The sequence below is a fragment of the Tachyglossus aculeatus genome, chromosome 1, assembly GCF_015852505.1.
Source record: "Tachyglossus aculeatus isolate mTacAcu1 chromosome 1, mTacAcu1.pri, whole genome shotgun sequence".
Classification (NCBI taxonomy): domain Eukaryota; kingdom Metazoa; phylum Chordata; class Mammalia; order Monotremata; family Tachyglossidae; genus Tachyglossus; species Tachyglossus aculeatus.
In genome coordinates this window covers 31,150,544-31,201,762 of record NC_052066.1, presented here as the reverse complement: position 1 = coordinate 31,201,762, position 51,219 = coordinate 31,150,544, and the positions used below count along the sequence as shown (strand labels likewise).

Sequence of the window (51,219 nt, the reverse complement as noted above, 5' to 3'; positions counted from 1 at the left end):
CCCTTTTACAGATGAGGTAACTGAGGCCCAGGGAAGTTAAGTGACTTGCCCAAAGTCACACAACTGACAGTTGGCGGAGCCGGGATTTGAACCCCAGACCTCTGACTCCAAAGCCCGGGCTCTTTCCACTGAGCCAAGCTGCTTCACATGGTGAGGAGAGGATGATTTGGACACCTCTCTACATGTTTTGTTGTATTCTATTTATTTTATTTTGTTAATATGTGTTGTTTTGTTGTCTGTCTCCCCCTTCTAGACTGTGAGCCCGCTATTGGGTAGGGACCGTCTCTATATGTTACCAGTTTGTAGAGAAGCAGCGTGGCTCAGTGGAAAGAGCCCGGGCTTTGGAGTCAGAGGTCATGGGTTCAAATCCCAAATCCGCCAGTTGTCAGCTGTGTGACTTTGGGCAAGTCACTTCATTCATTCATTCATTCATTCATTCAATTGTATTTATTGAGCACTTACTGTGCGCAGAGCACTGTACTAAGCGCTTGGGAAGTACAAGTTGGCAACATATAGAGATGGTCCCTACCGAGCAGCAGGCTCACAGTCTAGAAGGGGGAGACAGAGAACAAAACCAAACATATTAACAAAATAAAATAAATAGAATAGATATGTACAAGTAAAAGAAGCAGCGTGGCTCAGTGGAAAAGAGCCTGGGCTTTGGAGTCAGAGGTCATGGGTTCAAATCCCGGCTCCGCCAATTGCCAGCCGTGTGACTTTGGGCAAGTCACTTCACTTCTCTGGGCCTCAGTTCCCTCATCTGTAAAATGGGGATTAAGACTGTGAGCCCTCCGGGGGACACCCTGATCACCTTGTAACCCCAGCGCTTAGAACAGTGCTTTGCAGATAGAAAGTGCTTAATAAATGGCATTATTATTATTATTATAAATAAATAGAGTAATAAATCCGTACAAACATATATACATATATACAGGTGCTGTGGGGAAAGGAAGGAGGTAAGACGGGGGGGGATGGAGAGGGGGACGAGGGGGAGAGGAAGGAAGGGGCTCAGTCTGGGAAGGCCTCCTGGAGGAGGGGAGCTCTCAGTAGGGCCTTGAAGGGAGGAAGAGAGCGAGCTTGGCGGAGGGGCAGAGGGAGGGCGTGGGCCGGGGGTCGACGGCGGGACAGGCGAGTCCAGTACTCAGCACACAGTAAGCTCTCAATAAATCCGACTGAATGAACGATCGAATGAATCCCCCCTCCCTTTTCACCCGTCCCCACAGACGCTGCCCCCCATCAAGAATCAGAGGCCCAGTTTCCAGCCAGCCAGCCAGCCGCAGCCGAGGAAAGGGCCGGCGGGAGCCCAAGAAGGAGGGATTCTGGCTCTGTCCTGAGCCCCCCGAACCGTTCCTGCTGCACCTGAGCCTCTGCCCCTCCGCCAAGCTAGCTCTCTTCCTCCCTTCAAGGCCCTGCTGAGAGCTCACCTCCTCCAGGAGGCCTTCCCAGACTGAGCCCCTTCCTTCCTCTCCCCCTCGTCCCCCTCTCCATCCCCCCATCTTGCCTCCTTCCCTTCCCCACAGCACCTGTATATATGTATATATGTTTGTACATATTTATTTATCTATCTATCTATTTATTTATTTATTTTACTTGTACATTTCTATCCTATTTATTTTATTTTGTTGGTATGTTTGGTTCTGTTCTCTGTCTCCCCCTTTTAGACTGTGAGCCCACTGTTGGGTAGGGACTGTCTCTATGTGTTGCCAATTTGTACTTCCCAAGCGCTTAGTACAGTGCTCTGCACATAGTAAGCGCTCAATAAATACGATTGATTGATTGATTGATTGATTGATTGATTGCCCGCTCCCATGCCACAGATGACTTCCTGGCAGCCTTTTATCCAGACCTGCAACGCCATTTCCTGTCCTGGTGAGGCCCAGCCCGGTCTGGGGCCGGGGGGACTCCCAAAGTTGGTCCTTGCCAACTTATACTTCCCAAGCGCTTCTCTGTGCCTCAGTGACCTCATCTGGAAAATGGGGATGAAGACTGTGAGCCCCCCGTGGGACAACCTGATCACCTTGGAACCTCCCCAGCGCTTAGAATGGTGCTTTGCACATTGAAAGTGCTTAACAAATGCCATCATTATTATTATCATTATTAGAACAGTGCTTTGCACAGACTAAGCACTTAACAAATACCATCATTATTATCATTATTAGAACAGTGCTTTGCACGTAGTAAGCGCTTAACAAATACCATCATTATTATTATCTTTATTAGAACAGTGCTTTGCACATAGTAAGCACTTAACAAATACCACCATTATTATTATTATTAGAACAGTGCTTTGCACATAGTAAGTGCTTAACAAATACCACCATTATTATTACTATTATTATATGGAGACGATCCCTACCCAACAGTCATTCAATTCATTCATTCAATCATATTTATTCAATTCATTCATTCAATCGTAACTTCCCTGGGCCTCAATTACCTCATCTGGAAAATGGGGATGAAGACTGCGAGACCCATGTGGGACAATCTGATCACCTTGTAACCTCCCCAGCACTTACAACAGTGCTTTGCACATAATAAGTGCTTAATAAATACCATTATTATTATTATTATTACTTCCCAAGTGCCTAGTACAGTGCTCTGCACACAGTAAGCACTCAATGAATACGATTAAGTGAATTAATGAGTAACCCTCCTCCCCATCCTGCCTGCCATACCTCCTTCCCCTCCCCACAGCACCTGTATATATGTATATATGTTTGTACGTATTTATTACTCTATTTATTTATTTTATTTGTACATATTTATTCTATTTATTTTATTTTGTTAATATGCTTTGTTCTCTGTCTCCCCCGTCTAGACTGTGAGCCCACTGTTGGGGAGGGACCGTCTCTATATGTTGCCAACTACAACGCCCCAAGCGCTTAGTACAGTGCTCTGCACACAATAAGCGCTCAATAAATACGATTGAATATATGAACGAATCTGGAAAATGGGGATGAAGACTGCGAGACCCATGTGGGACAATCTGATCACCTTGTAACCTCCCCAGAGCTTAGAACAGTGCTTTGCACATAGTAAGTGCTTAATAAATACCATTATTATTATTATTACTTCCCAAGCGCTTAGTACAGTGCTCTGCACACAGTAAGCACTCAATAAATACAATTTATTACTCTATTTATTTATTTTATTTGTACATATTTATTCTATTTTGTTAATGTGTTTTGTTTTGTTGTCAGTCTCCCCCTTCTAGACTGTGAGCCCGCTGTTGGGTAGGGACCGTCTCTAGATGTTGCCAACTTGGACTTCCCAAGTGCTTAGTACAGTGCTCTGCACACAGTAAGCGCTCAATCAATACGATTGAATGAATGAATGAATATATAGAGAGGGTCCCTACCCAACATGCATTCAATTCATTCATTCAATCGTAATCAATCAATCAATCAATCGTATTTATTGAGCGCTTACTATGTGCAGAGCACTGTACTAAGCACTTGGGAAGTACAAATTGGCAACACATAGAGACAGTCCCTACCCAACAGTGGGCTCACAGTCTAAAAGGGGCAGACAGAGAACAGAACCAAACATACCAACAAAATAAGATAAATAGGATAGAAATGTACAAGTAAAATCAATCAATCAATAAATAAATAGAGTAATAAATATGTACAACCATATATCCATATATACAGGTGCTGTGGGGAAGGGAAGGAGGTAAGATGGGGGGATGGAGAGGGGGACGAGGGGGAGAGGAGGGAAGGGGCTCAGTCTGGGAAGGCCTCCTGGAGGAGGTGAGCTCTCAGGTAACTTCTCTGGGCCTCAGTTACCTCATCTGGGTAGGGGCCGTCTCCATATGTTGCCAATTTGTACATCCCAAGCGCTTAGTCCAGTGCTCTGCACACAGTAAGCGCTCAATAAATGCGATTGAATGAATGAGTGAATCTGGAAAATGGGGATGAAGACTGCGAGACCCGTGTGGGACAATCTGATCACCTTGTAACCTCCCCAGCGCTTAGAACAGTGCTCTGCACATAGTAAGTGCTTAATAAATACCATTATTATTATTACTTCCCAAGCGCTTAGTACACTGCTCTGCACACAGTAAGCGCTCAATAAATACGATTGAATTGATGAATGAGTAACCCTCCTCCCCATGCCCCCCGCCTTACCTCCTTCCCCTCCCCAAAGCACCTGTAAATATGTGTATATGTTTGTAAGTATTTATTGCTCTATTTATTTATTTCATTTTTATTTTATTTTATTTTTTATTTTATTTATCTGTACATATTTATTCTATTTATTTTTATTTTATTTATCTGTACATATTTATTCCACTTATTTTTATTTTATTCAACTGTACATATTTATTCTATTTATTTCTATTCTATTTATCTGTACACATTTATTCAATTTATTTCTATTTTATTTATCTGTACACATTTATTCTATTTATTTCTATTTTATTTACCTGTACACATTTATTCTATTTATTTTTATTTTATTTATCTGTACACATTTATTCAATTTATTTCTATTTTATTTATCTGTACATATTTATTCTATTTATTTTTATTTTATTCATCTGTACATATTTATTCTATTTTTATTTTATTCATCTGTACATATTTATTCTATTTATTTGATTTTGTCAACATGCTTTGCGCATAGTAAGCGCTTAACCAATGCCATTATTATTATTATTATTATTACTATATTTTGTTCCCTGTCTCCCCCTTCTAGCCTGTGAGCCCGCTGTTGGGCAGGGCCCGCCTCTCTATGTTGCCAATTTGTATTTCCCAAGCGCTTAGTACAGCGCTCAGCACACAGTAAGCGCTCAATAAACATGATTGAATTGATGAATGAGTAACCCTCCTCCCCATCCCCCCGGCCTTACCTCCTTCCCCTCCCCACAGCACCTGTAAATATGTATTATATGTTTGTACGTATTTATTACTCTATTTATTTTTATTTTATTTTTTATTTATTTTTACATATTTATTCTATTTCTTTATATTTTATTGATCTGTACATATTTATTCTATTTATTTCTGTTTATCTGTACACATTTATTCTATTTATTTCTATTCTATTTATCTGTACATATTTATTCTATTTATTTCTATTTTATTTATCTGTACATATTTATCCTATTTATTTTTATTTTATTTATCTGTACATATTTATTCTATTTATTTTTATTTTATCTATCTGTACGTGTTTATTCTATTTATTTTTATTTTATTCATCTGTACATATTTATTCTATTTATTTTTATTTTATTTATCTGTCCATGTTTATTCTATTTATTTTTATTTTATTGATCTGTACACATTTATTCTATTTATTTTTATTTCATTTAGCTGTACATATTTATTCTATTCATTTTTATTTTAATCTGTACATGTGTATTCTATTTATTTTTATTTGATTGATCTGTACATATTTATTCTATTTATTTCTATTTTATTGATCTGTACACATTTATTCTATTTATTTCTATTTTATCCATCTGTACACATTTATTCTATTTATTTTTATTTCATTTATCTGTACATATTTATTCTATTCATTTTTATTTTAATCTGTACGTGTTTATTCTATTTATTTTTATTTTATTGATCTGTACACATTTATTCCATTTATTTTTATTTTATTTATCTGTACATATTCTATTTATTTCTATTTTATTGATCTGTACACATTTATTCTATGTATTTCTATTTTATCCATCTGTACACAAGCAGCGTGGCTCAGTGGAAAGAGCGCGGGCTTGGGAGCCAGAGGTCATGGGTTCGAATCCCGCCTCCCCCCCCCATGTCTGCTGTGTGACCTTGGGCAAGTCACTTCACTTCTCTGTGCCTCAGTTCCCTCATCTGTAAAATGGGGACTAAGACTGTGAGCTCAACATGGGACAACCTCATCTCCTTGTGTTCCCCCCAGCGCTTAGAACAGTGCTTTGCACATAGTAAGCGCTTAACAAATACCAACATTATTATTATTCTATTTATTTTTATTTGATTGATCTGTACATATTTATTCTATGCATTTTTATTTTAATCTGTACATGTTTATTCTATTTATTTTTATTTTATTGATCTGTACATATTTATTCTATTTATTTTTATTTGATTGATCTGTACATATTTATTCTATTTTTATTTTATTGATCTGTACATATATATTCTATTTATTTTCATTTTATTTATCTGTCCATATTTATTATATGCTTTGCACATAGTAAGCGCTTAACCAATGCCATCATTATTATTGTTATTACTATGTTTTGTTCCCTGTCTCCCCCTTCTAGCCTTTGAGCCCGCTGTTGGGTAGGGCCCGCCTCTCTATGTTGCCAACTTGGCCTTCCCAAGCGCTTAGTACAGCGCTCAGCACACAGTAAGCGCTCAATAAATATGATTGAATTGATGAATGAGTAACCTTCCTCTCCATCTCCCCCGCCTTACCTCCTTCCCCCTCCACAGCACCTGTAAATATGTACATATGTTTGTACGTATTTATTACTCTATTTATTTTTATTTTATTTTTATTTATTTTTACATATTTATTCTATTTCTTTATATTTTATTGATCTGTACATATTTATTCTATTTATTTCTATTTATCTGTACACATTTATTCTATTTATTTCTAGTCTATTTATCTGTACATATTTATTCTATTTATTTCTATTTTATTTATCTGTGCATATTTAGCCTATTTATTTTTATTTTATTTATCTGTACATATTTATTTTATTTATTTTTATTTTATTGATCTGTACACATTTATTCCATTTATTTTTATTTTATTGATCTGTACATATTTATTCTATTTATTTCTATTTTATTGATCTGTACACATTTATTCTATGTATTTCTATTTAATCCATCTGTACACATTTATTCTATTTATTCTTATTTCATCTATCTGTACATATTTATTCTATTCATTTTTATTTTAATCTGTACATGTTTATTCTATTTATTTTTATTTTATTGATCTGTACATATTTATTCTATTTATTTTTATTTGATTGATCTGTACATATTTATTCTATTTTTATTTTATTGATCTGTACATATATATTCTATTTATTTTCATTTTATTTATCTGTCCATATTTATTCTATGCTTTGCACATAGTAAGCGCTTAACCAATGCCATCATTATTATTGTTATTACTATGTTTTGTTCCCTGTCTCCCCCTTCTAGCCTGTGAGCCCGCCGTTGGGCAGGGCCCGCCTCTCTATGCTGCCAACTTGGCCTTCCCAAGCGCTTAGTACAGCACACAGTAGGCGCTCAGTAAATACGACTGAATGAATGAATGAGTAAAGACCGCGGTGAGCGCTGAGGCTGCTGGGAAGGCAGGCGGGGCCTGGCCGCAAGGCCTGCCGGGACTTGTAGTTTTCCCCCCCCGCGCTCTCTACCGCCCCCAGCGGCGCCATCCCCTCGCTCCGCCGGTCCAGCCTCGAGGCCGGCCGGGCGGGGGGACCGGAAGTGACGTAGGAGGGCAGGCCAAGGGGAAGGTTGGCCAAGAGGAAGGTTGGCCAAGGGGAGGCCTGACGTGCCCGCCCAGCAAGATGGCGGAGCGAGGGTGAAGGCCCTGCTGCCCCTGTGGAGGCCAACGGGTGAGTTGGGGGGAATTGGGGCGGGGAGGGGGTTTCCTGGCCTCCCTGCCGGCAGCTGGGTGAGGTGGGCGACGGCCACCTGGGGCTTCGTTCATTCATTCAATCCTATTTAATCAATAGGATTCAATCCTTCAATCCTCCCCCCATCTTACCTCCTTCCCTTCCCCACAGCACCTGTAGATATGTTTGTACATGTTTATTACTCTATTTCACTTGTACATATCTATTCTATTTATTTTATTTCGTTAGTATGTTTGGTTTTGTCCTCTGTCTCCCCCTTTTAGACTGTGAGCCCACTGTTGGGTAGGGACCGTCTCTATATGTTGCCAACTTGGACTTCCCAAGCGCTTAGTCCAGTGCTCTGCAATCAATCGTATTTATTGAACGCTTATTTATTTATTTATTTTACTTGTACATATCTATTCTGTTTATTTCATTTTGTTAGTATGTTTTGTTTTGTTCTCCGTCTCCTCCTTTTAGACTGTGAGCCCACTGCTGGGTAGGGACTGTCTCTATATGTTGCCAACTTGGACTTCCCAAGCGCTTAGTCCAGTGCTCTGCAATCAATCAGTCGTATTTATTGAGCGCTTATTTATTTATTTTACTTGTACATATCTATTCTATTTATTTTATTTCGTTACTATATTTGGTTTTGTTGTCTGTCTCCCCCTTCTAGACTGTGAGCCCACTGTTGGGTAGGGACCATCTCTATATGTTGCCAACTTGGACTTCCCAAGCGCATAGTACGGTGCTCTGCAATCAATCAGTCGTATTTATTGAGCGCTTATTTATTTATTTTACTTGTACATATCTATTCTATTTATTTTATTTTGTTAGTATGTTTGGTTTTGTTCTCTGTCTCCCCCGTTTAGACTGTGAGCCCACTGTTGGGTAGGGACTGTCTCTAGATGTTGCCAACTTGGACTTCCCAAGCGCTTAGTCCAGTGCTCTGCAATCAATCAATCGTATTTATGGAGCGCTTATTTATTTATTTATTTATTTTACTTGTACATATCTATTCTATTTTATTCTGTTAGTATGTTTGGTTTTGTTCTCTGTCTCCCCCTTTTAGACTGTGAGCCCACTTTTGGGTAGGGCCCATCTCTATATGTTGCCAACTTGGACTTCCCAAGCGCTTAGTACAGTGTTCTGCAATCAATCAGTCGTATTTACTGAGCGCTTATTTATTTATTTTACTTGTACATATCTATTCTATTTATTTTGTTAGTATGTTTGGTCTTGTTCTCTGTCTCCCCCTTTTAGACTGTGAGCCCACTGCTGGTTAGGGACTGCCTCTATATGTTGCCAACTTGGACTTCTCAAGCGCTTAGTCCAGTGCTCTGCAATCAATCAATCGTATTTATTGAGCGCTTATTTATTTATTTATTTTACTTGTACGTATCTATTCTATTTGTTTTATTTTGTTAGTATGTTTGGTCTTGTTCTCTGTCTCCCCCTTTTAGACTGTGAGCCCACTGTTGGGTAGGGAACGTCTCTATATGTTGCCAACTTGGACTTCCCAAGCGCTTAGTCCAGTGCTCTGCAATCAATCAATCATATTTATTGGAAGCTTATTTATTTTACTTGTACATATCTATTCTATTTATTTTATTTTGTTGGTATGTTTGGTTTTGTTCCCTGTCTCCCCCTTTTAGACCGTGAGCCCGCTGTTGGGTAGGGACTGTCTCTAGATGTTGCCAACTTGGACTTCCCAAGCGCTTAGTCCAGTGCTCTGTAATCAATCGTATTTATTGAGCGCTTGTTTATTTATTTATTTTACTTGTACATATCTATTCTATTTATTTTATTTTGTTAGTATGTTTGGTTTTGTCCTCTGTCTCCCCCTTTTAGACTGTGAGCCCACTGTTGGGTAGGGACCGTCTCTATATGTTGCCAACTTGGACTTCCCAAGCGCTTAGTACAGTGCTCTGCAATCAGTCAATCAATCGTATTTACTGAGCGCTTATTTATTTATTTATTTTACTTGCACATATCTATTCTATTTATTTTATTTTGTTAGTATGTCTGGTTTTGTTCTCTGTCTCCCCCTTTTAGACTGTGAGCCCACTGTTGGGTAGGGACCGTCTCTATACGTTGCCAACTTGGACTTCCCAAGCGCTTAGTACAGTGTTCTGCAATCAATCAATCAATCGTATTTATTGAGCACTTATTTATTTATTTTACTTGCACATATCTATTCTATTCATTTTATTTTGTTAGTATGTCTGGTTTTGTTCTCTGTCTCCCCAGTTTAGACTGTGAGCCCACTGTTGGGTAGGGACTGTCTCTATATGTTGCCAACTTGGACTTCCCAAGCGCTTAGTACAGTGCTCTGCAATCAATCAATCGTATTTATTGAGCGCTTACTGTGTGCAGAGCACTGGACTAAGCGCTTGGGAAGTACAAGTTGGCAACATATAGAGACAGTCTCTGCAATCAATCAATCAGTCGTATTTATTGAGCGCTTACTGTATGCCGAGCACTGTACTAAGCTCTTGGGAAGTACAAGTTGGCAACATATAGAGACAGTCAATCAATCAATCGTATTTATTGAGCGCTTACTGTGTGTAGAGCACTGGACTAAGCGCTTGGGAAGTCCAAGTTGGCAACATATAGAGACAGTCCCTACCCAACAGTGGGCTCACAGTCTAAAAGGGGGAGACAGAGAACAAAACCAAACATACCAACAAAATAAAATAAATAGAATAGATATGTACAAGTAAAATAAATAAATACATAGAGTAATAAATAAATAGAGTAATAGAGCCTTTGCTGTCCATGTAGCCAGCCAATTTTCAGGATTTCTGCTGGGTCTGTCCACCTGACAAACCACCCTATGTGATGCCAGTAATGTCGTGGCCCCAACGGGCAGATTTGACACTAGATCCCAGGCATCCTGATTCCCAAGGAAATGTTCTTCCCACTGGACCAAAAGCAGGGCTAAACAAATGGATAGGAAAACAATCAAGACCGAAATACTACAAACAGAACCCCACCTCCAGGGAATCTGGGGGCCTTGGGAAGAAAGGCAGAGGGATGGGGGTGGGGGGGGGAACTTTTATGGTTCAAGTGTTTCTGGGCCAAATTCATCAAACTTGGAGAAGCAGCGTGGCTCAGTGGAAAGAGCCCGGGCTTGGAAGTCAGAGGTCATGGGTTCAAGTCCTGGCTCCGCCAATTGTCAGCTGTGTGACTTTGGGCAAGTCACTTCACTTCTCTGGGCCTCAGTTACCTAATCTGTAAAATGGGGATTAAGACTGTGAGCCCCCCATTGGACAACCTGATCACCTTGTACCTCCCCAGCGCTTAGAACAGTGCTTTGCACATAGTAAGCGCTTAATAAATGCCATTATTATTATTATCATCATCCCCCCCGCCTTACCTCCTTCCCTTCCCCACAGCACCTGTATATATGTATATATGTTTGTACAGATTTATTTATTTATTTTACTTGTACATATCTATTCTATTTATTTTATTTTGTTAATACGAAGCAGCGTGGCTCAGTGGAAAGAGCACGGGCTTGGAAGTCAGAGGTCATGGGTTCAAGTTCCGGCTCCGCCAATTGTCAGCCGTGTGACTTTGGGCAAGTCACTTCACTTCTCTGGGCCTCAGTTACCTCATCTGTAAAATGGGGATTAAGACTGTGAGCCCCCCATGGGACAACCTGATCACCTTGTATCTCTCCAGCGCTTAGAACAGTGCTTTGCACATGTAAGCGCTTAATAAATGTCATTATTATTATTATTATTATCCCCCCCACCTTACCTCCTTCCCTTCCCCATCATCATCATCATCAATCGTATTTATTGAGCGCTTACTATGTGCAGAGCACTGTACTAAGCGCTTGGGAAGTACAAATTGACAACATATAGAGACAGTCACAGCACCGGTATATATGTATATATGTTTGTATGTATTTATTACTTGATTTATTTATTTATTTTACTTGTACAAATCTATTCTATTTATTTTATTTTGTTAATATGAAGCAGCGTGGCTCAGTGGAAGGAGCACGGGCTTGGAAGTCAGAGGTCATGGGTTCAAACCCTGGCTCCACCAACTGTCAGCTGTGTGACTTTGGGCAAGTCACTTCACTTCTCTGGGCCTCGGTAACCTCATCTGTAAAATGGGGATGAAGACTGTGAGCCCCACCGGGGACAACCTGATTACCTTGTATCCTTCCCAGCGCTTAGAGCAGTGATTGGCACATAGTAAGCGCTTAACAAATGCCATTATTATCTTGTAGACTGTGAGCCCACTGTTGGGTAGGGACCGTCTCTAGATGTTGCCAACTTGTACTTCCCGAGCGTTTAGTACAGTGCTCTGCACACAGTAAGCGCTCAATAAATACAATTGATTGACTGATTGATTTTGTTCTCTGTCTCCCCCTTCTAGACTGTGAGCCCACTGTTGGGTAGGGACCGTCTCTAGATGTTGCCAACTTGGACTTCCCAAGCGCTTAGTACAGTGCTCTGCACACAGTAAGCGCTCAATAAATATGATTGATTGATTGCAGAGCACTGTACTAAGCGCTTGGGAAGTCCAAGTTGGCAAACTATAGAGACAGTCCCCACCCAACAACGGGCTCACAGTCTATGTATGTAGCCGTACACTGGGTTGCTTCCCTTACCCTAACTTTATCTGAATATCTGTCTCCCTGGCTAGATTGTAAGCTCCTTGAGGACAGGAATCCTTGAGGACAGGGATCATGTGTCTCTGCTTCATTGTACTCGCCCAAATACTTAAAAGAGTGTTATGCACTTAATGAGCACTCAGTAAATACTACCGATTGAATATTTTTTTTATTCAGAGTGGCAAATACTCAGCCAAAAGGCTCTTTTAAACCTCGAGAAATTCTAGGCCTATAAAGCTAGCACTGTACAAAAACACAATGGGAATTTTTCCCACTTGAGTGAATGAAAAATGCTTTCTAATTTTCAGTTTTTCATTTCATTCTGTAAGAAAACCATATTTTAACAATACGTCCCCTCGGCCCTTCCAGGAGAGGCCTTCCCCTCCTCCAGCCCAGCCAGCACACTTCCTTCCTCTCATGCCTTCATTCAGTCCTATTTATTGAGCGCTTACTGTGTGCAGAGCACTGCACCAAGGGCTTGGAAACTACAGTTCGGCAGCAGAGACCGTCATTCATTCATTCAGTCGTATTTATTGAGCGCTTACTGTGTGCTGAGCACCTTACTAAGCGCTTGGGAAGTCCAAGTTGGCAACATCTAGAGACGGTCCCTACCCGACAGCATGTTCGCAGTCTGGAGGGGGAGACAGACAACAAAACAAAACATATTAACAAAATGAAATAGAGTAATAAATATGTACAAATATATATATGTATATATATTTGTACATATACAAATATATATATGTATATATATTTGTACATATACAAATATATATATGTATATATTTGTATGTATACAAATATATATATGTATATATTTGTATGTATACAAATATATATATGTATATATTTGTATGTATACAAATATATATATGTATATATTTGTAAGTATACAAATATATATGTATATATATATTTGTATGCATTTATTATGTGCATATACACGTATATATATACATACATATATATGTGTGTGTGTATATATATGTATATATGCATATAATAAATGCATACGAATATGTATATATTTGTACATATACAAATATATATACGTATATATTTGTATGTAGACAAATATATACGTATATATATTTGTATGCATTTATTATATGCATATATATATATATGTGTGTGTGTGTGTATATATATATATATATATATATATATATATATATATATAGTCATCTATACTGTGAGCCCACTGTTGGGTAGGGACCGTCTCTATGTGTTGCCAACTTTTCATTCATTCATTCATTCATTCATTCATTCAATCGTATTTATTGAGCGCTTACTGTGTGCAGAGCACTGTACTAAGCGCTTGGGAAGTCCAATTTGGCAACATCTAGAGACGGTCCCTACCCAACAGTGGGCTCACAGTCTAGAAGGGGGAGACAGAGAACAAAACCAAACATACTAACAAAATAAAATAAATAGAATATGTACAAGTAAAATAAATAAATAACTTGTACTTCCCAAGCGCTTAGTACAGTGCTCTGCACACAGTAAGTGCCCAATAAATACGATTGAATGAATGAATGAATAAATACAGGGAGGGGAAGGAGGTAAGGTGGGGGGAGAGGAAGGAGGTAAGGCGAGGGGGAGAGGAAGGAGGGGGCTCAGTGTGGGAAGGCCTCCTGGAGGAGGTGAGCTCTCAGTAGGGCCTTGAAGGGAGGAAGAGAGCGAGCTTGGCCGATGTGCGGAGGGATTGGGGGCATTCCGGGCCAGGGGGAGGACGTGGGCCATCCCTGCCCAACAACGGGCTCACAGTCTAGAAGGGGGAGACAGGCAACGAAACCCTCTCATTGTTGCCACCTTGTACTTCCCAAGCGCTTAGTACAGTGCTCTGCACACAGTAAGCGCTCAATAAGTACGATTGAATGAATGAATTGAATGAATGTTGGGTAGGGACCGTCTCTATAATAATAGTAATAATAATGGTGGTATTTGTTAAGTGCTTACTATGTGCAAAGCACTGTTATAATAATAATAATAATGGTGGTATTTGTTAAGTGCTTACTATGTCAAAGCACTGTTCTATTAATGATGATGGCATTTGTTAAGCGCTTACTATGTGCAAGGCACCGTTCTAAGCACTGGGGGGATACAGGGTGATCAGGTTGTCCCACGTGGGGCTCACAGTCTTAATCCCCATTTTACAGATGAGGGAACTGAGGCCCAGAGAAGTGAAGTGATTTGCCCCAAGTCCCACAGCTGACAATTGGCGGAGCCGGGATTTGAACCCATAACCTCTAACTCCAAAGCCCGGGCTCTTTCCACTGAGCCACGCTGCTTTCCTATAATAATAAAAATGGCGTTTGTTAAGCGCTTACTATGTGCGAAGCACTATTCCAAGCGCTAGGGAGGATACAGCGGGATTGCATTGTCCGATGTGGGGTTTACAGTCTTAATTCCCATTTTACAGATGAGGTAACAGGCCTAGAGAAGTTTAAGTGGCTTGCCCAAGGTCACACAGCTGACAAGTAGCAGAGCTGGGATTCGAACCCATGACCTCTGACTCCCAAGCTTGCACTCTTATCACCGAGCCACGCTGCTTCCCCTGTATGCTGCCCACTTGTACTTCATCATCATCAATCGTATTTATTGAGCGCTTACTGTGTGCAGAGCACTGGACTAAGCGCTTGGGAAGTACAAGTTGGCAACATATAGAGACAGTCAATCAATCAATCGTATTTATTGAGTGCTTACTGTGTGCAGAGCACTGTACTAAGCGCTTGGGAAGTCCAAGTTGGCAACATATAGAGACGGTCCCTACCCAACGGTGGGCTCACAGTCTAAAGCAAGCGCTTTACAAGCGCTTAGCACAGTGCTCTGCATACAGTAAGCGCTCGTTAAATATGATGAGCCCCCTTTTTCCTCTCCTCCTCCCCCCGCCCTACGTCCTTCCCCTCCCCACAGCACTTGTATATATATATATATATATATATATATATATATATATATATGTATGTATATATATATTTGTACAGATTTATTACTCTGTTTTACTTGTACATATTTACTATTCTGTTTATTTTGTTAATCATGTGCATATAGCCGGTGCTTCCTCATGATATAGCTGGTACTATTCTATTTATTTTATTTTGTTAGTATGTTTGGTTTTGTTCTCTGTCTCCCCCTTTTAGACTGTGAGCCCACTGTTGGGTAGGGACTGTCTCTATATGTTGCCAATTTGTACTTCCCAAGCGCTTAGTACAGTGCTCTGCACACAGTAAGCGCTCAATAAATACGATTGATGATGATGATGATGATATAGCTTTAATTCTATCTGTTCTGACGGTTTTGACACCTGTCTACATGTTTTGTTTTGTTGTCTTCCTCCCGCTTCTAGACTGTGAGCTTGTTGTTGGATAGGGACCGGCTCTGTATGTGGCCGACTTGGACTTCCCAAGCGCTTAGTACAGTGCTCTGCACACAGTAAGCGCTCAATAAATACGATGGAATTCATTCCATCGTATTTATTGAACGAACGAATCTCGTCTCCCTGGCCCAAATCCTACCACGGGCTTGCAATGCCCTCCCTCCTCCGAGCAGACAGGTAATTCTTCTCCCACTCCCCCACTTTACAAACCTTATTATCATCATCATCATCAGTCGTATTTATTGAGCGCTTACTGTGTGCAGAGCACTGTACTAAGCGCTTGGGAAGTACAAATTGGCAACATATCGAGACAGTCCCTACCCAGCAGTGGGCTCGCAGTCTAAAAGAGCGGGCTCACAGTCTAAATTTATCATTATTAGTAATGATAATAATTAATACTGATGGTATTTGTTAAGCGCTTACTATGTGCCAAGCACTGTTCGAAGGGGAATCTGGGGGATTCAAGGTGATCAGGTTGTCCCGCATGGGGCTCACAGTCTTAATCCCCTATTAATAATGATATTAATGATTAATGATTGATAATGACAGTATTTGTTAAGTGCTTATTGTGTGCCAAGATCTGTTCTAAGCCCTGGGGGAATACAAGGTGATCAGGTTGTCCCACATGGGGCTCACAGTCTTAATCCCCTGTTAATAATGATATTAATGATTAATAATGGTGGTATTTAAGTGCTTACTGTGTGCCAAGCACTGTTCTAAACTCTGGGGGAATACAAGGTGATCAGGTTGTCCCACATGGGGCTCACAGTCTTAATCCCCTATTAATAATGATATTAATAATTAATGATTAATAATGATGGTATTTAAGTGCTTCCTACGTGCCAAGCACTGTTCTAAGCTCTGGGGGAATACAAGGTGATCAGGTTGTCCCGTGTGGGGCTCACAGTCTTAATCCCCTATTAATAATGATATTAATAATTAATGATTAATAATGATGGTATTTAAGTGCTTACTACGTGCCAAGCACTGTTCTAAACTCTGGGGGAATACAAGGTGATCAGGTTGTCCCACATGGGGCTCACAGTCTTAATCCCCTATTAATAATGATACTAATAATTAATGATTAATAATGATGGTATTTAAGTGCTTACTACGTGCCCAGCACTGTTCTAAACTCGGGGGGAATACAAGGTGATCAGGTTGTGCCGCATGGGGCTCACAGTCTTAATCCCCTATTAATAATGATATTAATAATTAATGATTAATAATGATGGTATTTAAGTGCTTCCTACGTGCCAATCACTGTTCTAAGCTCCGGGGGAATACAAGGTGATCAGGTTGTCCCGCATGGGGCTCACAGTCTTAATCCCCTATTAATAATGATATTAATAATTAATGATTAATAATGATGGTATTTGTTAAGTGCTTACTATGTGCCAAGCACTGTTCTAAGCTCTGGGGGAATACAAGGTGATCAGGTTGTCCCACATGGGGCTCACAGTCTTAATCCCCTGTTAATAATGATATTAATAATTAATGATTAATAATGATGGTATTTAAGTGCTTACTACGTGCCAAGCACTGTTCTAAGCTCTGGGGGAATACAAGGTGATCAGGTTGTCCCGCGTGGGGCTCACAGTCTTAATCCCCTATTAATAATGATATTAATAATTAATGATTAATAATGATGGTATTTAAGTGCTTACTACGTGCCAAGCACTGTTTTAAGCTCTGGGGGAATACAAGGTGATCAGGTTGTCCCGCGTGGGACTCACAGTCTTAACCCCCATTTTACAGATGAGGGAACTGAGGCACAGAGAAGCGAAGTGACCTGCCCAGAGTCACACAGCTGGCAGGTGGTGGAGCTGGGATTAGAACCCAGGACCTCTGACTCCCAAGCCCGGGCTCTTTCCGCCGTGTCACGCTGCTTACTTTTTTATTGGGCCCGTATTCCAGCAGAGCACTGGACTTAGTGCTTAGAAGGGTATAATCTAACAAAGTTGATAGGAATATATCCTGCCCACAAAGAGCACACAGTCTGGACGGTGATGGAGGCTCCGGACGAAAATGACCAACGGGCCCAGATTCCGATGCTTTAGCACCAATAACCGCACGACAAAATTAATTGTACTGCTAGTGGTTTGTCAGTGCTGTTCACACTCATCATCAGTCGTATTTACTGAGCGCTTACTGTGTGCAGAGCACTGGACTAAGCGCTTGGGAAGTCCAAATCGGCAACATCTAGAGACACGGTCCCTACCCAACAGTGGGCTCACAGTCGAAAAGGGGGAGACAGAGAACAGAACCAGACAGACTAACGAAATAAAATAAATAGAATGGATATGGACGAATAAAAGAAATTAAGAAATAAATAGAGTAATAACTGACTCTTGTCAGTGTGGTCCCCCTCTGGGGCCCAGAATGCGGTTAAGTGAGCAGGGGTGCAGCACGTTGCAGATTGTGCGCAGGGATTGTTTGCGTGCCGACACCCTTTGTGGCTGAAATGTCCCAACGTGGCCTCCCTCCTCCTCAGGTGGTGAACCCCATGTGGGACGGGGACTGGGGCCAACCCGATTAACTTGAATCTATTCCGGCGCTTAGAACAGTGTCTGGCACATAGTAAGTACTTAACGTATCATAATAATAATGATGGCATTTATTAAGTGCTTACTATTCATCCATTCAGCTGTATTTATTGAGCGCTTACTGTTTGCAGAGCACTGGACTAAGCGCTTGGGAAGTACAAGTTGGCAACATAGAGAGACGCTCCCTCAGAATAAATAGAAAATGGCATTTATTAAGTGCTTACTATTCATTCATTCAGTTGTATTTATTGAGCGCTTACTGTGTGCAGAGCACTGGACTAAGCGCTTGGGAAGTACAAGTTGGCAACATAGAGAGACGCTCCCTGAGAATAAATAGAAAATGGCATTTATTAAGTGCTTACTATTCATCCATTCAGCTGTATTTATTGAGCGCTTACTGTGTGCAGAGCACTGGACTAAGCGCTTGGGAAGTCCAAGTTGGCAACATAGAGAGACGCTCCCTGAGAATAAATAGAAAATGGCATTTATTAAGTGCTTACTATTCATTCATTCAGCTGTATTTATTGAGCGCTTACTGTGTGCAGAGCACTGGACTAAGCGCTTGGGAAGTACAAGTTGGCAACATAGAGAGACGCTTCCTCAGAATAAATAGAAAGTGGCATTTATTAAGTGCTTACTATTCATTCATTCAGCTGTATTTATTGAGCGCTTACTGTGTGCAGAGCACTGGACTAAGTGCTTGGGAAGTACAAGTTGGCAACATAGAGAGACGCTTCCTCAGAATAAATAGAAAGTGGCATTTATTAAGTGCTTACTATTCATTCATTCAGCTGTATTTATTGAGCGCTTACTGTGTGCAGAGCACCGGACTAAGCGCTTGGGAAGTACAAGTTGGCAACATAGAGAGACGCTCCCTCAGAATAAATAGAACGAGCCCCGGGTGGGACAGGGATTATTTAAGTCCTGATTAACTTGTATCTACCCATTCATTCATTCACTCATTCATTCATTCTCATTCATAGAGAAGCAGCGTGGCTCAGTGGAAAGAGCCCGGGCTTTGGAGTCAGAGGTCATGGGTTCGAATCCCGGCTCCACCAATTGTCAGCTGGGTGACTTTGGGGAAGTCACTTCACTTCTCTGGGCCTCAGTTACCTCATCTGTAAAATGGGGATTGAGGCTGTGAGCCCCCCGTGGGACAACCTGATCCCCTTGTAACCTCCCCAGCGCTTAGAACAGTGCTTTGCACATAGGAAGCGCTTAATAAATGCCATCGTTATTATTATTAGTACAGTGCTCTAAGCGCTTAGTACAGTGCTCTGCACATAGTAAGCGCTCAATAAATACGATTGATTGATTATTGGACAGGGACTGTGTCCAACCTGATGACCTTGTATCGGCCCCAGCACTTAGACCACTCCTCCGTTCAGTAGTATTTATTAAGTGCTTAGTACAGTGCTCTGCACATAGTAAGCGCTCAATAAATACGATTGATGATGATGATGATTCATTCTGTCATATTTATTGAGCACTTACTGTGTGCAGAGCACTGTGCTAAGCACTTGGAAAGTACCATTCAGCAACAAATAGAGACAGTCCCTCCCTGACAACAGGCTCACATTCTAGAAGGCGGGAGACAGGCATCAAAACAAGTGAGCAGGCATCAGTAACATCAATATGAATAAATAGAATTCTATCATCATCAATCGTATTTATTGAGCGCTTACTATGTGCAGAGCACTGTACTAAGCGCTTCTAGATATATGCGCATCATTAGTATACATAAATAGAACTGTAAATACGTACATATATACACAAGTGTTATATATACCCAGCTCCACCGCTTGTCAGCCGTGTGACTTTGGGCAAGTCACTTAATCAGTCAATCAACCAATCAATAATATTTATTGAGCGCTTACTATGTGCAGAGCACTGTACTGCGCACAGTATGTGTGCTTACTATGTGCAAAGCACTGTTCTAGGCGCTGGGGAGGTTACAAGGTAATCAGGTTGTCCCACGGGGGGCTCAAAGTCTTCATCCCCATTTTACAGATGAGGTCATGATTATTAAGTTAAATATTTATAGTAATGTAATAATAATGATGGTATTTGTTAAGCGCTTACAATGCGCCAAGGACTGTTCCAAGCGCTGGAATGGATACAGAGTTATCAGGTTGTCCCACCTGGGGCTCACAGTCTTCATCCCCATTTTACAGATGAGGTACCTGAGGCCCAGGGAAGTGAAGTGACTTGCCCAAAGTCACACAGCTGACAAGTGGCGGGGTCGGGATTAGAACCCATGACCTGTGACTCCCCAAGCCGGGCTCTTGCCACTAAGCCACGCTGCTTTTCTAATCTGTCTCCCCCGCTGGACTGTAAGCTTGTTGTGGGCAGGGAATGCGTCTGCTTATTGTTGTATTATACTCTCCCAAGCACTTAGTACAGTGCTTTGCACCCAGAAAGTACTCAATAAATATCAATAAATGAGTGAAAATTTCAAAACAAAAACACACCGTGTTGTTACTGTGTCTGGCTCACCTCAGTCTCAAAAGAAGCAGCGTGGCTCAGTGGAAAGAGCCCGGGCTTTGGAGTCAGAGGTCGTGGATTCAAATCCCGGCTCCGCCACTTGTCAGCTGGGGGACTTTGGGCAAGTCACTTCACTTCTCTGGGCCTCAGTTCCCTCATCTGTAAAACGGAGATTAATCAATCAGTCGTACTTATTGAACGCTCACTGTGTGCAAAGCACTGTACTAAGCGCTTGGGAAGTACAAGTTGGCAACAGTACAAGTTGGCAACAGATTAAGACTGTGACCTCATCACCTTGTAACCTCCCCCTCATCATCATCATCATCAATCGTATTTATTGAGCGCTTCCTATGTGCAGAGCACTGTACTAAGCGCTTGGGAAGTACAAGTTGGCAACAGTACAAGTTGGCAACAGATTAAGACTGTGACCTCATCACCTCATCACCTTGTAACCTCCCCATCATCATCATCATCATCAATCGTATTTATTGAGTGCTTCCTATGTGCAGAGCACTGGACTAAGCGCTTGGGAAGTACAAATTGGCAACATGTAGAGACAGTCCCTACCCCCATAGAACAATAGTAAGCGCTTAACAAATGCCATCATTATTATTATTATTATTACCCGTCTGAACACGTGAACCAAATTCTTTGGTATGCCGGCTCTGTAGGCGGTGGCGGGGGAAAATGAACGAGTCTCTAGAGTGTGGACTTCTAGTATTCTTTTTGTTCATTACAATCATCACCTCAACTTTTGACAGCTTTTATTGAAAGTGTAATTTGTAGTCACTTTTAAGCAATGATAGGAAAAGCAATAGTGAAAGAGAGGAAGGCAACTACTCCCTCTGTGTGGATGACTCCGAAATCTGCCTCGCTAACCCAATCTCCCTCCTCTGCAGTCTCTCAGACGATCCTCCCCCTTAGCCAACGTGGGACCCTTAGTTTGCTCCGTAAAAGTCAGTAGGCCCAACCTTCCTCTGGCCTCAGGTGTAAAATAGAAGCCATATCTATTTCATTTATTTTATTTTGTTAATATGTTTTGTTCTGTTGTCTGTCTCCCCTTCCTAGACTGTGAGCCCACGGTTGGGTAGGGATCGTCTCTGTATGTTGCCAGCTTGGACTTCCCAAGCGCTTAGTCCAGTGCTCTGCACACAGTAAGCTCTCAATAAATACAGTTGAATGAATGAATTTATTATTCTGTTTATTTTACTTGTACATGTTTATTCTATTTATTTTATTTTGTTAATATGTTTTGTTCTGTTGTCTGTCTCCCCTTTCTAGACTGCGAGCCCACGGTTGGGTAGGGACCGTCTCTAGATGTTGCCAGCTTGGACTTCCCAAGCGCTTAGTCCAGTGCTCTGCACACAGTAAGCGCTCAATAAATACGATTGAATGAATGAATGAATTTGTTATTCTGTTTATTTATTTTACTTGTACATGTTTATTCTATTTATTTTATTTTGTTAATATGTTTTGTTCTGTTGTCTGTCTCCCCTTTCTAGACTGTGAGCCCACTGTTGGGTAGGGACCATCTCTAGATGTTGCCAACTTGTACTTCCCAAGCGCTTAGTCCAGTGCTCTGCACACAGTAAGCACTCAATAAATACGATTGAATGAATGAATGAATTTATTATTCTATTATTTATTTATTTTTCTTGTACATGTTTATTCTATTTATTTTATTTTGTCAATATGTTTTGTTCTGTTGTCTGTCTCCCCTTTCTAGACCGTGAGCCCACGGTTGGGTAGGGACCAACCCTAGATGTTGCCAACTTGGACTTCCCAAGCGCTCAGTCCAGTGCTCTGCACACAGTAAGCGCTCAATAAATACGATTGAATGAAAGAATGAGTGAATCACCTCCACAGTCCACTTCCTTTGACGAGCGCTGCCGGTGGAAATCTGGATATCAAGCCGACTCTAACGCTTCCATGCTGTAACTCTGCCCTTGCCAGTTGTTGGAGACATTTAACTCCTTCCTCAAACCCCTGCTGGCCTGGTTACCTACTTTATCGAGAACACTCATCCATTCGGTCGTATTTATTAAGTGCGTACTGGGTGCAGAGTGCTCTACCAAGCGCTTGGAAAGTACAATTCGGCAACAAATAGAGACAATCCCTACCCCAACAACGGGTGAATACGTTGAAACTATCAGGCGGAATCCCCCCCAAATCTCCCCTGCCCCATTTTCAACTCTCCCATCTTTCCCAGCCGTATCTCAAGAGCTCTCCTGCCTTCTCTCAACATCCACTCCCTCCACCTGCACATCTGACCCCATCCCTTCTCCCCTTATCAGAACATTTGCACCCCTTCCACCCAGCCCCGGTCTTTCCACCCTGACCACCATCTTCAGCTGGTCACTCTCCAGTGGGTTCTTCCTTACTGCTTTCAAACATGTTCGTGTCTCCCCTGTCGTAGAAAAAAAAACCTCCCTTGATCCCGGGCTCCCTCCAGTTATTGCCCCATCTCCCTTCTCCTATTGCTCTCTAAATTCCTGGAGCCAGTTGTCTGCATCTGCCCTGTCCAATTCCTCTCCTCCAGTTCTCTCCTTAACCCAATCAGTCAATCAGTCGGATTTACGGAGAGCTTACTGTGTACAGAGCACTGTATTAAGCTCATGGGAGGGTACAGTATAACAATAAAAAACCACATTTCCTGCCCACAATGAGCTTGCTGCGTAGATGGTGGAGGGGGGCGGGGGAGAAAGCCATTAATATAAATAAATAAATTGCAGATATGTACATAAGTGCTCCTCCCCATCCCCCCGCCTTACCTCCTTCCCCTCCCCACAGCACCTGTATATATGTATATATGTTTGTACATATTACTCTATTATCTAGAGAAGCAGCGTGGCTCAGTGGAAAAAGCCCGGGCTTTGGAGTCAGAGGTCATGGGTTCAGATCCCGGCTCCACCGCTTGTCAACTGTGTGACTTTGGGCAAGTCACTTCACTTCTCTGGGCCGCAGTTCCCTCATCTGGAAAATGGGGATGAAGACTGTGAGCCCCACGTGGGACAACCTGATCACCTTGTAAATTCCCCAGCGCTTAGAACAGTGCTCTGCACATAGTAAGCGCTTAATAAATGCCATTATTATTATTATTATTTTATTTGTCCATGTTTATTCTATTTATTTTATTTTGTTAATATGTTTTGTTTTGTTCTCTGTCTCCCCCTTCTAGACTGTGAGCCCACTGTTGGGTAGGGACTGTCTCTATATGTTGCCAACTTGGGCTTCCCAAGCGCTTAGTACAGTGCTCTGCACACAGTAAGTGCTCAGTAAATCGAGCGCTTAGAACAGTGCTTTGCACATAGTAAGCACTTAACAAATGCCATCATTTATTAATAAATACGATTGAATGAATGAATATGGGGCTTGGAGGGAGGATGAATAAAGGGAGCGATGATGATGATGGTATTTGTTAAGTGCTTACTATGTGCCAAGCACTTTTCTTGATCAGGTGATCAGGTTGTCCCACGTGGGGCTCACAGTCTTAATCCCCATTTTACAGATGAGGAAACTGAGGCGCAGAGAAGTGAAGTGACTTGCCCAAAGTCACACAGTTGACAAGTCGAGGATGACACCAAGGTTGCATCTCACAAACTCGCAACCTTGGTGTTATCCTTGACTCCGCTCTCTCGTTCGCCCCTCACATCCAATCCATCACCCAAACCTGCCGGTCTCAGCTCCGCAACATCGCCAAGATCCGCCCTTTCCTCTCCATCCAAACCGCTACCCTGCTCGTTCAATCTCTCATCCTATTCCAACTGGACTACCGCATCAGCCTCCTCTCTGATCTCCCATCCTTCTGTCTCTCCCCACTTCAGTCTATACTTCATGCTGCTGCCCGGATCATCTTTGTGCAGAAACTCTCTGGACATGTTACTCCCCTCCTCAAAAATTTCCAGTGGCTACCAATCAACCTACGCATCAGGCAAAAGCTCCTCACTCTCGGCTTCAGGGCTGTCCATCCCCTCGCCCCCTCCTACCTCACCTCCCTTCTCTCCTTCTCCAGCCCACCCCTCCGATCCTCTGCTGCTAACCTCCTCACTGTGCGTCGTTCTAGCCTGTCCTGCCGTCGACCCCCGGCCCACGTCCTCCCCCGGGCCTGGAATGCCCTCCTTCTGCACGTCCACCAAGCTCGCTCTCTTCCTCCCTTCAAAGCCCTACTGAGCGCTCACCTCCTCCAGGAGGCCTTCCCACACTGGGCCCCCTGCTTCCTCTCCCCCTCCTCCCCCTCCCCATCCCCCCAACCCTACCTCCTTCCCTTCCCCACAGCACCTGTATATATGTTTGTACAGATTTATTACTCTATTTTACTTGTACATATTTACAATTATATTTATTTTGTTAATGATGTGCATCTAGCTTTACTTCTATTTATTCTGATGACACCTGTCCGCATGTTTTGTTTTGTTGTCTGTCTCCCACCTCTAGACTGTGAGCCCGTTGTTGGGTAGGGACCATCTCTATATGTTGCCGATTTGTACTTCCCAAGCACATAGTACAATGCTCTGCACACAGTAAGCACTCAATAAATACGAATGAATGAATGAAAGAAAAGTGGCGGCGCTGGGATTAGAACCCATGACCTTCTGACTCCCAGTCCCATACTCTTTCCACTGAGCCACGCTGACGGAGTGGGAGAAGAGGAAAGGAGGGCTTAGGGAAAGCCTCTTGGAGATGTGCCTACAATAAGGATTTGTGGGGGGAAGAGCAGTTGTCTTTTGGATATGAGGAGGGAAGGCGTTCCAGGCCAGAGGCAGGATGTGGGCAAGAGGTCGGCGGTGAGACAGAACAGATCGAGGTACAGTGAAAAGGTTAGCATTAGAGGAGTCAAGTGTGCGGGCTGGATTGTGGTTGGAGAGTAGCGTGGTAAGGTAAGAGGGGACAAGGTGATCGAGTGTTTTAAAGCCCTTGGTGAGGAGTTTCTGTTTGGTAATGAGGTAGATGGGCTTCTTTAGGAGTGGGGAATCATGGCCTGAATCCTCCTAATCCTCCTCGACCTCTCAGCTGCCTTTGACACTGTGGATCTCCCCCTTCTCTTCAACACGCTATCCAACCTTGGCATCACAGACTCCATCCTCTCCCAATTCTCCTCTTATCTCTCCAGCAGTTCATTCTCAGTGTCTTTTGCGGGCTCCTCCTGCCCCTCCCATCCCCTTAGTGTAGGGGTTCCTCAAGGGTCAGTTCTAGGTCCCCTTCTGTTCTCTGTCAATACTCACTCCCTTGGTGAACTCATTCACTCCCAAGGCTTCAACTATCATCTCTACCCTGATGACACCCAAATCTGCATCTCCGCCCCTGCTCTTTCTCCCTCCCTCCAGGCTCGTATTTCCTCCTGCCTTCAGGACATCTCCATCTGGATGTCTGCCCACCATCTATCTAAAACTCAGTATGTCCAAGACTGAACTCCTTATCTTCCCTCCCAAACCCTGCCCTCTCCCTGACTTTCCTGTCACTATAGACGGCACTAGCATCCTTCCCGCCTCACAAGCCCACAAAATCAGCTTGGCTCAGTGGAAAGAGCCCAGGGCTTGGGAGTCAGAGGTCATGGGTTCTAATCCCGGCTCTGCCACATGTCTGCTGTGTGACCTTGGGTAAGTCACTTAACTTCTCTGAGCCTCTGTTACCTCATCTGGAAAATGGGGATGAAGACTGTGAGCCCCACGTGGGACCACCTGATCACCTTGTATCCCCCCAGCCCTTAGAACAGTGCTTTGCACATAGTAAGCGCTTAACAAGTGCCATCATTATTATTATTATTATTATTATCCTAGACTCTGCTCTCTCGTTCACCCTACACATCATTCCGTCACCAAAACATGCCGGTCTCACCTCCACAATATCTCCAAGATCCGCTTTTCCTCTCCATCCATACCGCTACCTTGACTGTTCAATCTCTCATCCTATCCCGACTGGCTTACTGCATCAGCCTCCTCTCTCATCTCCCGTCCTCCTGTCACTCCCCACTTCAGTCTATACTTCACTCTGCTGCCCAGATTATCTTTGTACAGAAACGCTCTGGTCATGTTATCCCCCTCCTCACAAATCTCCAGTGGCTACCAATCAATCTGCGCATCAGGCAAAAACTCCTCACTCTCGGCTTCAAGGCTGTCCATCCCCTCGCCCCCTCCTACCTCACCTCCATTCTTTCCTTCTCCAGCCCAGCCCGCACCCTCCGCTCCTCTGCCACTAACCTCCTCACTGTACCTCGTTCTCGCCTGTCCCGCCGTCGACCCCCGGCCCACGTCCTCCCCCTGGCCTGGAATGCCCTCCCTCCACCCATCCGCCAAGCTAGCTCTCTTCCTCCCTTCAAAGCCCTACTGAGAGCTCACCTCCTCCAGGAGGCCTTCCCAGACCGAGCCCCCTTTTTTCTCTCCTCCTCCCCATCCCCCCCACCCTACCCCCTTCCCCTCCCCACAGCACCTTTATATATGTTTGTAAAGATTTATTACTCTATTTTACTTGTACGTATTTACTATCCTATTTATTTTGTTAATGATGTGCATCTAGCTTTACTTCTATTTATTCTGATGACTTGACACCCGTCCTCATGTTTTGTTTTGTTATCTGTCTCCCCCTTCTAGACTGTGAGCCCATTGTTGGGTAGGGACCATCTCTATATGTTGCCAACTTGACTTCCCAAACGCTTAGTACAGTGCTCTGCACACAATAAGCGCTCAATAAATACGATTGAATGAATGAATGAATGAACTAGCCCACTTTGCTTCGCTTATGCTGTCTTTTTGCTCTTGCAGTGTAACAGTTATTCATGAAGTCAAACCATGGTAGCTGGCCAAGCATTTTAAAATAGTTTGGCTTAAGGATCATCAGCATCATTAATGACATTCATTGAGCACTTACTGCGTTCAGAGGACTGTACTAAGCGCGTGGGAGAGTAAGGTACAGCAGAGTTGGTAGGCACATTCTCCGCCCACAACGAGTTTACAGTCTAGAGGGGGAAACGGACGTTAATATAAAGACGGATCTTGTTAAGGAGTGAATTGTATGGCTTGTATAGATTTTCTCCGTGATGGTTAACCTGCATCTTTTGCTTCTTTTAGAACCAAAGAACTGTCTTGAACCAAAATGCAGTATTCCCACCATTGTGAGCATCTTCTGGAGAGACTGAACGAACAACGGGAGGCAGGTTTTCTTTGTGACTGCACCGTAGTCATCGGTGACTTCCAGTTTAAAGCTCACCGGAATGTCCTTGCTTCATTCAGTGAGTATTTTGGTGCTATCTACAGAGACACTTCTGAAAACAATATTTTTCTGGATCAAAGTCAGGTGAAGGCCGATGGATTTCAAAAACTTTTGGAGTTCATATACACAGGAAATTTAAACCTCGACAGGTAAATCGCACATTTTGGGGGCTTACTTTTTTTGCTTTTTTAACGAATAAGCATTTGATGGGGTCGATGATGCTACTGTCTGCTTTCCCATTGGTTTTCCTTTGTGAAATCAGAGTTCTTTGCGAACAGCCAATCAGTCAATCGGTCAGTTGTTTTTTTGAGCACTTACTGTGTGCAGAACACTGTACTAAGCGCTTGGGTGCAACGGAGTTGGTAGACACGTTCCCTCTCCACAAAGTGCTTACACTCTAGAGAGGGAGACCTACGTTAATATAAAAGTATGGATGACGGGGAAGGGCATGGGAAAAGAGGAAATGAGGGCTTAGTCATTAAGACAGGAGGGAGATGAGGTAGTAGTCTCCCTGTATTTCTGTGAAGAGGCGAATTTCATCATTTTTCCAAGTTCATGCGCTGAATCAGAGCACCGCCTTCATCCCGTCCCCTGAGATTTGCTGGCCTTCGAATCAGTAAATCGATGGTATTTATTGAGTGCTTGCTGTGTGCAGAGCATCGTCATCAACACTATTTATCGAGCGTTTACTAGGTGCAGAGTACTGTGCACAGCGCTTGGAAAAGCGCACATACAACCGAGTTGGTAGACGCAAACCCTACCCACAAGCTCACCTCCTCCAGGAGGCCTTCCCAGACTGAGCCCCTTCCTTCCTCTCCCCCTCGTCCCCCTCTCCATCCCATCCATCTTACCTCCTTCCCTTCCCCACAGCACCTGTATATATGTATATATGTTTGTACATATTTGTACATATATGTTTGTACAGATTTGTTACTCTATTTTACTTGTACATATCTATTCTATTTTATTTTGTTAGTATGTTTGGTTTTGTTCTCTGTCTCCCCCTTTTAGACTGTGAGCCCACTGGTGGGTAGGGACTGTCTCTCTATGTTGCCAACTTGTACTTCCCAAGCGCTTAGTCCAGTGCTCTGCACACAGTAAGCGCTTAATAAATACGATTGATGATGATGATGATGATGATGATGATGACAAGGATCCTACAGTCTATAGAGGATGCCCTTGTGGTGACTAAGCTGCCCGGGGCTTGGGTCATGTCAAGGAGGAGGTACGCCAAGCCCTGCGTTCATATTAGACCATTTAGAGGATAATAATAATAATAATTTTGGTATTTGTGAAGTGCTTACTCTATGCCAAGCACTGTTCTAAGCGCTGGGAGAGATACAAGGTAATCAGGTTGTCCCACATGGGGCTCACAGTCTTAATCCCCATTTTCCAGTTGAGGTAACGGAGGCCCAGAGAATAATATAATGATAATGTTGGCATTTGTTAAGCGCTTACTATGTGCAAAGCACTGTTCTAAGTGCTGGGGGGGTTACAAGGTGATCAGGTTGTCCCATGGGGGGGGCTCAGAGTTTTAATCCCCGTTTTCCAGATGAGGGAACTGAGGCCCAGAGAAGTGCAGTGACTTGCCCAAAGTCACACAGCTGACAAGTGGCGGAGCCGGGATTAGAGCCCATGACCTCTGACTCCCAAGCCCGCCGTCTTTCCAGTTAGCCACGCCGCTTCTCTGATCGGTCAGGATCAACCCGACAGACCGAATGGCCCTGGGATAAAACTCCTTAGTTTTCTCCAGGCTGTTGAAGGAAATACTCAAAAAGGGTAGAATTGAGCTTCATCATTAAGATAAGCCGTCATTTTGTGTGTCAAAACCCCACTGCTAGGCATTATTAGGGCCAGAATGCAGACCGGGGTAGCGGAAAACCAGAGCTCTGAGCACTTTCTCAGCCTCAGACCCTGAGGAAAAATTTTCAAGGGCCCTAAGGAAAAGTTACCTCGTGTTCTCTCTTTCCTGATCCGGAGAAACACACTGTCCCGTGTCTTGGCATTGCTATTTTCTGGGACGTCCAGTTTCCAGTTACGCTTACTCATTGACAGTGTTTTCCACCCCTGAGAACAGAAAGCTAGACTTACTCTTCTACCTCCGCAGTAGTATTGATTTTCAGTTGTAAAAGGTTTTCGTTGACCAGAATATTGTCATGTAGCCTTGTTTCCTTACAGTTGGAATGTTAAAGAAATCCATCAGGCTGCTGACTATCTCAAAGTGGAGGAGGTGGTTACTAAATGTAAAATAAAGATGGAAGACTTTGCTTTTATTGCTAATCCCTCTTCTACAGAGATATCTAGTATTACTGGAAATATCGAGTTGAACCAACAGACTTGTCTCCTCACCCTTCGAGACTTTAACAGCCGGGAGAAATCAGAAGCTGCTTCTGCAACGGTAGTGCAGACGCACTCCAAAAAAGTGGGTTTAGAAAAGAAGTCCTCTCCCACCAAAAAGAGGAAGAAGAGTTTTAATGCCCAGAAAAGCCCACAGAATAAAACGGCGCCGTGCCCGAATGACATTTCAGATAATCCGTCTGTTGAAATGTTCTTAGATGCAAATAAACTGGCCTCGCAAGAAGCTGAACAAGCTCCCCTCCGAGATGATAATTCCGAATTCCAGCCGGCCTCAGTGGTGGAAAATGAGGCCTTTTCCACTCCAGATATCATCGTCCAAGCTGTAACGGCGAAACAGAAAAAGGGGAAACCTCAGTCCGACTGTCCTTTGAAGGAACACTGCATTTCTCACATAGCCAGTGCCAAGGGGGCTTACGAGCTGGAGAGCTTGGGAGAAGAAGATCAGCAATACCCAAAGGCTAAGCCAGTGTGCAACACTTGCGGGAAAGTGTTCTCGGAGGCCAGCAGTCTTCGGCGACACATGAGGATTCACAAGGGAGTTAAACCTTACGTCTGTCAACTGTGCGGAAAGGCGTTTACCCAGTGTAACCAGCTCAAAACTCACGTCCGAACTCACACAGGTAAGTTTCGGGCCTGCGAGAAACTCTCCCAAGTGCCGCAGGGCGATTGGAAGACTTTTAACGAAGCATTTCCTTGAAACGGCGCTGAATAGGCATTGCATGTTGGAAGTCATTTTATCAGGGTGTTCTTTTTTCTCTCTGTCCTTGTAGTCTTTTGGAAAATGGGAAGCGAATTGGGGGAATTGGGCTTTTTAGAACTGCGGGTGGAGTCCTCCGCCAGCAATCAATCAATCAATCGTATTTATTGAGCGCTTACTATGTGCAGAGCACTGGACTAAGCGCTTGGGAAGCACAAATTGGCAACACATAGAGACAGTCCCTACCCAACAGTGGGCTCGCAGTCTAAAAGGGGGAGGCAGAGAACAAAGCCAAACATACCAAAAAAATAAAATAAATAGGATAGCAGTGAGGGATGAACTCGGCCCTCGAGTCCTCTGAGAATTGCGCTTGATCTATAATTAGTGGTATGCATATTGAATGTATAGCTGGGGACTGGAATGTAGTAAATGCGCTGCACTGTCAAAATGAATCACTGTAAAAGTATTTTGGGCTCGCCCTGCTAAGCATTTAAGAGACAGGCACTGTTAACCGTGGAGAAGTGCAGACAGAGAAAGGAATTACATCGACCCTGCTGTAGATGGATATGCTCTCACCTTGCCGACGTTTCTCTCAATATGGTGACCCTTTTGTCCTTTGGTCCCTTCCCAACTTTATGCCCTTTTCTAGAATAATCAATACTTGCCCATCAAGGCCTCCCTTTTCCTCCTTCCATCATCCTTATTTCATATGATCTCGACTTTGACCTTGACTTCCCGCCCGACTTATTATGGATGAACGTTCTGTTGTCTGTTAGACAATTGTTTGTTGTCAATTGTACACATTGGTGAGTTGAAAATTATAGAGTTGGGGCCATTCATGCTTGCCAATGTCACCCTGCCCCTCCGGCCACTTTTAGCCCATTTACTCCCCTCCTACTCCTTCCCTTGGGACTTGGAGCTCTTAAAGCTCCTGTATATATGTATATATGTTTGTACATATTTATTACTCTATTTATTTATTTTATTTGTACATATCTATTCTATTTATTTTATTTTGTTAGTATGTTTGGTTTTGTTCTCTGTCTCCCCCTTTTAGACTGTGAGCCCACTGTTGGGTAGGGACTGTCTCTATATGTTGCCAATTTGTGCTTCCCAAGCGCTTAGTACAATGCTCTGCACATAGTAAGCGCTCAATAAATACGATTGATTGATTGATATGAGAAATGACATATTCTAGACTGCGAGCCCGCTGTTGGGTAGGGACCGTCTCTGTATGTTGCCAACTTGTTCTTCCCAAGCGCTTAGTACAGTGCTCTGCACACAGTAAGCGCTCAATAAATGCGATTGAATGAGTATGAGAAGCAGTGTGGCTTAGTGGCAAGAGCACAGGCTTGGAAGTTAGAGGACATGGGTTCTAATCCTTGCTCCGCCTCTTGTCTGCTGTGTGACCTTGGGCAAGTCACTTAACATCTCTGTGTCGCAGTTACCTCATCTGGAAAATGGGGGTTAAGACTGCAAGCCCCACGTAGGACGACCTGATTACCTTGTATCTACCGCAGTGCTTAGAACAGCGCTTGGCACGTAGCGCTTAACAAGTACCATTATTATTATTATCGATTGACACTGCTGATAATATCAGCCACTAGTTTTTTTCTGTGACAAGCATATTTTTGTGTTTAGGCTGAATCCTTTATTTACTTCATTTTAAGTTTAGAAGTACAATTTTATGCTTACTTCCCTCTACATGGGAGTCAGAAGGACCTGGGTTCTAATTACGGCTCCGCCACTTAGCTGCTCTGTGGCCTCGGGCAACTTTTCTGTGCCTCGGTTACCTCACCTGTAAAATAGGGATTAATACTATGAGCCCCTTCTGCGACAGAGACTGTGTCCAACATGCTTAGCTTGTATCTGCCCCAGTGCTTAGAACAGTGCTTGGCACATAGTAAATGCTTAACAAATGCCATCGTTATTCATTCATTCAGTCATATTATGCGCTTATTGTGTGCAGAGCACTATACTAAGTACTTGAGAAAGTACAGTACAACAATAAGCAGTGACATTCTCAGCCCACGTCTAGCTCACAGTCTCGAGTTTTGCACATAGTAAGCGCTTAACAAATAACATTATTATTATTATTATCAATACAAATAAATCAAATTACAGATGCATACTTAAGTGCTGTGGGGTGGGAAGGGGGAAAGAGCCAAGGGAGAAAGCCAGGGCGATGCAGAAGGGAGTGGGAAATGAGGAAACGTGGGGCTTAGTCTGGGAAGGCCTCTTGGAGGAGGTGTGCCTTCAGCAAGGCTTTGAAGAGGGGGACAGTAATTATTATTACAGCTTCAGTAGTAAATTCAGGGAACAACATCCTACTGTCTGCTTAAAGCTTTAGTCAGTTCACATTGATTTTATTTCATTTTTAATACTATCTGTTAAGCACTACTATGCGTCAAGCACTGTTCTAAGCCCTGGATCAGATACAGATCAATCAGGTCGGACACAGTCCCTGGCCCACATGGGGCTCACAGTCCAAGCAGGAGGGAGAATAGACATTGAATCCCCATTTTTACAGTAGAGGAAACTGAGGCCCAGAGAAGTTCAGTGACTTCCTCAGGGTTACGCAGCAAGCAGGTGGCGGAGCCGGAATTAGAACCCAGGTCCTCTGACCTCCACTGGGCCACACCGCTTGCCAGGAATACTCAGGTTGGTAGAGGAAACTGAAGATGAACTCCTTTAGCAAATTTCTGGGGGTTAAAGCAACCGAAAGACTAAATTTCCTCTTAAGAAGTGTTTTCCATTTTATCCCGCAGGCGAAAAGCCATACAAATGTGAACTCTGTGACAAAGGCTTTGCTCAGAAATGTCAGCTGGTTTTCCACAGTCGCATGCATCATGGGGAGGAGAAACCATATAAATGCGATGTGTGTAATCTGCAGTTCGCAACTTCTAGCAATCTGAAGATTCATTCCAGGTAAGGAAAAGAAAAAAGCAAGAAAAATGTGTCTGGGTTACCTTCTCCCACTCCCTTCTGCGTCGTTCTGGCGCTTGGATTTGTACCCGTTATTTATCCCTCTCTCAGCCCCACATCACTTAAGTCCATAACCGTGATTTATTTATTTCTATTGAGGTCTGTATCTCCCTCTAGGCTGTAAGCTCACTGTGGGCAGGGAACGTGTCTACCAACGCTGCCAAATTTGTAGTCTCCCAAAGTCTTAGCACAGTGCTCCGCACACAGTAAACACTCAATAGATACGATCGATAAGTTCTGATACCTAGGCAGCCCAGCGCGTGATCAAATACAGAAGGCCAGAAAGACCAGCATGGCATAAAGCAGACTTCAAAACAGAGTGGGACATGGGTGGCACATCGACACCGCGTTTAAAGATCTAAAAAGGCCGTTGTAGTGTCCAACCTTTTTGACTGCGAGACGTGAAACTGCCCCAGAAGACGGATGGAGCTCTTAGGGCAGATTCACCACCATCATCGTAAGCACCGGGGTGGATACAAGCAAAGCAGGTTGGACACAGTCCCTGTCCCACGTGGGGCTCGCAGTCTCAATCCCCATTTTACAGGTGAGGGAACTGAGGCCCAGAGAAGTGACTTCACAGCAGTCAAGTGGCAGAGACGCTAATAAGCGTCTAATAAGTGGCATTAGAACCCATGACCTGCTGACTCTCGGGCCCTTGCTCTCTCCACTGCGCATGTTGCTTCAGTGCTGTGATGCATATGCAGTAATCGATCAATCAGTCGTATCTGCGCATCGGGCAGAAACTCCTCACCCTGGGCTTCAAGGCTGTCCATCCCCTCGCCCCCTCCTACCTCACCTCCCTTCTGTCCTTCTCCAGCCCAGCCCGCACCCTCCGCTCCTCCGCCGCTAATCTCCTCCCCGTACCTCGCTCTCGCCTGTCCCGCCATCGACCCCCGGCCCACGTCCTCCCCCGGGCCTGGAATGGCCTCCCTCTGCCCCTCCGCCAAGCTAGCTCTCTTCCTCCCTTCAAGGCCCTGCTGAGAGCTCACCTCCTCCAGGAGGCCTTCCCAGACTGAGCCCCTTCCTTCCTCTCCCCCTCGTCCCCCCTCCATCCCCCCCCTTCTTACCTCCTTCCCTTCCCCACAGCACCTGTATATATGTATATATGTTTGTATATATTTATTACTCTATTTATTTTACTTGTACATATCTGTTCTATTTATTTTATTTTGTTAGTATGTTTGGTTTTGTTCTCTGTCTTCCCCTTTTAGACTGTGAGCCCACTGTTGGGTAGGGACTGTCTCTATATGTTGCCAATTTGTACTTCCCAAGCGCTTAGTACAGTGCTCTGCACATAGTAAGCGCTCAATAAATATGATTGATGATGATGATGATGATGATTTATTGAGTGTGTACAGTGTGCAGAGCACTGTACTAAATGCTTGGGCGAAAATAATGCAACAGAGTTGGTAACAAATGCCAGGAGAAAATGGCCAACAGTGAGATCCTGAATTGGAGTCAACATGACCTGAAGGCCCACAGCAGCTCATTAACCTGATCACCTTGTATCTCCCCAGTGCTTAGGACAGTGCTTTGCACATAGTAAGCGCTTAATAAATGCCATTATTATTATTATTATTATTAAGAAGCAGCATGGCGCAGTAAGAAGCAGCACGGCATAGTGGATAGAGCACGGGCCTGGCACTCAGAAGGGCACAGTTTCTAATCCCGGCTCTGCCACTCGACTACATTTTGACCTCGGGCGAGTCACTTCACTTCTCTGGGCTTCAGTTCCCTCATCTGGAAAATGGGGATTGAGACTGTGAGCCCCCCGTGGGACAGGGACTGCGTCCAACCCAACTTGCTTGTATCTGCCCCAGCGCTTAGTACAGTGCCTGGCACATAATAATAATAATAATAATGGCATTTGTTAAGCGCTTACTATGTGCAGAGCACTGTTCTAAGCACTGGGGGGGATACAGGACGATCAAGTTGTCCCACGTGGGGCTCACAGTCTTAGTCCCCATTTTACAGATGAGGGAACTGAGGCTCAGAGAAGTGAAGTGACTTGCTCAAGGTCACACAGCAGACGTGGTGGAGCCGAGATTCGAACCCATGACCTCTGACTCCAAAGCCCGTGCTCTTGCCACTGAGCCACGCTGCTTCTCTATAGTAAGTGCTTGACAAACACCCCAGTTATTATGAATTATCACTGAGCAGGACCAGTGAGAAGAGAAGATAAAGAATGGGGTGCGGCAGGGGTAGATACAAGTCAATCAGATCGGAAACAGTCCCTGTCCAACATTGGGCACGCACTCTTAATCCCCGTTTTACAGATGAGGTAACTGAGGCCCGGAGAAGTGAAGTGACCTGCCCAAGGTCACACAGCAGACGTATGGCGGAGCCGGGATTAGAACCCAGGTCCTCCTGACTCGTAGGCCCGTGCTGTGACAACTAAGCCAGGCTGCCTGCTTGTTGACTGATTTCCTTTGAGCTGAGATTTAATGAAGATGCGGGGGGTCCATGAGGTGGGCTTGAAAGCCGAAGCCGGCCCTCAGTGGGAGAGACCCACCGGTCCTGGACGGATCCGTGTCCAGCGCTTAGAACAGTGCTCCCTTCAAGGCCCTACTGAGAGCTCACCTCCTCCAGGAGGCCTTCCCAGACTGAACCCCTTCCTTCCTCTCCCCCTCGTCCCCCTCTCCATCCCCCCTCATCTTACCTCCTTCCCTTCCCCACAGCACCTGTATATAGGTATATATGTCTGTACATATTTATTACTCTATTTATTTTACTTGTACATATCATCATCATCATCAATCATATTTATTGAGCGCTTACTATATGCAGAACACTGTACTAAGCGCTTGGGAAGTACAAATTGGCAACATATAGAGACAGTCCCTACCCAACAGTGGGCTCACAGTCTATCTATTCTATTTATTTTATTTTGTTAGGATGGTTGGTTTTGTTCTCTGTCTCCCCCTTCTAGACTGTGAGCCCACTGTTGGGTAGGGACCGTCTCTATATGTTGCCAACTTGGACTTCCCAAGCGCTTAGTACAGTGCTCTGCACACAGTAAGCGCTCAGTAAATACGATTGATTGATTGATTGCTCCAGCGCTTAGAACAGTGCTTTGCACATAGTAAGCGCTTAACGAATGCCATCATTATTATTATTATCTGTGCGTAAATGCAGTCAGGGCGACTGGGTGTGTCGACCATACGTCCATCATTCACTCGCGTGGGGTTGTACCACCGTCTTCCAAAATGAAGGTCAGCTATTTTTAGTAGGACTGGAGTAGGATTGAGCCTTGCTCTCCCCTGTAAAATTGTAAAGTCTTAGCCAAATTACTTTCATCTCTTAATTCTCCTTCTTTCCATAAAATAGTACCTTCTCCCCAGTCTTAAAGAGGTTCTGAAGAGTAATGAGGTAGGATAAAGGAAAGTATATTACTATATTTGTAGCTCAAATTAAGTAGATTAAAGGTATTAACGTTTTGTCTACTGTCAAGAACATGGGTTGCTATGACCACAATAATTGAATCAGAGCATTCTTTCTGGTTCTACTATTATTCACCCTACTCAGTGACAAGAGTGGTATTTCTGAGTGAAAGGACCGTCCAAGGATGTCTCCCGGCCACTCTCTTGAGAGGCCTCCACGAAACGCAGCGTAAAACTCTCCAATACCCGACGATATTATGCCTGATCAGCTAGTGCGATAACTTGTATGAGAAATTAGCCGTTTGATCTAAACTGTCCCAGTGGCTCAGTTCATCACTGGGCATTACCCCCAGATCCTGTTAAGCAGGACCATAAAGGATCTTGGAGAATGATTTCCTCCACAAAGAGACTGAAAATGTTTAAATGATTGTGCTTTGGAAAGAAATCAATCAATCAATCGTATTTATTGAGCGCTTACTCTGTGCAGAGCACTGGACTAAGCGCTTGGGAAGTACAAGTTGGCAACATATAGAGACGGTCCCTACCCAACAGCGGGCTCACAGTCTAGAAGGGGGAGACAGAGAACAAAAGCAAACATATTAACAAAATAAAATAAATAGAATAGATATGTACAAGTAAAATAAATAGAGTAATAAATCTGTACAAACATATATACATATATACAGGTGCTGTGGGGAAGGGAAGGAGGTAAGATGGGGATGGAGAGGGGGATGAGGGGGAGAGGAAGGAGGGGGCTCAGTCTGGGAAGGCCTACTGGTGTTTGGGTGTTTGTTTCTTACCAGAAAAATGAGTGAGAATCACCTTTCACTGCAACGGTATTTTTGCAAGAAAAGCATTCGACAGTTTTGCCTGAAAAAGCAGCGTGGTTCAGTGGAAAGAGCCTGGGCTTGGGAGTCAGAGGTCATGGGTTCAAATCCCGGCTCCACCACCTGTCAACTACGTGACTTTGGGCAAGTCACTTAACTTCTCTAGGCCTCAGTTCCCTCCTCTGTAAAATGGGGATTAAGACTGTGAGCCCCACGTGGGACAACCTGATCACCTTGTATCCCCCCCAGTGCTTAGAACAGTGCTTTGCACATAGTAAGCGCTTAACAAATGCTGCCATTATCGTTATCGTAAAAACTCTCCACACAGATATTTTTGTAAACATTTTCACCCGATCACCACAGAAGGCTCATCAGCGATCCCTGCGCGATAGCTCCTAAAAGGAATTTTAAGTGGCAACTGGAAGGGGAAAATGTGAACACTAACTTCCCTCAAAATAAATCATAGATACGTCACACAAATGGAAACATTGGCTTTTAATTTGCCCCACGGGGGGCTCACAGTCTAGGAGGGAGGAGGATCAAATCCCCGTCGTACAGATGAGGTAACTGAGGCGGAGAGGAGTGAAGGGGCTTGCCCAGGGTCACACGGCAGGCGGGTAGGGGGGCCGGGTTCGGAACCCAGATCTTCTGACTCTCGGGCCCGTGCTCTGTCCACTATGGCCCCACTTTTGTTTAAAATACAGGGTTGCCCTTGGCGTTTCCCACGAACCCAATAATAATAATAATAATGGTATTTATTAAGCCCTTACTATGTGCAAAGCACTGTTCTAAGCGCTGGGGAGGTTACAAGGTGATCAGGTTGTCCCACAGGGGGCTCACAGTCTTCATCCCCATTTTCCAGATGAGGGAACTGAGGCCCAGAGAAGTGAAGTGACTTGCCCAGAGTCACACAGCTGACAATGGGCAGAGCCGGGATTTGAACCCACGACTTCTGACTCCAAAGCCCAGGCTCTTTCCACCGAGCCACGCTGCTTGTGGTTCCTAAGGCCTCCGCCCTGGACTGTTGCTTTTGGCTTCCCCTTTAACCAGCTCGGTGTGGCGACTGGTACGGCGCTTAGTACAGTGCTCTGCACATAGTAAGCGCTCAATAAATACGATTGATTGATTGATTGACTGGAGACGATCCCCTCGAAAACGGAGCCTCTCATTTGCGTTGTGGCTTTCAGGGGGCTCGGCGGCGCCCGCCCTCTTGGCTTTTATTCGGATGTCGGAGAAGCGAGGAGCCAGGGCGGACGGCCGGATCCGCGCCTGGCTTTATATTAATGCCGGACTCCCCCTCTAGACTGTAAGCCCGTTGTGGGTAGGGGATGTGTGTTATATTGTACTATAGTATATTGTTCTTTTAGACTGTGAGCCCACTGTTGGGTAGGGACTGTCTCTATATGTTGCCAATTTGTACTTCCCAAGCACTTAGTACGGTGCTCTGCACATAGTAAGTGCTCAATAAATGCGATTGATGATGATTGTACTCCCCAAGTGCTTAGTAAAGTGCTCTGCACCCAGTAAGTGCTCGGTAAATACGATTGAGACTAGTCAGGGGCCTAAGGATCGTGTGGAAATGGACGACCACTCCGAATCGCAGCCTTCTGGGAAGCAGCCAGTTAGTCGCATTTATTGAGCGCTTACTGTGTGCAGTGCACTGTACTAAGCGCTCGGGAAAGTACAACGTAACGTAACAGACACATTCCCTGCCCACAATGAGCTTACAGTCTAGAGGGGGCTTTTCAGATGTTGCTGGGCGTGAGAGAAGACAACTATAACTTCGTAAATCACCTGGGCCGTTTACTGAAACCACGTCCGGAGAGGAGCGGCGGGTCTTCCGATGCACGAGCGTTTGTTTTTGGAGTAACCGATCCCGAGAGCAGGATTTTCAAGTTAATTTCCCAGCTGTCACACCGCCAACATACCCGAGTGGCGCGAGGAGACAGAGCCGACCGTTAGGCTCAGAGAATCCTCCCGGGGCGGCCTCCCCTGAGGACATGGGTAACGGCAGGAACGCTTTGGGCGCGAACGGATTTGGGCGCTGCCCGGATTATTTTTGTCCAGAAACGCTCTGGGCATATTACCCCCCTCCTCAAAAATCTCTAGTGGCTACCAATCAATCTGCGCATCAGGCAGAAACTCCTCACCCTGGGCTTCAAGGCTGTCCATCCATCCCCTCGCCCCCTCCTACCTCCCCTCCCTTCTCTCCTTCTCCAGCCCAGCCCGCACCCTCCGCTCCTCCGCCACTAATCTCCTCACCCTGTGCTTCATTCTCGCCTGTCCCGCCATCGACCCCTGGCCCACGTCCTCCCCTGGGCCTGGAATGCCCTCCCTCTGCCCATCGGCCAAGCTGGCTCTCTTCCTCCCTTCAAGGCCCTGCTGAGAGCTCACCTCCTCCAGGAGGCCTTCCCACAGTCAGCCCCTTCCTCCCTCTCCCCCTCGTCCCCCTCTCCATCCCCCCCATCTTACCTCCTTCCCTTCCCCACAGCACCTGTATATATGTATATATGTTTGTACATATTTATTACTCTATTTATTTATTTTGTTTGTACATATCTATTCTATTTATTTTAGTTTGTTAGTATGCTTGGTTTTGTTCTCTGTCTCCCCCTTTTAGACTGTGAGCCCACTGTTGGGTAGGGACTGTCTCTATATGTTGCCAATTTGTACTTCCCAGGCTCTTAGTACAGTGCTCTGCACATAGTAAGTGCTCAATAAATGCGATTGATGATGATGATGATGATGAACGATCCCGGGTGAAGATGTTTGAGGGTGCCGTCGGCCACCGAGCCCCCCGATCGCACCCCCTCTCCTCAGTCCCGGCTCTCTTTCTGGTGTTCCCCGCCAGAAGCCACCACGTTGGTTGGAGCGAATGGAATCAAGTGGAAGACGAGGCCAAGGGCAGGCCGCCTCCACGCTCGTAGTTTTCCTCCCCTTCCTTCCCTAAGAGGACCCCAATCTTTAGTCATCCTCCCCGCCGTTCTTGTCGGAGAGGAAGTACGATCTGCTAGTGTTTGCCCAGATGGAAGGAAAGGTTTGCGTTTTTCGTTGTCGTTCATCAACTCAGTGAGTAATAATAATGATGGCATCTATTAAGCGCGTGGCTCAGTGGAAAAGAGCCCGGGCTTCGGAGTCAGAGGTCATGGGTTCAAATCCCGGCTCTGCCAGTTGTCAGCTGTGTGACTTTGGGCAAGTCACTTCACTTCTCTGGGCCTCAGTTACCTCATCTGTAAAATGGGGAATAAGACTGTGAGCCTCCCGTGGGACAACCTTATCACCTTGTAACCTCCCCAGCATTTAGAACAGTGCTTTGCACATAGTAAGCGCTTAATAAATGCCATTACTATTATTATTATTACTATGTGCAAAGCACTGTTCTAAGCACTGGGAAGGTTACAGGGTGATCAGGTTGTCCCACGGGGTGGGGGTTCACAGTCTTCATCCCCATTTTACAGGTGAGGGAACTGAGGCCCAGAGAAGTGAAGTGACTTGCCCAAAGTCACACAGCTGACAATGGGCGGAGCCGGGATTTGAACCCATGACCTCTGACTCCAAAGCCCGGGCTCTTTCCCGCTGAGCCACGCTGCTTCACTGAGTTTAGCCCTCTCAGCCTTCGAACCTTCCCCCGGATCCCCCTCTAGACTGTAAGCTCCTTGTAGGCAGGGAGTCGCGTGGCAGTGCTGTTGTACTGTCCTCTCTCGAGCAGTTAGTATAGCACCCTGCCTTTAGCGCTCAATAAACATGATTGATTATCATCACCATCAATCGTATTTATTGAGCGCTTACTACGTGCAGAGCGCTGTACTAAGTGCTTGGGAAGTACAAATTGGCAACATACAGAGACAGTCCCTACCCAACAGTGGGCTCACAGTCTAAAAGGAGGAGACAGAGAACAAAACCAAACATACTAACAAAATAAAATAGAATAGATATGTACAAATAAAATAAATAAATAGAGTAAAAAAATATGTACAAACATATATACATATATACAGGTACTGTGGGGAAGGGAAGGAGTTAAGATGGGGGGGATGGAGAGGGGGATGAGGGGGAGAGGAAGGAAGGGGCTCAGTCTGGGAAGGCCTCCTGGAGGAGGTGAGCTCTCAGCAGGGCCTTACCATCATCACCATCATCACCATCAATCGTATTTATTGAGCGCTTACTACGTGCAGAGCGCTGTACTAAGCACTTGGGAAGTACAAATTGGCAACATACAGAGACAGTCCCTACCCAACAGTGGGCTCACAGTCTAAAAGTCATAATTTCTGCATTACGCAGAAAGGCGAGCCGGCGGAACAAATCTGAACTTTCATAACTTGCTTAGGCGCGAGTGATGTACCGCAGGTGGACCCAGGGCGTTAGTTAGAAAACAACTGCCCGTGTCGCCGTGACCTGTCATTTATTTTATTTTCAGTTGTCAAAGGGTGTACGTTTTTGCCAACAGGAAACACAGCGGAGAGAAGCCATACGTGTGTGACAGGTGTGGACAGAGGTTTGCTCAGGCAAGCACACTGACTTATCACGTTCGTCGGCATACAGGAGAAAAACCCTACGTGTGCGATACCTGCGGGAAAGCTTTTGCCGTCTCTAGTTCCCTCATAACTCACTCCCGAAAGCACACGGGTAAGAATTTCATTCAGGGAGGTAGTGCCCGGAAAGGTCGGGCTTGACGTAAATCAAAGGATCGAGTTCCTTAATAAGATAGGAGGGAGCGGGACCGGGTTGGGGTTTGCAAAGGACAGAGTTTTTGAAGGGAGAGAATTACAGGCCACAAAATAGGAGGGCAGGAAGAGGTGCAGCTTCCTGGAAAACCCTTAATCACGTGGAGATTTATAGTCCAAATAGAACCATTAGATAAAAAAAATTCGATTTTTTAAAAAAAATATTACAACACTGACAGGGCTTGACATAAATCAAAGGATCGAGTTCCTAAATAAGATAGGAGGGAGCGGGACCGGGTTGGGGTTTGAAAAGGACAGAGTTTCTGAAGGGAGAGAGTTAATTACAGTCCACAAAATAGGAGGGCAGGAAGAGGTGCAGCTTCCTGGAAAACCCTTAATCACGTGGAGATTTGTAGTCCGAATAGAACCGTTAGATTACAAAAATTCGATTTTTAAAAAAAATATTACAACCCTGACAAGGTGGAGGAAATTATTTTCCGTCGAAAGGCCCGTAAGATGACTTCAATGATGAAGGTTAGGCGTAAAATTTGACTGTGCTTAATGTAGCATTAGAATTGAAACAAGTCGAGCCTTTCTGTTCACAGTGTATTGGAAAACAAAATGCAATCTGTGGTGGCGGCTTTTCATCATCATCATCATCATCAATCGTATTTATTGAGTGCTTACTGTGTGCAGAGCACTGTGCTAAGCACTTGGGAAGTCCAAATTGGCAACATATAGAGACGGTCCCTACCCAACAGTGGGCTCACAGTCTAAAAGGGGGACAGAGAACAAAACCCAACATACTAACAAAATAAAATAAATAGAATAGATATGTACAAGTAAAATAAATAGAGGCTTTTGTATTCTGGATTCTTTAATAGGATTCAAAATACTAGTCATCATCATCATCAATGTACTAAGCGCTTGGGAAGTCCAAGTTGGCAACATATAGAGACGGTCTCTACCCAACAGTGGGCTCACAGTCTAAAAGTGTAGCTCGTTCCCTTGAATCGGTATGGTTAACAAAACCCGTTCCTACGTTCGTGTGGATTTTGAAGCCAATTTAAAGTCACAATTAGTAGCACCTTGGAAGGGATAGAAAAGCCTTGCATTTTTTGCTAGGGGGAAAGGTGTGTTAGAAAAAATTTGTTTCCATAGAACATACTTAGCGAATGAAAAGGAGCAAGCGATGTAATAGAAATTAGTAACGTCAGAAAATTCTTCGTGAAAATAGATTTTAATTGAATTATTGCTGTAGAATAGTTTATTTTAGTTATGTGTAATTTATAAAATTCGATTATACTGGTATAGTACACCACCTCGCTATCTTTTATTTTCCATCTAGGTGAAAAACCATACATATGTGGTATTTGTGGGAAAAGTTTTATTTCCTCAGGAGAGCTCAACAAACACTTTCGATCCCATACAGGTCTGTGTTTAGGGAGATTACGGTTTTTATTCTCTCTTTCTAATTTCTTTTTGTCTAAGTTTTGACCTTAAAAACATTACAAACTGTGAAGCATAGTAGTAACAGTTCTAATGTGGGAATATTAACTCATTTTAATTTCTCTACATTCTCATGTGCTCTGCATTTTGCTGCTTTAGTGCACAGATTGGGTAGTGTGGAGGCTGGGATATGTGTAAATTTGTGGATTATACTGTGGAGTCCAAATGTTTCTAAGTATATGGTCCTAAGAACTTAAGTACAGTTTAGAAAAGAAATCGATGTCACTATAAAGATGATGATCGGCATTAGTGTCATTCTCAGTTACATAAAGCACAGGGAAGAAAATGTTGAGAAAAATTTCCTCCAAGTCTTCTAAGACTTGGAATTTTTTTCCACTGATTTGTTCATTGTTTCTACTATGGCCTTTGAACACGTTGGAAAATGTGAAAATTTATGACTCAAAAAAAATTGGCACTTGGTACCATTACAGTCTCATTGGAAAATATTTATTAAAAGAAAACAAGTCGCAACTTTGCTGTTTGAAAGCAAGGCACATTTGCCCAGGAAATTCAGGATGTGAACTGAAACTGGGCTGCTTTGTTTCAAGTAGAACAGTTCCTTTCGGTGTTTCAGCCCGATTTTGTGACATTGTTTGTAAGTCCCCCGTGGGTTTTGAATTTGTTATTCAGGTAGTGATAAGTAATTTAAATTTAACGGAAATACCTTTGTCCATTTAGTGTTGTAGATAGTTTGGCAAAGGCTTTTGTCAACATAAAATATTTAGGTTTTTAATCTTTTTTCAGGTGAAAGACCATTTATCTGTGAATTGTGTGGAAATTCCTACACAGATATAAAGAATTTAAAGAAGCACAAAACAAAGGTTCATACCGGTGAGTGTTTAAAAATTGGCTTTTTTATTACTGCAGCAGGCATTGCTCAAATTGGGTTCCAGTACTCCTGCAAGTCCACTGTGGTTCCCTTCCCCACAGCACATGTATATATGTATATATGTTTGTGCATAGTTATTACTCTATTTATTTATTTACTTTACATGTACATATCTATTCTATTTATTTTATTTTGTTAATATGTTTGGTTTTGTTCTCCGTCTCCCCCCTTCTAGACTGTGAGCCCACTGTTGGGTAGGGACTGTCTCTATAGGTTGCCAGCCTGGACTTCCCAAGCGCTTAGTACAGTGCTCTGCACACAGTAAGTGCTCAATAAATACGATTGATTGATTGATTGATTATGTTGCCTGGAGAGATTTGGGGGCTTGTCCAGACAGAGAAGCATCGTGGCCTACGGGAATGATCACGGGCATGGGAGACGGAGGACCGGGATTCTAATCCTGGCCCTACCGCTTGTCTGCTGTGTGACCTTGAGCAAGTCATTAGAAAAGCAGCGTGGCTCAGTGGAAAGAGCATGGGCTTTGGAGTCAGAGGTCATGGGTTCAAATCCCAGCTCCGCCCATTGTCAGCTGTGGGACTTTGGGCAAGTCACTTAACTTCTCTGTGCCTCAGTTACCTCATCTGTAAAATGGGGATTAAGACTGTGAGCCCCCCGTGGGACAACCTGATCACCTTGTAACCTTCCCTGTGCTTAGAACAGTGCTTTGGGTATAGTAAGCACTTAATAAATGCCATCATATATATATATATATATATATATATATATATATATGATGGCATTTATATATGGCACATATGATGGCATATATATATATATATATCATCATCATCAATCGTATTTATTGAGTGCTTACTGTGTGCAGAGCACTGTACTAAGCTCTTGGAAAGTACAAATTGGCAACATATAGAGACAGTCCCTACCCAGCAGTGGGCTCACAGTCTAAAAGGAGGAGACAAAACCAAACATACTAATAAAATAAATAGAATAGATATGTACAAGTAAAATAAATAAATAGAGTAATAAATATGTACAAACATATATACATATATACAGGTGCTGTGGGGAAGGGAAGGAGGTAAGATGGGGGGATGGAGAGGGGGACGAGGGGGAGAGGAAGGAAGGGGCTCAGTCTGGGAAGGCCTCCTGGAGGAGGAAATATATATATATATTTTATATATATATATATATATATATATTTATATATATATAAAATACTTCTCTTTGCCTCAGATCCCTCATCTGTAAAATGGGGATTCAGTACTTGTTCTCCCTCCTTCATAGGCTGGGACCCGATTATCTTGTCTCTGCCCCAGTGCTTAGTTCAGTGTTTGGCACATAGTAAACCCGTAACAGTACCCCATTTATCATTAGAAAAGGAGCAGGGATTCCATGGGAAAGGGCAAGGACAAACAGCCCTTTTGCGGGAGGTATCAGGTATCCTAGAGTTACTGTAAAGAGCTGTAGAATGGGTGAAAGGAGATCTGCGGGGTTGAATCGGTTGCCCAGAAGACTGCCTAAAGGAGTCGGTTGCCAAAGGGGCCTTGAACAAAAAGGATAAGCGGTCCATCAGTGCTATTTATTGAGAGCTTACTCAGCGAGGAGCACTGTTCTAAACACTTAGGAGAGTTGAGACAACAGGGTTAAGAGACACGATTCCTGCCCTCGAGGATCTTAGTCAAGTGGGTTGGCGAAAAGCCACTCGACTGCGGATGGAGAAGCAGCGTGGCTCAGTGGAAAGAGTCCGGGTTTTGGAGTCAGAGGTCATGGGTTCAAATCCCAGCTCCACCACTCATCAGCTGTGTGACTTTGGGCAAGTCACTTCACTTCTCTGGGCCTCAGTTACCTCATCTGTAAAATGGGGGTGAAGACTGTGAGCCCCCCGTGGGGCAACCTAATCACCTTGTTAACCTCCCCATCATCATCATCATCAGTCGTATTTATTGAGCGCTTACTGTGTGCAGAGCACTGTACTAAGCGCTTGGGAAGTACAATTTGGCAACATATAGAGAAGGTCCCTACCCAACAGTGGGCTCACAGTCTAAAAGGGGGGAGACAGAGAAAAAAACCAAACATACTAACAAAATAAAATAAATAGAATAGATATGTACAAGTAAAATAAATAGATAGTGTAGAGTAGAACAGTGCTTTGCACACAGTAAGTGCTTAATAAATGCTATTATTATTATTATTATTATTATTATTATTATTATTATTATTATGGAGGCGGGGTGTTCCGGGAGAGATGTGTCCGTGGAGTCGCTTTGGGGCGGAGACGACTTGACAGTGTAAGACAAGCCAAGAAAAGGCACTACTGTGATGCAGTAGCCTATCTAATGGGTCAAACCTAATGACAGGTTGAAAGGTCCTACAGAATCTCCTTTTTCAAAGAACCCAATGCCATCCTATACGCCGTCCAGCTAATATTAACAGGATTTGGTGCTGATACTTTTTGTGTGGATTCAGCCCAGGAGGACTCGGGAGCCTAGTTTTGAGGTGGTGCAGACAGCATATTTTTTCCCGAGATTGCATTCCTCCTCCCCATCCCCCCCGCCCTACCTCCTTCCCCTCCCCACAGCACCTGTATATATGTTTGTATGGATTTATTACTCTATTTTACTTGTACATATTTACTATTCTATTTATTTTGTTAACGATGTGCATCTAGCTTTAATTCTATTTGTTCTGACGACTTGACACCTGTCCACGTGTTTTGTTTTGTTGTCTGTCTCCCCCTTCTAGACTGCGAGCCCGTTGTTGGGTAGGGACCGTCTCTATGTGTTGCCAACTTGTACCTCCCAAGCACTTAGTACAGTGCTCTGCACACAGTAAGCGCTCAATAAATACAATTGAATGAATTAATGAATTTTTGATATGTTCCCGCAGTGGCTTGAGAATCTTCCCGATTGATGGCTTTAACGCTTTCTCAGTTTACCATATTGTCACCTTCTCTGGTCTGGGGACTTTCCTCCAACCCCTGTTTTTCTCCTCCCTTCTCGTCCCACTCTCCGGACAGCGGCAGGATTAAGGGTGGGTTTGACAAAGCCTGAAATACAGCCAGTGGTGCTGGTGGTAGTTCTTGTGACAGGATTTTGGGGTTCAGATACCGGGCATGAGAAAGTAAGACATGTCATTAACAGCGGATCAAACAAATGACCCCCCCCATATTCTGTTTCGAACAGAGGCCGCGAGGCTGTCTGCAGGGAGGGTGTGACGTTCATCTTTGCGGTTTGGGGTGTACTCTCCTAATTACCTGTCTTTGTATCTCTTTCTGTTCAGTTAGCGGGCCATAATTCCAGTTTCGTCGCTAACCTTCGCTCTGCCTCTTAATTTTAGATGTGTCTTGTGCCAATTTAGGCCGCTGGAGATTCCTTTCAAATATAGGCCCTGCCTCATGTAAACAAGAAGCGGTCTGTGGGTCATTGGCTCTGCTTCTGGAAGGGTAGAAGGGTGATTGTGCCCTCCCCTAACTGGCAGAAGGTTATTTTTAATTGATGGATAAGCTGTAATTCTTTTCTTCCAGGGTCAGAAAAAATTCAGGATGCCACCTTAGTGGATAGTACTTTCGACGGGCAAGACTCCATGCAAAAAAGTCCTTTATCAGAACCTGCAGATGTGAAACCTTCTGATATGACTCTACCATTAACTCTTCCCCTGGGGCCCGAAGATCATCAGATGCTACTGCCCGTCACCGACAGTCAATCTCCTTCATCAGAAACATTGTTGAGGTCGACTGTGAATGGATATTCGGAGCCTCAGTTTATTTTTTTGCAACAGTTATACTGACTCCCTGGGGAATCTGGAATTACTAAGGCAAATTCCGCTAATAAACATAAGTATAACTGGTAAGGAAAATATACTCATCCCAAATAATTCATAAAGTTAGAATTACTCTTTTCATTCAGCCGAGTAAAGGCACCTGATAACGCATCTCCTGAAGTGCGGCTTTTTTGGGTTTGTTTTTCTGTTTCTGTTTGGTTTTTCTTTCAAGTCTGGACTATACACGGTTTATCTTGAAATGTACTTAAAGGTTAGCGAAAGAAGCAGTAATGGTTTCAATGGTAAATTCCTTTGAATTCCTGTATTTTAGAACCACCCGTGATGTTTTGGCAGAATTTGGGTCATTTGATCGTGTGAGGCAATTTTCCCCTCTTTTTCCATTTTTACATAAATAAAAATCCGCATCAGCTCCGAAGCGTAATCGGCGTAAGCTTTGGGTGGGGATCGAGCCAGCCCGAGGGACCCACAGCCGTCTTTTGTCAGGAGAGTCGGAGCTAAACCGGTTCCTAGTTCAGAGGACCTTGGGGAAAACCCAAGGACTGCTAGGGATTTCAGAGGAAATTGAGAAACATACACCCCCTCTTTGGTTGAACAGGAACAGAGAATCAATCAATCAATCGTATTTATTGAGCGCTTACTGTGTGCAGAGCACTGGACTAAGCGCTTGGGAAGTACAAGTTGGCAACACATAGAGACAGGGATCCCCGTAATGTGTCCTTGATTGGCTATTTTATTTTAATGACGGTTGTTCAGCGCTTACTGTGTGCCAGCACTGTACTAAGCGCTGGGGTAGATGCAAGGCAGTCAGGTTGGGCACAGTCCAGGTCCCACATGGGGCTCACAGTCTTAATCCCCATTTTACAGATGAGGGAACTGAGGCAGAGAAAAGTGAAGTGGTGACGGTTGTTCAGCGCTTACTGTGTGCCAGCACTGTACTGAGCGCTGGGGTAGATGCAGGCTAATCAGTTGGGCACAGTCCAGGTCCCACATCTGGCTCACAGTCTTAATCCCCATTTTACAGATGAGGGAACTGAGGCACGGAAAAGTGAAGTGGTGACGGTTGTTCAGCGCTTACTGTGTGCCAGCACTGTACTGAGCGCTGGGGTAGATGCAGGCTAATCAGTTGGGCACAGTCCAGGTCCCACATGGGGCTCGCAGTCTTAATCCCCATTTTACAGATGAGGGAACTGAGGCAGAGAAAAGTGAAGTGGTGACGGTTGTTCAGCGCTTACTGTGTGCCAGCACTGTACTGAGCGCTGGGGTAGATGCAGGCTAATCAGTTGGGCACAGTCCAGGTCCCACATGGGGCTCGCAGTCTTAATCCCCACTTTACAGATGAGGGAACTGAGGCAGAGAAAAGTGAAGTGGTGACGGTTGTTCAGCGCTTACTGTGTGCCAGCACTGTACTAAGCGCTGGGGTAGATGCAGGCTAATCAGTTGGGCACAGTCCAGGTCCCACATCATCATCAATCGTATTTATTGAGTGCTTACTGTGTGCAGAGCACTGTACTAAGCGCTTGGGAAGTACAAATTGGCAACATATATGTGAGTCCCACATGGGGCTCACAGTCTTAATCCCCATTTTACAGATGAGGGAACTGAGGCACAGAGAAGTGAAGTGACTTGCCCAAACACAGTTGTACTTACTGAGCGCTTACTGTGTGCAGAGCACTGTACTAAGGCGTGGGAGAGTACACTCTAACAATATACCAGTGTGGCTCAGTGGAAAGAGCCTGGGCCCTTCTAGATAGGGACTGTCTCTCTATGTTGCCAATTTGTACTTCCCAAGCGCTTAGTACAGTGCTCTGCACACAGTAAGCGCTCCATAAATACAATTGATTGATTGATTGGGAGTCAGAGGTCATGGGTTCAAATCCCGGCTCTGCCACTTGCCAGCTGTGTGACTTCGGGCAAGTCACTTCACTTCTCTGGGCCTCAGTTCCCTCATCTGTAAAATGGGGATTAAGACTGAGCCCCCCATGGGACAACCTGATCACCTTGTAACCTCCCCAGTGCTTAGAACAGTGCTTTGCACATAGTAAGCGCTTAATAAATGCCATTATTATTATTATTATTATACCAGGCACATTCCTTGCTCACAGTCTAAAGATGGGGGCCAAGGAAGCTCATGGAGGAAGATCATCATCATCAATCGTATTTATTGAGCGCTTACTGTGTGCAGAGCACTGTACTAAGCGCTTGGGAAGTACAAATTGGCAACATATAGAGACAGTCCCTACCCAACAGTGGGCTCCCAGTCTAAACAGATCAGGAGGAGGGGGGCGGTCATCACACAGCAGACAAGCGGCGGAGCCGGGATTAGAACCCAGGTCCTTCCG

At 44.1% G+C, this 51,219-nt stretch overlaps 1 protein-coding gene across 6 annotated transcripts; it reads left to right on the top strand.

Annotated features, from left to right (window-relative positions):
- Positions 1 to 7,502: 7,502 nt before the first annotated feature.
- On the top strand, positions 7,503 to 49,502 carry MYNN (myoneurin). 6 transcript variants are annotated; one of them, XM_038751872.1, is made up of 8 exons: positions 7,503 to 7,585; positions 27,692 to 27,982; positions 30,012 to 30,811; positions 33,657 to 33,816; positions 42,528 to 42,706; positions 44,093 to 44,176; positions 44,998 to 45,084; positions 48,624 to 49,502. In XM_038751872.1, the coding sequence occupies exons 2-8, from the start codon at positions 27,717 to 27,719 to the stop codon at positions 48,884 to 48,886; spliced, it is 1,839 nt and encodes a 612-aa protein (XP_038607800.1). In that variant the 5' UTR covers positions 7,503 to 7,585; positions 27,692 to 27,716; the 3' UTR covers positions 48,887 to 49,502. The 6 variants fall into 6 exon arrangements, with proteins under 6 accessions (XP_038607800.1, XP_038607838.1, XP_038607830.1 ...); XM_038751910.1 differs by having other exon boundaries at positions 27,692 to 27,852; positions 30,389 to 30,811; positions 48,624 to 49,501; XM_038751902.1 differs by having other exon boundaries at positions 27,692 to 27,852; positions 30,128 to 30,811; positions 48,624 to 49,501.
- The last annotated feature ends 1,717 nt before the right edge of the window (positions 49,503 to 51,219 follow it).

Coding starts and splice junctions, on each gene's coding strand:
- MYNN (XM_038751872.1), top strand. CDS start 27,717: ATGCAGTATTCCCACCATTGTGAGCATCTTCTGGAGAGACTGAACGAA. Junction 33,817..42,527: donor AATCTGAAGATTCATTCCAG/GTAAGGAAAAGA, acceptor TTTTGCCAACAG/GAAACACAGCGGAGAGAAGC. Junction 44,177..44,997: donor ACACTTTCGATCCCATACAG/GTCTGTGTTTAG, acceptor ATCTTTTTTCAG/GTGAAAGACCATTTATCTGT.